General features: G+C 38.1%; 2 protein-coding genes across 8 annotated transcripts; one reads left to right on the forward strand and one right to left on the reverse strand.

Moving 5' to 3' along the window:
• Window positions 1-23,217: 23,217 nt before the first annotated feature.
• LOC124138288 (importin subunit alpha-1-like) lies at window positions 23,218-33,786 on the reverse strand. 2 transcript variants are annotated; one of them, XM_046504874.2, is made up of 12 exons: window positions 33,670-33,786; window positions 33,177-33,321; window positions 31,462-31,590; window positions 30,291-30,478; window positions 29,668-29,840; window positions 28,733-28,815; window positions 28,054-28,264; window positions 27,166-27,278; window positions 26,328-26,504; window positions 25,766-25,948; window positions 25,075-25,224; window positions 23,218-23,972 (listed from the first exon to the last, which is right to left on the reverse strand). In XM_046504874.2, exons 2-12 carry the CDS (start codon window positions 33,234-33,236, stop codon window positions 23,877-23,879), a joined length of 1,563 nt encoding a protein of 520 aa, XP_046360830.1. In that variant the 5' UTR covers window positions 33,237-33,321; window positions 33,670-33,786; the 3' UTR covers window positions 23,218-23,876. The 2 variants fall into 2 exon arrangements, with proteins under 2 accessions (XP_046360830.1, XP_046360832.1); XM_046504876.2 differs by having other exon boundaries at window positions 33,177-33,299; window positions 33,670-33,766.
• Window positions 33,787-33,968: 182 nt separating this feature from the next.
• LOC124138309 (centrosomal protein 43-like) lies at window positions 33,969-59,758 on the forward strand. 6 transcript variants are annotated; one of them, XM_048383739.1, is made up of 19 exons: window positions 33,969-34,108; window positions 35,686-35,739; window positions 37,014-37,068; window positions 37,637-37,725; window positions 38,356-38,508; window positions 39,993-40,022; window positions 42,508-42,564; window positions 44,375-44,445; window positions 44,799-44,860; window positions 45,797-45,820; window positions 48,395-48,537; window positions 49,478-49,680; window positions 50,086-50,100; window positions 53,187-53,273; window positions 54,679-54,806; window positions 55,707-55,784; window positions 56,559-56,604; window positions 57,188-57,341; window positions 58,487-59,758. In XM_048383739.1, the coding sequence occupies exons 1-19, from the start codon at window positions 33,998-34,000 to the stop codon at window positions 58,565-58,567; spliced, it is 1,641 nt and encodes a 546-aa protein (XP_048239696.1). In that variant the 5' UTR covers window positions 33,969-33,997; the 3' UTR covers window positions 58,568-59,758. The 6 variants fall into 6 exon arrangements, with proteins under 6 accessions (XP_048239696.1, XP_048239700.1, XP_048239697.1 ...); XM_048383743.1 differs by lacking the exon at window positions 53,187-53,273; XM_048383740.1 differs by lacking the exon at window positions 50,086-50,100.
• The last annotated feature ends 1,190 nt before the right edge of the window (window positions 59,759-60,948 follow it).

Here is a 60,948-nt window from a genome sequence, read left to right on the forward strand (position 1 = left end):
ATTCGACAGCGTCCTTACATTTTACGATGGTCAGTAAAGTGTCAATCCATCTGGAGCCGAGTGATCACTTCAGCTTACCTGTAGCCAACTTTCCCTTTATGTCGAGCAATAATCCAGCGTATAATAACTAGCTGTACATGTAAAACAACCAGCTTTACATGAAAAGGGCAGTCTTTACGCGGAATGAATGTAGCATCTTCTGACGCTATCCGGTAACCATACGCGATTAACGTGTGTATGTTTACGCATATGTTATTTATCAATAATTTCGACACTGATGTCATGGAGGAATATATATATACACAAAAACACGAGTCAATTGAGCAAATTGCTTCGCTGTAACATGACAGTACAATAAGCAGGGAAACTTGATAAGTACTTTTCGATTGTTGTTTTGACTAAAACAAACGATTTCTCTATTAAGCAATTCCATGAGAGGCTCAGAACTTTGTCAAACATCTAAGCTCTGCTACACACGTACACTGACAGTAACACATGCAAGTTAAGTATTATGATTTAAAAGAACAATGTTTAATACACAGCGCCATACTTTTTTTTCAAATGCTAGTATTGGTCTTTCCTTATATTAATTTCTTACAACCCACTCAAACATTGAACAGAACCAATACTGCTTTACTCAAAAGAATTCATGTTTACCTTTTTCATGGTACAATGGAGATAAACCTACTGTGTTTTTAATGTAGATCTAGAGATGCGCGTTCTATTCCAAACTCAATTATACGCGGTCGAATCTTCAGGTAACCATCTCTATATTGCAAACACGGTATCTTTACCTCCAAATTGAATCAAGTTGTGATGTGAAACTGATATAGTTTGTTTCAAATAATATGAATGCCATGTTGGCAAAAAAGATGTTCAAAGACATGATATTTGTGACAAAACTGTGAATACGTTCATATAAAAAATAACAATTCATTATTTCGAAGGTTTTCATATGCAATGTTATCGACAAATTGAGACACAATGTTTTTCCAAGAAAGCAATTGGTCATATGTCATACAAATCATGTTTCAACAAAAGTACGATTGAATATACAATGCCATTTAGAAAGTGGTCAAATGTAACAAATGTTATATTTGGGATAACACTTTCTTAGTACAGATTCTCGTACTTTTTGGAGTTGAGGCCCGTCCGGGATTCGAACCCACACTTGCCAGAGTGAGCACCTAACGCCAGCACACAAAGTCAGCGATCTCACCCACGCAGCCACCGAGGCTTCAACATAAATGAAAGTCCGACAACTGGTCGTCTAGATCACGTACTTTGAGTACCCCTCTGACAAGTGTAAATTGGCACGGCGCCCATGGCCGAAAGCTATGATTACACATTGCCATTTAGAAAGTGGTCAAATGTAACAAATGTTATGTTTGGGATAACACTTTCTTAGTAAAGTACAGATTCTCGTACTTTTTGGAGTTGAGTCCCGTCCGGGATTCGAACCCACACTTACCAGAGTGAGGCACCTAATCGCCATCAAACTTTCTAAATGGCATTGTGTATTAATAGCTTTCGGCCATGGGAGCCGTGCCAATTTACACTTGTCAGAGGGGTACTCAAAGTACGTGATCTAGACTACCAGTTGTCGGTCTTTCATTTTTGTGGAAGCCTCGGTGGCTGAGTGGGTTAGATCGCTGACTTTGAGCGCTGGCGATTAGGTGCCGATTATGGATGATAGCCGTCAAGGGAGATTTGGTTTAGTTGCTCGATAGAACTACTTGGTGGTGTCTAACGTTTGATGGGTATATCGATGACGTCACAACGCCGCTGAAAATGTCGGCCAACAGTGTGAAGAGTAACATCTGTTGCCAACTTCACCACAAGAGAGTAAATTATTAAACTAGATTTGTATACATATGGGTCCTGGATAACAGTTCAAGATCCCTTTAATTTGAACGTATCGGTGTTGGGGTGAAATTGGGTTTAACGTGCGTTCAAAATTGATTTACTTACATAGCTACGTGCGTGCACGTGTGTGTGTGTGTGTGTATGTGTGCGTGCGTGCGTGCGTGCGTGTATGTGTGTGTGCTAGTCTGGACAAATGCCGATTTTATAGTGCAAGCCCACTGAGATATCAAGTCACTTATAACATGAATACTCCACTCAGACACAGTATACTGACTCCGAGCAGACCAGTCCTTGTTTTAGTTCCTTAATGCCGAGCGCCAAGCAGGGTAATAACAAGTACCATTTCCGGGAGGACGCTCTACCACTAGACCACGGAGGCGGCTTGAACGTATCGAATGTGACTGACGTCCTTGAAATAGGGTGCGGTTACGGCAATCACTTTTTTCAAATATGAATAGTTGATAAAGCAGCTCAAAATCAAGGGTAACCTTTTGGTTGATTCTAGCAGAAGCTGAAAAATTCGTTTAAATAAAATATCATTATCAAAGGAAATTGGAAAGGGAAATGCTTGCTATAAATACGTTAATTTCATTTTTGCTGTAGTTAAACGATAAAACTAGTACATACATATATAGAGGTTATCACGCTTGTGTGTTTGGGGATGGTAAATATCCTGCATTAGGAATAAACATTGTATTTAGCGAGCCTTGGCAATATTCCAGCTATATGACGGCGGTCTGTAAATAATCGAGTCTGGACCAGACAATCCGGTGATTGACAACATGAGCATCGATCCACGCAATTGTGACCGATGACATGCATCAACCAAGTCACCGAGCCTGACCACCCGATCCCGTAAGTCGCCTTTTACGACAAGCATAGTCGCCTTTTACGGCAAGCATGGGTTGTTGAAGACATATTCTACCCCGGATCTTCACGGGCTTATAATATGATAAATATTTATACATACATATGTGATCATGCATGCTGGTTGACAGTATTTGTTAAATAAATGACAATTGTTCGGTTAGATCAACTTTATAGCCTAGCTCTTGTTGACCCTCGTTGATTGATGAAACGGCCTGGCAAATTTATTTTCACAGTTCTGCCCTAGTCATATATTAGTTGATGCTTGGTGAGGCAGCTTTATTCTTTGATGAACAAGCCCGGGGTGTCAGGAAGTAGGGGTTCGACTATGACACTCGATAGTCGATAACATAAAAGTGTCATGTGTGTCGATACTCGAGTAGAAACAACCATAAGTCCCTATTCTAGACCCACAGGAAGTAACCTAAGTGCGTATTATCATCAGACGAGTACCCCATCCTGTCATTCCTCATAAATAATGTTTGTTTATTGGTTTTCTCATCGTTGTTGCTATACAAAGAGGCAACCAGCATAACAATTTTGTTGAAGAAAATATGGTACACATGTTGTATATTAATAGGTATTTTGTCGCATAATTGTAAGCAGAATTAATGCAAAAATATCTAAATCTTTTGGAGTTGTATCTTGATTTTTATTATAGTTTGAATAGGTCTACCCTATTAACACAGATAGCAATAAGTCGTACGCTTATCTGTCATTTTAACCACGACAAATTCATAAATGATTCAACCGTTAGAGCAGGACATACTTAACCATTGCGTGAACACCTAGTGTCATAACTGATTTTCAGTGATCACGCCATACAATTATCACCTGTGGTTTTCCTCTTACGCCCAGTGATATCGAACCTGTATATTAACGCTACATTAAATATCGTTAATTTATGTGCCTCTATATCAATACATCACTTGCATATACTTTGTATTACCATGATAACGCTACATTAAATATCGTTAATTAATGTGCCTCTCTATTAATACATCACTTGCATATACTTTGTATTACCATGATAACGCTACATTAAATATCGTTAATTAATGTGCCTCTCTATTAATACATCACTTGCATATACTTTGTATTACCATGATAACGCTACATTAAATATCGTTAATTAATGTGCCTCTCTATTAATACATCACTTGCATATACTTTGTATTACCATGATAACTCTACATTAAATATCGTTAATTAATGTGCCTCTCTATTATTACATCACTTGCATATACTTTGTATTACCATGATAACGCTACATTAAATATCGTTAATTAATGTGCCTCTCTATTAATACATCACTTGCATATACTTTGTATTACCATGATAACGCTACATTAAATATCGTTAATCAATGTGCCTCTCTATTAATACATCACTTGCATATATTTTGTATGGCCATGATAACGCTACATTAAATATCGTTAATCAATGTGCCTCTCTATTAATACATCACTTGCATATACTTTGTATTACCATGATAACGCTACATTAAATATCGTTAATTAATGTGCCTCTCTATTAATACATCACTTGCATATACTTTGTATTACCATGATAACGCTACATTAAATATCGTTAATTAATGTGCCTCTCTATTAATACATCACTTGCATATATTTTGTATGGCCATGATAATGCTACATTAAATATCGTTAATTAATGTCCCTCTCTATTAATACATCATTTGCATATATTTTGTATTACCATAATAACGCTACATGAAATATCGTTAATTAATGTGCCTCTCTATTAATACATCACTTGCATATTTTTTGTATTACCATAATAACGCTACATTAAATATCGTTAATCAATGTGCCTCTCTATTAATAGATCACTTGCATATATTTTGTATTTCCATAATAACGCTACATTAAATATCGTTAATTAATGTGCCTCTCTATTATTACATCACTTGCATATGTTTTGTATTACCATAATAACGCTACATGAAATATCGTTAATTAATGTGCCTCTCTATTAATACATCATTTGCATATATTTTGTATTACCATAATAACGCTACATGAAATATCGTTAATTAATGTGCCTCTCTATTAATACATCACTTGCATATACTTTGTATTACCATAATAACGCTACATGAAATATCGTTAATTAAAGTGCCTCTCTATTAATACTTCACTTGCATATATTTGGTATTACCATAATAACGCTACATTAAATATCGTTAATTAATGTGCCTCTCTATTAATACATCACTTGCATATATTTTGTATTACCATAATAACGCTACATGAAATATCGTTAATTAATGTGCCTCTCTATTAATACATCATTTGCATATATTTTGTATTACCATAATAACGCTACATTAAATATCGTTAATTAATGTGCCTCTCTATTAATACATCACTTGCATATATTTTGTATTACCATAATGACGCTACATGAAATATCGTTAATTAATGTGCCTCTCTATTAATACTGTAACCTTAGGTTCCGGGTACTTTACCCTTCTACCTATGGTCACTTGGTATTAATCAACTACTCCTTGGTTCTAGGGATGATGTAGCTATCTCAAAATCACAAGTCCGATGGTTTGCTCCAGTCCTTTTTATTTATGATAGAGTTAATCATAAATACACACACATGGTCCTCAGATATATTCTTCTTGTTGCCTGATATAAATACAACACATACCTAGATGATGGTTGAAGAGCCTGATGGTTTTTCTGATGAACGTTTAACTCTATTCCATTTCCCAAAACCACAGTGAACCTTTCTGTTCAGCTGTATGCTCCCGACTCCCCGCACCACTCTCGGACAACTCACAAAATACTATCGATGATAATTTTAGCTCCTCCCTCCAAAATCACATTTGACATCATGAGAAATGAGTCATAATGGTCATTCCCCAATTTCCATAGTAATTAGTTTTATCATCAAGCCCTTTGGTCTAACCAATTTGATTACCTCTCTAGGGTCATTGGTCAACTCGGACATACTCATATAATCAAATACCCTCAAGTACTCTGCCACACTGGAAGGCACCGAAAAGATACTTAATCATGTTATTTTGACATTCTAATCAAGCAGTAATACTCATAAATATTTGATCACCATAAGACTAACAATTTTGTTCCATCTATCTGTCTCCCGTCTGACATTTTTATTGCAAGACCAATTCTACTAATTCATTGTACTAATGAAAGGTAAACTCTATTACTTAAGAGAAGCAAAACCAATCAGCACTTGCCCCAGGAGTGTTGCCCTGACCCTGTATGGTCACTTCTCTCATATGCATCCATATTTTACCCAAAAGCTTAATTTAGTAAACCATATTTTAAGTAAATATTAAAAACCCCTTTTTCCAAAATACCCTGGTTATACATGCCCTTCCCGTTGTAGAGCATGTCCCATGCGATTGACCAATGATAATAGCATATGAAATGTAAATACAATAGTACAATATCAATATGTAACAGCTTCTGTGTGTATGCATCTGAGGACCAGAAGAATCAATACAATGAAATTTTACAAGGTAATGTCTCAGATAGGATCTGTCTTGGGTTGTACCTATCTGAGAATAATAACATGCCAAGACTTATAAAGGCATAATCAAATTATGTTTCTTTGTAAAGTTTTTGCTTTTTCTATATAAAGACATATGAGCATTTTCCTTCAGGCAAAAAAATCACAATAGTATCACAACACCAATAACCAACTGATGATCAGTTTCAGAGTTCTGTGTATCCAATATATAATCTTTCTATTCTGTATCATCAACATGTTCCATGTCCGTATGTTCTAGAACATATTCAACTTACTCTTACTCTTATGGTCTTGATCCAATGGAAAAAGTTCTCCATATCAAATGATCAAAAATGTCCTGGAAGTTTATTTAAGAAATGATTCTCTCCATCATCTTATAGAATGAGGTTGCTCATTCCTACATGTATGACAGTGAAATCTTTGACAGTCCAATCTCTGATGTCCAAAAAGGGTTAATTGTCCAAACATTCAGTCATTTCTAGATCAAATAGGAAATTACTTTAAATTCATGCATTACACTCCATGAAGTCCTCTTTAACTGAAGATTACAACAGTTTGTTCTTATAATATCTCAAGTAAATGTTGAAATTTAGCTTCAGCATCTATACACAGTAAACAAACAACATCTCACCTGACTCAACAATCACAATAGTTTTGTTTTTTTCAACATCAAAACAACATCAACTTATCGTAAGGTCAATGGACATGCACCTACATAGAATATTGTCAAATGTCTCATTGGGCAGTGATCGCACATGCAATCTATCAACTCCTGAGGTGCAATACAATGCACCATATACAACATCCTGGTAACATATAACAGATATATTTTCTCTCGTGAAATTCAACATATGTTTTTCTCATATGGTAGGTGTACCCATTCATATATATTATAAATAAATGCATATAGGTCAGCACAAAAACATAAAACATGTAGTAAGGTAACATCTTGAATACAGTATAACATCAACATTTATACAAGAGGACACTAGTATGTCTGAGATCACTTAAATTTCCAAAACCTGTGACATTTCAATGCTCTCCTTATTTTTGATAGAGTCCGCCTAAAGTGTCGGAAAGGTATCAACTCGGGTGATAGTACATTTTCTAACAATTTATATAATCCTGTGCTCAACTGATTAATCTTCCTTTCAACCATAGTAGCAAAATGTAACTCCTTTGCAACAAGTTGTATCCAATGTGTATACATGGCCTGAAACCATCGTATCTTACCATCCTCTCTCTACCTTTATTAGTTCAGGCAATTCATTATGATTTGCAATTATACCTTGCTTCAAACCGTCAATTCTGTCATTGGCCTTAGACATGTACGATCCCATGTAATCCTGTGACACATTAAAAGCTGCTTCTTCGCTCTCATTCTATTTGATAAGACATTGATATGTTGACGTATTATGTTCACGCCACTGTCATGGCGGTACCAAATAAATTATGTGAGAATTCACCAGTAAAAGGTAGTAAAGCTCTCTTAGAGCCCGTCTGAGAACCAACAATTTGACCTTGAAGAATAATATTTCTGATCAAAGTAACCCCTTCTAACATGTCTTTGAAAGTGTCGTCATGTATGCGATAAGTAAAATTCAATATAGCCCTCATATTCTCATCACAGGACGTATGATTTGCCTGAAGACTAATATTCTTACAAGTATCTCTAAGCAGAATTGGATAGTTAGAGATCTTGGGCAATTCAGTAGTGAATATATGATACCATGTCTGTTCGTACGTTAAGTCGTCCCATATATCTAAAGGTATTACCACAGAGATAGATATCCAGAATGCATGTCATCAATCGTAATTATTTCCACACCATTAGTAGTGTCATCACCACCTTAAGTGTGAAGCCTAAGGGTCCTTCAGAACGCAAATATCCAAGTAATCTCTCAGATTTTAGATCTGATCTCAGTTCCTACTCTGTTTTCCCAATGAAGCCATATCTTCCCTAAGTGAAAACAATAAACAACAATCCCAATTGATCGTCACCAATGTACCATACAACATATTACTCTCCCATAAATAATGTCTAGCAACATTAAGTTGACCGCAGAACACAGCGCTTATGTTCATACAGTTCCCGTTCATGTGTCAATAATATGCTGTACTTGTGGGTCAGTTGAATATTTTTAAGTTAAAAGGCCTTGTTTTTAAACAACTTCTGATTTGTTACATCTTCAATCCCATTAATATATAACCGTATGTCCCTTTTCACTCCTATCGTTGTGTCTTTATCTGTGTCAGCATCATAACTCATGAAAAAAAAACCAACCTCTTTAATATTCCGTCTGTACTCTCTTCAAACATTTCCTCTCCTCAACAGGAGGTATACAACAGCCTTCTGACTAGGCAAAACTCTTCTGTACAAATATGATTGGCCAATCATCTACATCCCACGACCGATTTATAGGTCTTCACCCAGGCTACGAGACAAATCGACCCTCTGTCCTTCGTCCCGAGTGAATTCATCGTTAGTCTTTCGACTGTCCTCAACATACTCAGCAACTTGAGGTAGAAACATATCTACCTCACCACTAGAGACTGTCAGGCATCTCTAGACTTGATCTTTCAAGCTTTGAAACAGCATAGGCATTTCCTCATCTATGTGTTTATATTCAAATAACGTAGGCATGTCTCCTCTACGTCCCTGTCGACATTATTACTACGTGGGCATGTCTCCTCCACGGCTTGACAGCGTAGGCATGTGACCTCTACGACTTACTATCTTTTCATATCTACGTAGGCATGTTACCTCTACGACGTTGTTCATCATCTCATATCTGCGTAGGCATGTTACCTCTACGACTTTTCATTATCATCCTTGATTTCCTATCTGGGTACCCATTTACACATGACACTATAACTTGGGACTAAAACCAACTTGTTATCATAACCTTGGATCTACATATCCTCCGTATATCATATACCTATATGATTGTCACACTTCCTTACGTGCAGTTCTATTGTTTACTTGTTTGTTGTTTTCTTTCTTCACCTTCCCTGTCATTGTTCTTCTGACATGGAAATCCTCCACAATTTCTGAATTGAGAAACTCACTTAGGACCCCTTCTCTTTTTGAGACACCTGCTAATCGGACTTGGTATCGCATTCCTCTATGACTTATCAACTCCCATTTCATATTTGGATATCCATATTCCCGTCAATCAATGAGTCCCGTCAATATCAACATGGTTGAATGCTATGTCACCTGTGGTGATAGGCGTGGTATGTGTGTTGTCACTGTCTCCTAACTTTCCATACACATTGGCAATATCGACTTCTTCAATGACACCTATTGCTAACTTAATCTCTGAACTAGCAGGATTCATCAACCTAAACAATGGTACTTGATTGACAGATAAAGTTAGATATCTAGCACCTCACACGTAACCATTCTGCAATAGACTCAATCGGCTCAACAACGCCTAACTTAATGTACACCGGCAACAAAGTTTCATCGTGTGGTGGTAGTACCACATCACATATACATGTAACAAGGTTGGTATTAATCTGAATAGGCAATGAAATTTGTCTCTGTAAGTCCATCCTACAAAGTCAACCTATTATGGCTAATATCAACTTTAGCCTTCTGGCTTCTCAAGAAATCTAAGCCTTACAACACATCAATTGATAAGGCAAAAAGACCTGAAAGTCCTGTGCAACACATAGCTGACCAACTGTAAGAGGAATTCTAGATATGCCAAACACATTTTTCCTTCTGCACCGACCCATGACCTTGCACCTCATTTCGTTATAGGAAAACTACTCTCACCTCCAATAGATGAGAATACATTTGAATTCATACAGCTCAAAGTTACACCTGAGTCACATAGGGCACTGTAAGTCTTTCAAGATATCTTAACCCTAATACTGCTGTGAGATAAGCCCACACTACAAGTCAAAAACAACAATCTCGCACAAATAACCTATCATTTCTATGATCTGGTTCTGTATTATTTCTCATTGTAAAAGTGTGGCTTATGATGTTATCAACATTATCAAAATCAATATTTGCTATATTGGCGGCAGGCTCAAATCCACATGTAGCACTGCCCCTGTTAACCCTTGCATATGTTTGGCTTAATTAGAAAAGTAGAATCTGCTTAGGTGCCCTATCCTACAGCATTGAAAACATTGCATAGATCTCACAAGACTCTCAGACATACTAAAATGTGTCCTACCTCATTGTCCACAAATGTTCCATAATTGTGGTTGTGACACCCTATGCTCCTCCATGTTCATATTCCTTGGAGCAGGGCTCCAGTTTTATCCACAGGGCACATCCTTGTCACACATGTCCCTGATATTAACATGTGTTGATGCATAACCACTTCTGTGATGTTGATGGAATGTATGTGTCCCGTTCTTCACTGGTTGTTGGTCATCAGTACACTCAGTCCCAGTTTTAATGTACTGTTTTCTATACATAGAGTCATCCTGATGCTCATATAAAAGGTTCCCTCCTGTTCGAGTATTTTCTGCACTGGTCAATAAGGATACTTGTCCAACGAGCTCCTCTATAGCAGACACAAGTCTGTCATTCTCTGATGTGGCCAGTCCAAATGCAGCATCTGCTATTCTTGCACTTTCCAGGACTTGATCCTTGGTCTCATGCAATCTTGTCAAAATGAACTGTTTAATGTGAGGTTGAGAATTCCTAATGACGGCATCCATGAGAAAGTTGTCGTCCAGTCTATCAAGACGTTTTGCCTCATATTGCAATTCTTGAAGAAAGTCCTCAAAATCCTCAGACTGTTTCTGTTTCCTGTTATAAAGCTTGTCTAGTCTTTCATATCTTTTTGCTGAACTTAGTTTGTACCTGCAAAGGAAAGCTGTCTTCACCTCATTCCAGGACTTTTCACTAAAGTCTTGAGCTTCATACCACTTTAAAGCATTTTTGTCTAACCATAAACTCAAGCAGTCTTTGTCCATTCTTCTGAATAATTATGTAAAGAATTAAATTTCTCATATCTGCTTAACCATGAACTTGCAATTTCTGGATCACTTCCATTGAATTTCTCAAGAGAAAACTGACTTAGGGAAAAAGCCCTTGCTAAAGCAGCAAAACTCTTGTTTAATTTGTTCTTATTTCCAAGGCCTTCTGAAAATAAACTGTCATTTGTCTCTGTAATATCAGAGGCAGAACAATTTTCATTGTCATGAAACATTTTGAGTCACTTTGGTTCTTCCCTGACAATATGTCCAAATTCAACATCATAATTTCAAGACTTCTCGTGCTCATTTTTGGTGATGAGAGATAATAACAGTCTTATAATACTGCAGAAAGTTCCTATGCACACCAGTGTGCAGCAAGGGTCCTCCTTCAGTGTGACTGTCCCACACTAGAAAATCAATATCACTGTTATGGTAGTAGCCGTACTACCAAAGAAATCAATAATACAGTCTCTTCATGGGAAACTGACCACCCCACGGCTTTCAAACAGTGAACCATAGTCCGGCTGGTGAGCTTAGTTCACAAATACAAGGGCAAAACACATCCCTCACAATCAATTCACGCTTTACAGGATGTCACCTACTGTGAATGGCAAATAGCATCGGCTCGTGTCAGGCTAACAACCATCAAGTGTCCAGCAACTCAGCTGCAGATGCAAACTGTTCAAACTTGTGATGAGCATGGTACGGTGATCTTAGAGCAACTCCGCCATATGTAACCTTAGGTTCCGGGTACTTTACCCTTCTACCTATGGTCACTTGGTATTAATCAACTACTCCTTGGTTCTAGGGATGATGTAGCTATCTCAAAATCACAAGTCCGATGGTTTGCTCCAGTCCTTTTTATTTATGATAGAGTTAATCATAAATACACACACATGGTCCTCAGATATATTCTTCTTGTTGCCTGATATAAATACAACACATACCTAGATGATGGTTGAAGAGCCTGATGGTTTTTCTGATGAACGTTTAACTCTATTCCATTTCCCAAAACCACAGTGAACCTTTCTGTTCAGCTGTATGCTCCCGACTCCCCGCACCACTCTCGGACAACTCACAAAATACTATCGATGATAATTTTAGCTCCTCCCTCCAAAATCACATTTGACATCATGAGAAATGAGTCATAATGGTCATTCCCCAATTTCCATAGTAATTAGTTTTATCATCAAGCCCTTTGGTCTAACCAATTTGATTACCTCTCTAGGGTCATTGGTCAACTCGGACATACTCATATAATCAAATACCCTCAAGTACTCTGCCACACTGGAAGGCACCGAAAAGATACTTAATCATGTTATTTTGACATTCTAATCAAGCAGTAATACTCATAAATATTTGATCACCATAAGACTAACAATTTTGTTCCATCTATCTGTCTCCCGTCTGACATTTTTATTGCAAGACCAATTCTACTAATTCATTGTACTAATGAAAGGTAAACTCTATCACTTAAGAGAAGCAAAACCAATCAGCACTTGCCCCAGGAGTGTTGCCCTGACCCTGTGTGGTCACTTCTCTCATATGCATCCATATTTTACCCAAAAGCTTAATTTAGTAAACCATATTTTAAGTAAATATTAAAAACCCCTTTTTCCAAAATACCCTGGTTATAATACATCACTTGCATATACTTTGTATTACCATGATAACTCTACATTAAATATCGTTAATTAATGTGCCTCTCTATTAATACATCACTTGCATATACTTTGTATTACCATGATAACGCTACATTAAATATTGTTAATTAATGTGCCTCTCTATTAATACATCACTTGCATATACTTTGTATTACCATGATAACGCTACATTAAATATCGTTAATCAATGTGCCTCTCTATTAATACATCACTTGCATATATTTTGTATGGCCATGATAACGCTACATTAAATATCGTTAATTTATGTGCCTCTATATCAATACATCACTTGCATATACTTTGTATTATCATGATAACGCTACATTAAATATTGTTAATTAATGTGCCTCTCTATTAATACATCACTTGCATATACTTTGTATTACCATGATAACGCTACATTAAATATCGTTAATCAATGTGCCTCTCTATTAATACATCACTTGCATATATTTTGTATGGCCATGATAACGCTACATTAAATATCGTTAATTTATGTGCCTCTATATCAATACATCACTTGCATATACTTTGTATTATCATGATAACGCTACATTAAATATTGTTAATTAATGTGCCTCTCTATTAGTACATCACTTGCATATATTTTGTATTACCATGATAACTCTACATGAAATATCGTTAATTAATGTGCCTCTCTATTAATACATCACTTGCATATATTTTGTATTACCATAATAACGCTACATTAAATATCGTTAATTAATGTGCCTCTCTATTAATACATTACTTGCATATACTTTGTATTACCATGATAACACTACATTAAATATCGTTAATTAATGTGCCTCTCTATTAATACATCACTTGCATATACTTTGTATTACCATGATAACGCTACATTAAATATTGTTAATTAATGTGCCTCTCTATTAATACATCACTTGCATATACTTTGTATTACCATGATAACGCTACATTAAATATCGTTAATCAATGTGCCTCTCTATTAATACATCACTTGCATATATTTTGTATGGCCATGATAACGCTACATTAAATATCGTTAATTTATGTGCCTCTATATCAATACATCACTTGCATATACTTTGTATTATCATGATAACGCTACATTAAATATTGTTAATTAATGTGCCTCTCTATTAATACATCACTTGCATATACTTTGTATTACCATGATAACGCTACATTAAATATCGTTAATCAATGTGCCTCTCTATTAATACATCACTTGCATATATTTTGTATGGCCATGATAACGCTACATTAAATATCGTTAATTTATGTGCCTCTATATCAATACATCACTTGCATATACTTTGTATTATCATGATAACGCTACATTAAATATTGTTAATTAATGTGCCTCTCTATTAATACATCACTTGCATATATTTTGTATTACCATGATAACTCTACATGAAATATCGTTAATTAATGTGCCTCTCTATTAATACATCACTTGCATATATTTTGTATTACCATAATAACGCTACATTAAATATCGTTAATTAATGTGCCTCTCTATTAATACATTACTTGCATATACTTTGTATTACCATGATAACTCTACATTAAATATCGTTAATTAATGTGCCTCTCTATTAATACATCACTTGCATATACTTTGTATTACCATGATAACGCTACATTAAATATCGTTAATCAATGTGCCTCTCTATTAATACATCACTTGCATATATTTTGTATGGCCATGATAACGCTACATTAAATATCGTTAATTTATGTGCCTCTCTATTAATACATCACTTGCATATACTTTGTATTACCATGAGAACGCTACATTAAATATCGTTAATTAATGTGCCTCTCTATTAATACATCACTTGCATATACTTTGTATTACCATGATAACGCTACATTAAATATCGCTAATTAATGTGCCTCTCTATTAATACATCACTTGCATATATTTTGTATGGCCATGATAATGCTACATTAAATATCGTTAATTAATGTGCCTCTCTATTAATACATCATTTGGATATATTTATTATTGCCAAAATAACGCTACATTAAATATCGTTAATTAATGTGCCTCTCTATTAATACATCACTTGCATATACTTTGTATTACCATAATAACTCTACATGAAATATCGTTAATTAAAATGCCTCTCTATTGATACTTCACTTGCATATATTTGGTATTACCATAATAACGCTACATTAAATATCGTTAATTAATGTGCCTCTCTATTAATACATCACTTGCATATGCTTTGTATTACCATAATAACGCTACATTAAATATCGTAAATAAATGTGCCTCTCTATTAATACATCACTTGCATATATTTTGTATTGCCATAATAACGCTACATTAAATATCGTTAATCAATGTGCCTCTCTATTAATACATCACTTGCATATATTTTGTATGGCCATGATAACGCTACATTAAATATCGTTAATTTATGTGCCTCTATATCAATACATCACTTGCATATACTTTGTATTATCATGATAACGCTACATTAAATATTGTTAATTAATGTGCCTCTCTATTAGTACATCACTTGCATATATTTTGTATTACCATGATAACTCTACATGAAATATCGTTAATTAATGTGCCTCTCTATTAATACATCACTTGCATATATTTTGTATTACCATAATAACGCTACATTAAATATCGTTAATTAATGTGCCTCTCTATTAATACATTACTTGCATATACTTTGTATTACCATGATAACACTACATTAAATATCGTTAATTAATGTGCCTCTCTATTAATACATCACTTGCATATACTTTGTATTACCATGATAACGCTACATTAAATATTGTTAATTAATGTGCCTCTCTATTAATACATCACTTGCATATACTTTGTATTACCATGATAACGCTACATTAAATATCGTTAATCAATGTGCCTCTCTATTAATACATCACTTGCATATATTTTGTATGGCCATGATAACGCTACATTAAATATCGTTAATTTATGTGCCTCTATATCAATACATCACTTGCATATACTTTGTATTATCATGATAACGCTACATTAAATATTGTTAATTAATGTGCCTCTCTATTAATACATCACTTGCATATACTTTGTATTACCATGATAACGCTACATTAAATATCGTTAATCAATGTGCCTCTCTATTAATACATCACTTGCATATATTTTGTATGGCCATGATAACGCTACATTAAATATCGTTAATTTATGTGCCTCTATATCAATACATCACTTGCATATACTTTGTATTATCATGATAACGCTACATTAAATATTGTTAATTAATGTGCCTCTCTATTAATACATCACTTGCATATATTTTGTATTACCATGATAACTCTACATGAAATATCGTTAATTAATGTGCCTCTCTATTAATACATCACTTGCATATATTTTGTATTACCATAATAACGCTACATTAAATATCGTTAATTAATGTGCCTCTCTATTAATACATTACTTGCATATACTTTGTATTACCATGATAACTCTACATTAAATATCGTTAATTAATGTGCCTCTCTATTAATACATCACTTGCATATACTTTGTATTACCATGATAACGCTACATTAAATATCGTTAATCAATGTGCCTCTCTATTAATACATCACTTGCATATATTTTGTATGGCCATGATAACGCTACATTAAATATCGTTAATTTATGTGCCTCTCTATTATTACATCACTTGCATATACTTTGTATTACCATGATAACGCTACATTAAATATCATCAATTAATGTGCCTCTCTATTAATACATCACTTGCATATACTTTGTATTACCATGATAACGCTACATTAAATATTGTTAATTAATGTGCCTCTCTATTAATACATCACTTGCATATATTTTGCATGGCCATGATAATGCTACATTAAATATCGTTAATTAATGTGCCTCTCTATTAATACATCATTTGCATATATTTATTATTGCCAAAATAACGCTACATTAAATATCGTTAATTAATGTGCCTCTCTATTAATACATCACTTGCATATATTTTGTAATACCATAATAATGCTACATGAAATATCGTTAATTAAAGTGCCTCTCTATTAATACTTCACTTGCATATATTTTGTATTGCCATAATAACGCTACATTAAATATCGTTAATCAATGTGCCTCTCTATTAATACATCACTTGCATATATATATTATTGCCAAAATAACGCTACATTAAATATCGTTAATCAATGTGCCTCTCTATTAACACATCACTTGCATATATTTTGTATTACCATAATGACGCTACATGAAATATCGTTAATTAATGTGCCTCTCTATTAATACATCACTTGCATATATTTTGTATTACCATAATAACGCTACATTAAATATCGTTAATTAATGTGCCTCTCTATTAATACATCACTTGCATATACTTTGTATTACCATGATAACTCTACATTAAATATCGTTAATTAATGTGCCTCTCTATTAATACATCACTTGCATATACTTTGTATTACCATGATAACGCTACATGAAATATCGTTAATTAATGTGCCTCTCTATTAATACATCACTTGCATATATATATTATTGCCAAAATAACGCTACATTCAATATCGTTAATCAATGTGCCTCTCTATTAATACATCACTTGCATATATTTTGTATTACCATAATGACGCTACATGAAATATCGTTAATTAATGTGCCTCTCTATTAAAACATCACTTGCATATATTTTGTATTACCATAATAACGCTACATTAAATATCGTTAATTAATGTGTCTCTCTATTAATACATCACTTGCATATACTTTGTATTATCATGATAACTCTACATTAAATATCGTTAATTAATGTGCCTCTCTATTAATACATCACTTGCATATACTTTGTATTACCATGATAACGCTTCATGAAATATCGTTAATTAATGTGCCTCTCTATTAATACATAACTTGCATATACTTTGTATTACCATGATAACGCTACATTAAATAACGTTAATCAATGTGCCTCTCTAATAATACATCACTTGCATATATTTTGTATGGCCATAATAACGCTACATTAAATATCGTTAATTTATGTGCCTCTCTATTAATACATCACTTGCATATACTTTGTATTACCATGAGAACGCTACATTAAATATCGTTAATTAATGTGCCTCTCTATTAATACATCACTTGCATATACTTTGTATTACCATGATAACGCTACATTAAATATCGCTAATTAATGTGCCTCTCTATTAATACATCACTTGCATATATTTTGTATGGCCATGATAATGCTACATTAAATATCGTTAATTAATGTGCCTCTCTATTAATACATCATTTGGATATATTTATTATTGCCAAAATAACGCTACATTAAATATCGTTAATTAATGTGCCTCTCTATTAATACATCACTTGCATATACTTTGTATTACCATAATAACTCTACATGAAATATCGTTAATTAAAATGCCTCTCTATTAATACTTCACTTGCATATATTTGGTATTACCATAATAACGCTACATTAAATATCGTTAATTAATGTGCCTCTCTATTAATACATCACTTGCATATGCTTTGTATTACCATAATAACGCTACATTAAATATCGTAAATAAATGTGCCTCTCTATTAATACATCACTTGCATATATTTTGTATTGCCATAATAACGCTACATTAAATATCGTTAATCAATGTGCCTCTCTATTAATACATCACTTGCATATATATATTATTGCCAAAATAACGCTACATTAAATATCGTTAATCAATGTGCCTCTCTATTAATACATCACTTGCATATATTTTGTATTACCATAATGACGCTACATGAAATATCGTTAATTAATGTGCCTCTCTATTAATACATCATTTGCATATATTTTGTATTACCATAATAACGCTACATTAAATATCGTTAATTAATGTGCCTCTCTATTAATACATCACTTCCATATTTTTTGTATTACCATAATAACGCTACATTAAATATCATTAATCAATGTGCCTCTCTATTAATACATCACTTGCATATATTTTGTATTTCCATAATAACGCTACATGAAATATCGTTAATTAATGTGCCTCTCTATTAATACATCACTTGCATATTTTTTGTATTACCATGATAACGCTACATTAAATATCGTTAATTAATGTGCCTCTCTATTAATACATCACTTGCATATATTTTGTATTGCCATAATAACGCTACATTAAATATCGTTAATTAATGTGCCTCTCTATTTATACATCACTTGCATATATTTTGTACTGAAATATCCTGCACCACCATTTATTCATACATGTAGAATAACAGACATATCATAATGTAATGAAATGTATATAGAAGCAGTGACGGAGTCAACAGGGAAATTCTTAAATTAGTCCACGATTTTATTGCCAAAAGTAAAAGATTTGAATACTTAGAGTCATAACAGTATCTAATCAGTTTGTGATAATATATTCGGGCACCACTAGCTTTGGTTTACGGATAAAGATAAAGTTTATGTATAACTGTACATTTAAATTTAGCATTAACATGGTTATATTAATCCACAGGCTGTAATATATTTCACAAGAGCGGTGTTTATGTGAGCAATGTTTTGCTTGTCTACTACGTAATTGTGTCACATGTTCCTAATCCATTTAATATCGACTTTCAGTGATTGCCTGACGAACAAATTCCACATCAACTTACATTGACAAACTACAGTTAACTATGGTTATAACGAACTCTAATTTCAGTTTGTTATAACCGTAGCATATATACGGCATATGTACAGAAAATAAACAGCAAACGGACGGGATCAAAACACATTTTGTTATATCCGTCAGTTCGTTATAAACGTAGTTTACTGTAACACTTCACTAGGGGTTGGAAATTAGTGAGTGAGTGAGTATGGTTTTTCGCCGCTTTTAGCAATATTCCAGCAATGTCATGGCGGGGGACACCTGAAATGGGCTTCACACATTGTACCCATGTCGGGAATAGAATCCGTGTCTTCAGCGACGAGCGAACACTTTTAACCACTAGTGTTGTCCGAAAACATTTGTCGCCAGCGGGATTCGAACCCGCCTCGTTTGGTTTGATAACGTGTAATTGTCAACCTCAGCTACGGCGGCACATGAAGGTATGGTGAGAAATTAACTATTAAATAAATTCATAATTTTGCATAAAACTTAAAAGCTCAAAATAATATGTATATATTGTGTTAGAGCAGGTTACCTACAACGATGTTCATATTTATTTTTGCAATTTTTTTCAACAAAAGAATATTTTGTCAAAGAGTAAAAGTAGGGGTGAGTTTAAAGTAGGGGAATATCCTCGTAACTCTTCATTCCTTAAAAATAAAGGGCCTCGGCCCCTGCGGCCTTGTGGATGTTTTAAGGCGATTAACATTTCACAATTATTTGTGTTTGCAAGTGACGATGTGAGTTCGATTTCATTTATTTCAGGACCGAGGTAAAAATTTAAAAAATAATTTGCCGTTTTAGCTGGTTACGTTTTCGCCAATCAGTGCTGTTTTAGCTATATATTTACCGAGTTGCTGATGATCAATGCTTTTAATCGTTTAGAAATAAAATATTGTTTCCACACAAAGTAATTCCATTCGTCACCACACGCCCCTTTCCGTAACCTGCTATTTGGCTTGTCCCGGAATAACACGAGTTGGTCACGAATGTATGTAATGCATCTTCCCAAGGCAAGGGAGTTAATGCAATATTACAGTCAAGTTCACAAACTGGTGGTGGTGGTGGTGGTATTATGGTCAGGTAACTCCCTTGCCAAGGGGATATGTATGTAATGAGTGTTGGCAAACTGAACTCGACAATTGTAGAATCCATGAGACAAGTTTTTTGTTTGTTTTGTTTGTTTGTTGTTTAACGCCGCACTCAGCAATATTCCAATATATGACGGCGGTCTGTAAAATAATCGAGTCCGGACCAGACAATCCAGTGATTGGCATCATGCGCATCGATCCACGCAATTGGGATCGATGACATGTATCAACAAAGTCAGCGAGCCTGACCACCCGATCCCGTTAGTCGCCTTTTACGACAAGTATGGGTTGCTGAAGACCTATTCTAGCCCGGAATCTTCACGGGTCCCATAAGAGACAAGAGATCACGGTGAAGTAGACTTGATGAATTGTGTGTTACGTCTGATCACAGTTTGAATGCAAATCCCACAATCTCAGATAGCAAATTGAATACCGGTTGACACGGATACCATGCTAGACTATTGTTGTAAGAGTGAGTGGGTGAGGAAAACCAGAAGTGATGCAGGTCTCCGACGTTTACCACTTCGGTGAACCCACGAGCACGGGTGTGGTGCTGACAAACCTAGAAATATAATCGGGGCGGACCGGGATTCGAACCCACAATCATAGGTTTCTCTGCAACTCTGCACAGCGAATCGCGGTCCCTCAGATGACTGGGCCACCAGTGCCCCATTGTTAGAAGGAAACAAAAAGCATACGCATTATCAATTTACCGGAGGACTTTAGCGTTCATTCTTCAATCAGAATATGTTCATTGCTTTGTTTTGACTACGAACATTTCGTCTTAGAAATGAAGTTACTTTATGAGCCCAGAACAATGTCAAATCATTCAATATTTGAATTGGACTAAGTTTTTAATTTATTCTCTGGGGTCTGACTATACAATCACAACAACTTTGTGAAAAGGTATATTTTCCTAATGGATAAGGGGGAGGTAATTTGAAAAATCAGGTTACACAGTTATCTCCCATCTATGGATATGGTGTACTGTATACTTTCTCTCTATAAGTGTACATTTCAAGGACTCATGGGAGGTGTTCATTGTACATTAAAACTGCAGGGAGAATAAACCATGAAGGGCACAGACCACGGGTCGTTTATTTCTTATATTAGATAACATTATGTACAGCCCCTTTAAGGATGTTGATAATATGTTCAAGCTTTGAAAATATTTACCCCAATTTTAATAATGTTGACTCACTGAATAGAATCCGACCTCAGCAATGTCAGACAAGACCGTTGTTTGGTATTTTGCGCATATTCTCACAATACTCACATTGGTTACCTGTACGTTTTCCCCTATAACTGATTGTCATATCAAGTATTATCTTTATATTAAGATAGCTTTGTGGATGGAACAGGCCCAGGGCCGAAAAAGAAATTCCAATGTGGAGTAAGTTTGTGGATTATCTGTCCTTGTGAACTAATGTTACCACTAATTCTGAGTAGGTTATTTTGTGTGTGTGTGTGTGTGTGTGTGTGTGTGTGTGTGTGCGTTTATCATTGAGTGTATGAAGAAAAATCAAACCTCTTATTCACATGACGTGATACAATGACTTCATGAACAATAGATGTCATTGTATTATTCTCATAACAATTGACCAATCAGAATTGAGAATCACACGATATTGTGTGAAATAACTTTACAATATTTGTGTACAGCTCTGAAACATCAAAAATGAAACGGTTTGCTTGATTACAATACATGAGCTGCCCCCACTGGATGGTTTTAATCATTCATATGCTATTGCGCAAATGAATTTAGGATAAACAAACATTTCATCCTACACTGACAACACTTCAAAGACTTCATTTTCACAATTCTCACTGATCATTATAATTTCTACTTTATGCAGATTGTTCTATGGCTTGTGACCCAAAGGGTCATATCAAAACATTGCCCCAAATCATTTAAGATGTTATCCATTGTTCATGTCATTCAAACAGACTAATTTTCACAGAAAAAGATTATGGGTTATGGAGAATAACCTACTAAAGTCATGTATATCAATTATCTGTCCCTCGTGAAATAATGTGAAAAGTACTTTTTCACTAGGGTTATAATCCACAATTCATGTTAATATCTGGGATGAGAGGATATTTTCCTTTTAAGTTGAAACTTCCTTTTTCAATAGAGCATGGTCCATAATTTGGTGTTTAACAAATTTGTGGTCACTAAATTTTGTGGATCCATGAAAGATTCTCACCCGTGTTATTCTCTCATTGTAAACTAGATGTGAGGTGAAAGTGAAATAGAGTTTAACATCGCATCCAAGATTGTTGCACTTATATAGCAACGTGCATGGCTGCTTGTACTAGTCCGGACTAATGCCGATTTATAGTGCTAGCTCACTGAGATACCCTACTCAGACACAGTATACAGACTGAGCCAACCAGTTCTTTTTTAAACCATTTGTCCAGACCGCCAGACAGGGTAACAACAAGTACAAATTTTAACGTCTTTTGGTACGAAGCGACCGTTTGTGGTCGAACGCTGGACCTTCCGTTCTCCGGGTGGAGGCTCTACCACTAGACCATGGAGACGGGTCCATTGTACACTAGAGTTGCTATTGGCAAATGAAAACAGACACAGCAAGTGATTGAGGTGTATTTAATGAGGACATGCGGAATGAGAAAAGAGTTCAAGATGTGAGTGTAGAGAGTTAAAAGGATGATATTGTTGTATGTTGTCGGCTAGTCAAAATTAGAATAATCTTCAGTCAGCTGTCTACATACAAACACGTAAACTTATCAATGGACATTTCAAAAAATCAGAAAAAGGATAAAGAAATGAATGAATTCACTTATTTCAAAAAACAATTTGACAGCAAAGAATGACTTTGTGAAGTGACCAGCCATAGGAAGGTGCATGGCATGTGCTGCAGTATAGATCAGCTTGCAACCCATGATATGTTGGTGGGAACATTGTGTATGCAGAAGTCGGTTACATAATTATATACAGTCAATATAAATCTTCATAATGGTTTGTAAATTACAAAAGTCAACCAGTCTCCAGTTTCACAGATTAATGATTCATACAAAGTTATGAGTTATCTCCCTTGATAAATGTTTAACAAGATCTCTGAAAAGTATTACAATAGACAGGTTTGCCATATTGCACAATACACACGTCATAGCACTAGTTACCAACATGGTAACATCCATGTCCACAGTTCAACATGAATAAAACCAGCATGTTTGAGTTTTGAGCTTGTTTCTCAGTGAGCAGATACTGTCTGTGGAGAGGTATCGTCAGCTAGAATGAGAATCCTTGTGCTGGTACGGATGCTGCTGCGTTGAACTGGTACATGTTGTCGTTTGTTTCTGCCGGGGCTACATTTTCATCCTCCTCCTGGAGAAAAAATTGATGAGAATATTACCAAATGCATACATGACATATCTGCAACCATGAAGAATCTCCATCAATGCATGGTCAGGAAGGGGCAAGGGATTAATGTCCAGGACATGCTGACCACTACATTTTCAAAAATTACACATAATACATGTACACCTTTACTTCCTCACACTGGATTCTGGGTTAGATTAGGTCCCCAGCAACCTAGACTGGTTGTAAGAGGCAACAGAATGGACTGTGTCGTCAGTCTTGGTAACATGGTCACCGTAACATGCCAGCGTGGATCATTGCACACAATATCGGTCACTGGTTCTGGCCTAAACTTATTTTTTTACAGGCCGTCATATCTGAGGGTGGTGTTATGCAACAAATAAAAACACTCAAAGATATAGATGGTAAAATTTGGATTTGGGGGCCACCATTTCATGTATGAGTTTTCAAGCGAATGAAAGTTACTTTCTAGTTATTTCACATGTATTTTAATTATGTCACAGCTATCAGTATAAGGTGAAGCAAAGCTCAAAAGACGACCACTTTGGTGAAATGAACATTTCAGATATGGTGCAGACAAACCAAGGATCAATCAGAGTGAAAATGGGATTCAAACCTATGATCCATTGATCCTGGGTTAGGGATAACCCTTCACCAAGATGCAGCTCTTAACATCACTGAGCCCCATTAAATTCCCAACTGATATTCCTTGGTTCTTCCATGCTATATGTAACTTAAGTTGACATTAGATGACTGTACATGTAGGGTACTCATCTCGGATGGGATATTTAAGGCAGCACATACAGCATCTGCCCGTCATAATCATCTGCTAAAAACAATTAAAATCGTTTGTTGTTTAACGCCGCACTCAGCAATATTCCAGCTATATGACGCCAGTCTAAATCAAGTCTGGATCAGACAATACAGACATGAGCATCGGCCCTCGCAATTGGGATACGATTACATGCATCAACCAAGTCGGCGAGCCTGACCATCCGATCCTGTTAGTCACCTCTTATGGCAAGCGTTGGTTACTGAAGACCTATTCTACCCCGGATCTTCACGGGTCAACTAAATTAAAAAGTTGTCTTGGATGTGTAACCCTTACCTCTTCTCCAAAGTATTTTTCAATGATATAGAGCGCAACATTGTAGACTTGTTCGTTTTCGTGGTTCTGTAGTTGTTCTATCTTGTCGACCCCGCCGACTTCCTCGATCATCATGGTAACAGCCTCATGTTGGTTGATCTTCTCTGCAGCCTGGGGACAGACATGAATCTCACTGCACACAAGCAACAGAAATATATCACTCACACCTGAGCCTGACATGGGAGGGGACTACAATGGGGGTGGGGGTGGGGGCGGTGGAACAGATACAAAACATTCATAATTTTGAAATGTCCAATGTAATTTATGACACCAAAAGCTTGGTAATTTGGATATGAAATATATCTGATCCTGTCAAGGTGAAAGTATTCAACAAATTATCACTTGATTTTGATTTTACAATTTGAAAACCTAAAATTTGAAGACAGTATCTATGATTAATGAAGCTTTTTGTAACCAAGATATTTGTTTAGGACCCTTAAACCACGCAAATATACCTAGTTCACTTACACATGAGTCATAACACTATGGGAATGGATTTGCTAGAAGTGTATCATGCAAATAGCCCTAGGACACTTCATCTATTTTTCAGGGACTTTTTAGAAACTTGTCAATCATTGGCAAGTATATAGAGCAACCTACTGCATTCAAGAATTATAATTCACTCAACTGTATTTACAAGTGTTTTACTCACCGTAATTATATTCTGTAGTGCATCTAGAATGACAAGCACCACCTTGGCTTCTTTAACATTGAGGAGATCACACAGTGGCTTGACAATGCCTCCCTGGACAAGGTAGGCGATCTGCTCCACCGTGCCACCGGACGTCAGGTTGGTGATGGCCCATACAGCCTCCTTTTGACTCTTGAAGTCTCCCTGCACAACACGTAGTATAAAAAATGCTATATGAATAAACCATACTCCACAAACTAATCCCCAACTTTGTTTAAAAATCAACTTATGCATCAGTATGAAACAAGTTCTAGACCCAATAAAAGTGAGCTACTAGCCCCGACACAATGTTCTTGGTTGTGACAAGTACCCATCAGATATAGCGATTACCATATTTTCTCTTCCGGTTATCATTTATCTCCCAAAAAGTTTGGGTTTTTCTTTAAATTTTATGTGAAAATAAGGATGCCCGATTGAAACCAAAATAACATGTTTTGGAAAACATGGCTTTTCTTTTATAATCAGGGATGCATTGAAAGTCCAATTTCCATGAAAAAAAGTAATTTGGACAGACACAACATACCTTTTCAAGGATGCTGACAACGGGTGGTATCAGGTTCTTGTCAATGACAGCTTGGATCTGGGTGGGGTTGCCGGCTGTCACATTAGACAGAGTCCATGCAGCCTCTTTCTGAATGTTGATCTTTGCATGTGTCAGCAATCTCTCAAAGCCATTGAGGGCACCAGAATCAAGTACTGCCTGCAGAAAGAATGGTATTTATAGTAGACTTTCCTTGGGAAACTTGAATATCAAACACAGGCAGTGATATGAAGGTATGCAACACACTCATATCTCCAACACCAATCCCCCTGCTGTCACAACCACCTAGGACCATGTGTTAACATTGCTACAGTTTGCTATTGTTTAACGCTGAACTCAGCAATATTCCAGCTATATGACGGCGGCGGCCTGTAAATAATCGAGTCTGGACCAGACAATCCAGTGATTAATATCATGAGCATCGATCCACGCAATTGGGATCGATGACATGCATCAACCAAGTCAGCAAGCCTGACCAACCGATCCCGTTAGTCGCCTTTTACGACAAGCATGGGTTTCTGAAGACCTATTCTACCCCAGAATCTTCACGGGTCGCTACAGCAAAAGAAATTTGTCGTTTTTAAGATCCTGGAGACTAGTGGAAAGCCTATTTCACAAGACCTCAGTTTGTAGCTAGTGCTGCTCAAACAAGACAAAAATGATTAATTCAGTTCAAATCAAAGCAAAATTAAAGCATTGAGAACTGGTTTGAAATTATAGCCCTCAAATGCTACAAGAGGACTCGTATCAATGGATTTTCACTTGCCCTTGCCAACATTTAGTTGTCTCGGCAATTTTGAATTTTGAAGGCTGCTCCTACCTGTGTCTGTGAATCGTCCCCTGTGACTATGTTGCCGACAGATCGGAGGGCAGGGGTCAGGACCGACACTTGATCTACACATCCCAGCAGCTCCACCAAACGCGGCACGACACCTGTGTTCACAAGATATATACTATCAATCAAGAAAACACATTTGAAAGGTAATGTTAGATATGACAGGGTTATTGGATGACTGACAGCATTTAAAACTTCCCTGGCCAGGACGTCTTTTGGCATTACTTTAATAAGTCAACTTTTATCTGTTTGTGAAAACTCATGCTTCTTAGTTTTGTTGTTGAACTCCACACTTAGCAATATTCTAGCCATATGTTTGTGATTTGTAGATCTAGTGGATGGACCAGACAATCCAATGATTGACATCATGAGCATCAATCTAAGCAACTGGGATACAACGACATCCTTCCACCAAATGAATAAACTCGCTAGTCGAGTAGGTTGCTGATACCGTATTCGACGTAATAAGCACCCCACTCTAATAAGCGCCCACTGCATTATTTGCTAAGATATTGACTAGTGAACAATCCCAATTAGCACCCCTTCCGATTGATCAAAGACTTATTTATTCACGTATAATACGCACTCGTGTTATATGCACCCTTAATTATGGAAAAATATATCTGTCGTACATAAACATTTCAGGCTGTCAGCATAAACCACGAAATTTATCTTTCAACTCAGAATGAGAGCCCCCTATTTCTTATTTTGAGAGCGCCCTGGACACTTGTTACGTCGAATACGGTACTATGAAAACCAATTCTGACAAGGGTCTACGAGGGTCCCACGATTCTTAAAATCTGGCAGTACATCTATAATACCATACTGAATCAGACATGTGAAAATGTATAGAAAATTTGCCATATTTCCAACCTGCATCAACCACCTCCTGAATCTTGTCATTGGTTCCATCTGTGAGGTAGGAGATCGCCCAGCATGTGTCGGCGAGCACCTCGCGGTCGTTGTGGTACAAGAGGCGGGAAAGTGTGGGCAGACACTGGCGCACAACCTTAAACTTGGGAGGGGGGTTCTTGTTCCTGCACAGATTTGATATTGTCCATGTGACATTCCTGAGGAAACCAGACTGAAACAAGGATGGAGAGGAGTCACTCGAGTCCTAACACATGGAGGGGAAATTCAGACTGAAAAAAGAACAGCAGACGAGGAACATCGTCAATCTAGGGGCTTGGGGGGCATGCTCCCCACTAAAATTTATAAACAAGGATTAAAATAAGTGCATTTTACATCATTCTGTGAGTAAAAATCCCGGGAATCTGAGGAAAATTCTCATCCCTGGAAATTATTAGAAAATTCTATGACTAAAGTGCTGGAAAAAGTATATGGGCGACAAAATCAAAGTCATCGAGCTACTAAGAGAATAACCCAAGCCTCATTCATAAGGGACAAACTTCACTGAAGGCAGTTTATCGTTCATCAATATGTTATCAATGTTATCATGAACAATGGATGACATTTTTCTAAACAATGGAAATTACACACAATCATTCTACCCTTATGCTAATGGGTAATAGATGTTGCTGTATCCACTTACTGGTACGTCAGTTTTGACTAATCTGAGCAAGGGCTCCACAATCCCAGCGTCTGTCACATGATCTCGCAGTTCCGGGCCATCACCTGCAGGATAAACCAGATCAGTCAGGAAAAAGTCACAAATTCTGCAGTACAATTATCCAAACATTTGCAGTAAAAAACTTTTCCCCCATGAAAACATAATACAAACTCATTTTTTCAGGATAAATTTTAATCTCTTGCATTTAGAGGTTTTCAGGTTTGGTTTAACGTGGTTTTCCATGTAGTCACAAGAAAGTTTAAAAGTGAAAATTATTTATTTCAAATTTCATTACATTGTCAGATTTATCTTTTGTTTAATGCAAAAATCAATAGAAAAGCTCGAAAATAATGTTTGTTGTTTAATGCTGCACTCAGCAATATTCCAGCTATATGACGGCGGTCTGTAAATAATCAAGTCTTGACCTGACAATCCAGTGATTGATTCAAGAATCAATCTAGACATTTGGGATATGATGACATGCATCAGTGACCATCAACCAAATCAGTGAGCCGAGCCAGACCATCCGATCCCATTAGTAGCCTCTTACAACAAACATGGGTTGCTGACGACCAATCCTAAACCAGATCTTCACAGGTATTGAAAATAATTCAAAGTAGTGTATTGACTGATAAATATAGGCGAATTCCTCAATTTTTCTGCAGTTCTGTGGGAAGTCACATTCTCTGCAAATATTTCCACGATCAGAAAATAGCAGAATTCGTCTAGGACTGGAGAATATATAAATTCCAAGTGATTCCATGGCATTCCAACGCCTAACCAAGCGATATTTTTTGCATTTGTTTCCACCAACCAAATTATCTTTGAAAGGAACTGGACCTTCAACATGACTAGTGAACAGTTTAACCACATGGTTAACCCAGTGCCCCTTCAGCAAGAAAGACAACAGCACCCACCAGCAATGTTGCCCAGCGCCCACACAGCCTGCTCACACACATTCTGGTGCTGTGACTCCAGCAGCTTGATGAAGTAGGGCACAGCTCCTGCCTTGACCACAACCTTGGTCTGGTCACTGGTTCCAGACGCGATGTTGGTCAGGGCCCAGGCAGCCTCAAACTGAACATCAGGTCTGCAATAATATTCAAGTATTTTACAACTCAAGAAGAACAGACATGAATGAAAATGGATCAGAAACTAAAAATATCATGGTCCCATTCCAATCTTTGCCCCGATTCACAAAGTGATGTTAGAGTAAGATGATCGTAACTCCAATACTTTAACATAGGCATAGGAGAGTCAGAGCTAAGATCGATTTGTGGAACGCGGAAAAGGACAGAAGGGAATCTTTGAGTGAACAAGAAAAGTTTCATACTTCAAAGATTCACATAATCAGACATTACTGACCACAATCAACGAAAACAATCTTCCACGATATAATAGAATATATTTACATCTTGCAAGGAATAAAACCTGAACATGAGGTTTGTCTACATAAAAGCCAACAATCCCAACTATCTGATAGAAAAGTCTTACTGGCAAATAGCAAAAACAGACTACAATATAATGGAAGCCTGTTTACCGGTCATTGTATGACAGGAACTCCACAAGTCTTGGGACGACAGTCCCAGTGTTGATAATCTCGTTGATGGGAGGGTTACGTTCTTTCGACAGTAGTCTTCTTGCTCCCTGAGTGGCTGTTTGTTGTGTGGCGGGGTCGTCGCTGTTCACGCCGCTGATGATGTCCTGTATAGTCAGTGTGGGCTGTTGCTGAAGCATCAAGAAGACATGGGTTCAAATCAATGAACAACTGGCAATGCAGATAATCCATCAGGGAAGAGAAGTCCTGACATTTACAAATGTCATAAACATGCCTTATATGTGGAAACAAGGTGTAATTGAACTAAACCATCCACCATGTTTATTGTCTTTATTTAAAGCTCCAGTCAAAGGGAGATAATTATAGACATTGTTCAGTGATTTGCCAAATGGCATTAGGACAATTTTTTTATTGTATCAACTAAACGCAACAGAATATTCCATTTAGTGTAAGCCTCGGTGGCTGAGTGGGTTAGATTGCTGGCCGATTGCTGGCCGTGTGCTGCGATTAGGTGCCTCACTCTGGGAGCGTGGGTTTGAATCCCCTGCGGGAATCAACCCAAATGAAAGTACCAGAATTTGTACTAAGCGTTATTCCAAATATAACATTTTCTAGAATATTCCACTATTGTCCACTATCACAACCAGATATGAAAATATCTTGACATTCTGGATCAGTCAAGATCCTATACAAGGAACCGATCTGAAAAATTGGAGCAGCTGGGAGTTGAGATAACTAATAATAATTGAGATAAGTCTAAAATTAGTAAATTTAAGCAAGGAGTGAATATGGTTTTATGCCGCTTTTAGCAATATTCCAGCAATATCACAGCTGGGGACACTCAAAATGGGCTTCACACATTGTACCAATGTTGGGAATCGAACCCATGTCTTCTGTATGACCACTGTTTTAACCACTAGGCTACCTGACTGCCCAAATTTAAGCAAGAGTCAAGAAACATTAAACTGTTTAAAAGTTCTGACGATGGATGCTCGTTAAACCTAAAAGTGATTATTAATTGCTTGTACATCACAAAGGCTGCAGCAAGGCCATCATATAGTAACTTGGTTGGCATTTTCAATGGAGGCTGGGGGTAGTCCATATAACCTGATTGATCGTTAAAATGAACATTCAAACACCTGTCACCGCCTACCTTGTTCCTCTCCTGCAGGGGGCTGGTGGGCTCTTCTAGAATTGCTACATTTCTCCGTTTCAGCAGCTGATCATCCTTCTTGGCCTTTCGAAGTTCAACTGAAACCTGGTTTCTCCGTCTCCGCATTTCCTGAGGACAAATCACAAATATTGTATCAGGGGTTTATCTAAGACTTAACCAAGAGCCCCTGGCATGCACTTTTGGGGAAACAGACCTGTCCAGAGGCCGACATTTGTCCCCATCTTCCCGGGGAAAGTGAATTAACCGACTTTAAAAGTCCAGTTTCCAACCTTGCCGAACTAGGCTGGTATAATGGAGTTACAATTTGGCTGGACTAACGAGTCCATGCATAGTCCAATCAAAGTAGCGCAACGAAATCAAAATCCGGTTCGTAAAGTGTCGTGCAGATTTCGGTCGATCATGTCGATTGCAGGATTTGCAAAGCATGTGTTGGCAACGGATATTTTCAAAATCTTTGCATGTTTTTAATCAAGGTGCTCACATGATTTGATGCATTTCGCAATGTAAGACCCGTTACAATATAGATCTTGATTATCGAGCAGATCGTCCTGACTGGGCGCCTTTTTGTTTGAAGCAAATGCAAGTGATACGAGAGGTTGAATCTGGTCCATAGGAGGTGTAGAAGGGACATAACTGTAATAGCCACTGGTGGCGCTACGATTGAGCCCAAGAATTCCAGCCTAGTTTGGCAAGGGGGTGAAACTGGACTTTTAAGGTCAGTTAACTCTCTTGCCTCGGGAAGATGTTCGGCCCCAAGTCTGCAGCAAATGTTATTAAACATTCCTATTTTTGAATTCCCAATTCATGTAATAACTAATGTAGAGGTAAGCTGTATTTCATTGTTAACAGGACCAATAAAGAGGAAGGGGTTTTAATGCTTAGTTTCATAATATTGCATTTAATGCAATCTCATGATACCATGTTCAAAAAACCTTTGATAAAATCCTAATTTCAAACCAAATAAGGATTTCTGTTTAATGCCGCCCTTGACAATATTTGAGTCTGCAAAAAGTTGAGTTTGGCAAAGACAATTCAGAAAGACTTCAATCTCATTAAAATCAGACCTTAGTTCTTGCTACCGCTAAACAAAGATCTGAGGACATCCCATTAGGGGTCACGTGAGAACGACCTTTCGTACGACCAATCAGAGCGTCACTTACCAGATCATAAAAGTGACAGTCGGAATGGGATTTCTAATCATACAACCTCGAAAACATGAACACGGGATATTCCGAATGATAGTTACGGGTTTAACGACTGAATCCATACAATCTAGACCATCTATAAGCCATTCCTTTTGTTCAGGTTTCAAATTGTAATTGAGAATTTGTCAAAATACGTTTCGAAGCGTAGTCGCCAATTTGAAATTAGTGCCGTAAAGCACAAGAAAGCTGCCTTCTGATTGGTCATTCCATTAGTTGGTCAAAGTTTGTGCAAGGTCAGTCAGACATGACCCGTAATGGGATGTCCTCAGATCTTTGTTTAGCGGTAGCGAGAACTAAGACCTGATTTTATCTCCACTCAAAAAGTTACATATGTATGCATAGCCGCTCAATCCTTTGATTATATATATTTTGGAGGGGAATACGGGGAAAAGTACGACAAGTATGGAGACCTGGAATTCTAACCTGGATGTTCACGGGGGCCTTATTACATTATCAAAGTGATAGATACAAAATATGTATGAAACTTACATCTGCATCTCTGCCCTTATTCTTGTAGGTCTTGATACGCTGGTTTTCTTCTGAAGGCATGATGTGTGTTGGATTCAAATGGCCTGTTGCGGAGTATGGAGTTTAGGTATCCTGTGGATAGTCCTTTGAGAAAGACGGATTTGGTCTAAAAAAAGTAAAATGGCATGTGACTAAGTTTGAAAAATAATTATTTCAGACACAAAGACTTATCACAATGGTAGATATACTGCATGAATATAAAAGAAAATAGGACCTTTACAACGGGTAGGGTATCAGCAAGGAATTTGTTATTGGTAAATAAATTCAATATGCACTCACTATAGGGGGTACATATTGTATTTACTTACCAATAACGAGTTCCTGTGGGTATCAGCTGATCAAATCAAACAAAATGTCAAATCAAGGATAAATGAAAAATGTTGTCTTACAAACAATATATGTGTATTAGTTGATGGATTCTGATTCTTATTGAGAGAGAGATTAAGTTGCATACCAGCAAAATGTGCAGCTATATCTTTACACGCCCGGTCAGCATGGAGGATTGGAGGAGAATGTATGGCGATTCAAATCATGCGGGATTCAGAAGCTTGACACTCCCTGCGCTCTCATTGGACGTATACACAATAGGATTGATTTCATTGGTTGTAGCCATAGAAACTATCAACAAATTTACGAATACTCTAAAACAGTTTGCGTATTCATAAATTATGTTTAACCGTGATTTGGGCATCTATAATTGAAATATAAATGCATTAGGGAAAAAATGAGTAGTTTATTTTTTAGGGTACTAAGAACTGTCCCAACTAACTTTACCTAAGCGCATGCGCAGCGCACTGTTTCCGAACTTCAAGATGTCTGCCGACGAAGATACAGAACTTAGAGATTTGGTTGCCCAAACGTTAGAAACTAACGGTACTTTGGGCAAAATAAGGGTAATTTGCAAATTCATCCTTGTCTAATCTTTTTGTTTGTCCATGTTCTGTAATTGTCATTGCTGGCATGTGGTTTGATGTGCACGTCTCGCGTTCTGAAGAATATTCTGCCGTGCTCCGACATGCACGCCACTTTGTTTACGTTCGATATTTGACACTGACAGTCATTGAAAACATCACTTTAGGCATGAATGATCACATTTATATTCTTGGTCTGACGTTTTAATATAGTTAATGCCAAGTTGTACATCTAAGTTATTATTTTCCCTTGATTGGTATCAATGTTTTTCACTATTCCTGTTAATATGGCATTGCCCAAACCGGTAGGCAGGATCACTGGAATAGGAAGTTTCGAATGTCAGTTGACGCATGATTGAGCTATATACAACTGATATAAAACCTACCTTCTGTGTACCCGGCCGCATATTATGAGATATTGGCCCACCGTTGTACTCTGATACTATACCCGAATCTACCTGGGTAATCTAAATTCTGCATTCCACACTTTTATCACCCAGGAATACGTCCAACGAGACTTTTTATGACTGCCACATTGTGTTGACAATAATCACACAGCTATGCAAGCCAGTAGATTAGGAGCCGCTGTAACTAGTGTCAGCAAGGAACTTTTCAAACAACATCAATATAAGTAGTGAATTGCTTGACTGAGTTTTGAGACCAGGTACATAACATTAGTATCTCGCCTGTCCTCTTGTCCTCAGATAATGCCTATAGTGTAATCATATATACTGTGTAAGAAGTTTGAAATGTCAACATGATCAGTATTCAAAATTATGCATGTAAGTCTAATATAGTCCAGGGCGCCTTGTCATAATTGTGTTTAGGTAGTCAAAAGATCATGTAGATTCTCGCACTGCTGAGGTACACCTCGATGAACCCTTCTTTCGTCTTCTTGACAGCAAAATCAGATAATGAAATACATTTCACTGTGTGTACAATCAGACTGCTGCTCAATACATAAAATCACAACAATTGTAAGAAGAGAATACCACAATGGCAAGATATTTAACTAACTCTAAAGAGAAAGCCACATGTTGGCTGTGTCATTGTCAATAGCTGACATAATTTTTGTTGATGGAAAATGTTTTTCAGGAGTGTCATCGATAAATTATCATACTTTCATTGATAGAATTAATACATAAACTTTGTGGTTAGCAGTATACAACTTTTCATCCTCAGTAATTGTTTCAGTGCAAATGTCAAAATGCGATCCACAATCGGAAAACCTGGTTATTTACGATTAACAACAACTATTCGGTATCACACAGGAATGTGGAAGTCTGTCTGTCAATGTGTACATCATTTCAATTTCAAAAATACAGTCTCATGATAATCATAAGAAGTTATGAACATCAAAATGAGCTTATAGACATCATTATCATGTTCATGTGACTGGTCTCTCATCCAATGGAAAGCTATATATGGTGTAAACACATTAACAAAAATGATATGGAAAACACTGTTCGAATTGTAATATTAATAAACAATACTCACTCTCTCTTTTGAAAACGTATGAATTTTATCATTTTTTATCCTGTTTATATTTCATTTTCCAGGCACAACTTCGGGCAAGCGTATTCTTGGCATTGGAAGAGCAAGAATCAGTGCAGGTAATTAATTGTTTAGTCATTTTGGTTGGAAACAATAGTAATCATGGTAATTGTCTATTTAAACCAAGAAAGTAAGTACAGATCAAATTTTGTGTTCTGGTTGAATATGGATATCTACAGCAGATGCAAAATAATGTTTAAAACATGAAAAAGAACAGTAATACCGTTACCAGATAAGTATGGAATGTGACAGTAAGTTCAAGTACCGTATTCGACGTAATAAGCGCCCTGCTCTAATAAGCGCCCACGGCGATATTTGCTAATATATTAGCTAGTGAACAATACCAATTAGCACCCCTTCCGATTGATCAATGTACACAACACTTATTTATTCGCGTATAATACGTACTCGTGTGTTATATGCACCCTTAATTATGGGCAATTAAATTCTGGGAAAATGTATCTCTCGTATATAAACATTTCAGGCTGTCAGCATAAACCACTAAATTTATCTTTGAACCAAAAGTCTTTTTCACCAAAATAATATTCTTTTTTTTTTCCAACGTTTTTATTGTTCCCAGAGTTGTAGATTAATACCGTATTCCGTCAAAGACATATTTCGGATTGCACAGAATGGCACAATACACTCTTAAGAAAATTAAAGGGTTGGAAACAAACATTGTCCTATTTCAAACCAACACGGTTGCAACACACAGTCAGACTCAAACATATCATGTATCAACAGAGAGCTATGAATCAAATGCGGAAAAAAAGGTGACCATTTTTTTTGTTCAAGTTACTTTTGTCATCCTTTTTTATAGCACCAAAATAATATTCTAATAAGAGCCCCCTATTTCTAATTTTGAGAGCGCCCTGGGCGCTTATTACGTCGAATACGGTATTGAAATTCTTTAGTTTTATCTTTCAAGTCAAGAGGAAGTGAATTATATCATGTACATAGTTAGCAGAAAAAGCATTGAAATCTATCTGTAGTTTGTCAAGTTAGAAGTGTTATATCTTCATTAAAAACTGTATGTAGATGTCGTAGATACAATCAGAAAACGGTGTCATTGGTAATGAATCTACTTAACCAGTATTTTCATGTTTATTACGTGTAGCCCACTTTCTGACCGACAGGCTGTTTAAGGAGTATATTATGAGGTTGCAGCTATTTTTCTAGTATCTGTATTAATTCAGAAATGTTTGTCTTGGAACATGGCAAAGCATATGGTCAATATTTGCATATGCTCAATAAATGGTATATCAGTTAAAAGATACCTCATGTACCTTGACATGCTTGTTGCATATCACATAAACCTATGATCCTATTTCAGAATAAAACTCCATTCCTAAACAAAGACTTAAAACAGTTCCTGTCTACCAAAGAGGGTGAGTTTCTTGCCTTGTGAACTTCAGGCATCCTTTTGTCACTTCTCATGTGTTCCGGGGGCAAGGGTGGCCCAGTGGTCTAAGGCGCCGTGATGTGCTGTGCAGAGTTGTGTCCCTTGGGCACACCAGAAACTTATGATTGTGGGTTTGAATCCTGGTTCGCCCCGATTATATTTCTAAGTGTCAGCACCATACCCGTGCTCGCCGGTTTCACAGAAGTAGTAAACATCTGAAACCTGCATCACTTCGGGCTTTCCTCCCACATTATGCTGACACACCATGATATAACTGGAATACTGTTAAATGCAGCGTTAAACCCAACTCACTCACTCTCATCTGTTCCACTGTGTCGTTTGGCATCATGGTCCTCTGAGCATGCTGATCAACATTAATTATGCTGAGATACTGATTTTCCTTTATTTGATTAGAATGGATATTTCACACCAGACTTTGTAACTGGATGAAATGAGTTTTGTTTTCATATCCCTGATTGATGAATAAAACATGTAAAATGTGTATAACTGAAAGGTTTTAAAATTTGTGACTTACTTTGTTTTGTTGCTTTCAGGTCGTCAGATAGCGAGTCTGGTTCGTGAATTCCTTGAGTTCTTTGACTTGGAATTCACATTGGCCGTCTTCGACCCTGAAACAGGCCTGGTAAGTCAAATCTCAGGGATATTTGTTAGCACTCAGATGAACAGTCACAGTGAATCAGCAAGGAGTAGATTTCAATATGTTGAAGATATGCAAAGTGGAAGTTTTTTTTGATCTGTTGATTATCATGACTGCAAGAAAAAGTATTTCAGGTAAAATGGGGTTGGTCGGGTAGCCTAGTGGTTAAAGCGTTCGCTCGTCACACAGAAGACCCGGGTTCAATTCCAGACATGGGTACAATGTGTGAAGCCCATTTCTGGTGTCCCCTGCCGTGATATTGCTGGAGTATTGCTAAAAGCTGTGTAAAACCATTCTCACTCACTCACACAAGTTAAATTGGAAGTCATTAATAATGATAACAGCAGCTGATTACTGTTCATACTGTATTTGATGAATGTATGGGGACATTTCTTTTGTAGAGCATTTTTCACATGTTGATGCAACATAACAGGTGCCAATAAACATAACAGGTGCCAATAATTCACAAATCCAAACAAATTCACATGTCATATGACACACCATAATTAGTCCCTCCTTAACATAGTAAATGATTAACACACTACTATTTTCTCGCTGCCGTGGTGATACCACTTTTTCTGTATGTTGACTGATGGTGAGTGTTTATACCAACAGGGTCAAGATTATGACAAGCGTGCCACACTAGCGCGGGAGTTGAAGCTCCCTGATACAGGCTCCTCCCCCAAGGCCCCCTTGCTGTCCGAGGTGGTTCGTCCCACTCCGCAGGGAAGCAAGCCACCGCTCACCCACTCCAGGTCTATAACTGAAGTAAGTACATACAGCGTGTAACATATACAGATGCATCTTCCCAAGAAGAGAGTTAACTGACTTTAAAAGTCAGGTTTCCACCCTTGCCGAACCTAGCTGGAATTCCTGGGCTCTATCGTAGTGCCACCAGTGGTTATTACGAGTTATGTCCCTTCTAAACCTCTCTTATGGACCATCAGGTTCCACCTCTCGTATCACTTGCATTTGTTACAAACAAAATTGTGGCGCCCAGTCAAGACCATCTGATCGATAATGAGTCTTACATTGCGAAGTGCATCAAATGATGTGAGCACCTTGATTAAAACTTGAAAAGATTTGGAAAAATATCTGTTAGCAACAAGTTAGCGGTGCACATGCTTTGCAAATCCCTGCAATTGATCGAAATCTGCAAGACAGTTTACGAACCGTTTTTCGATATTGTTGCACAATTTTGATTGGACTATGCATAGACTCGATAGTACAGCCAAATTATAACTCCATTATATCAGCCTTGTTCAGCAATTCAGGATACTGGACTTTTTTAGTCTGTTAACTCTCTTGCCTTGGGAAGATGACACAGATGATGACATTCTTTCTACAAGACTGGTATCTCTTAATATCACATCTCTTTTGTGTTTGAACATATCCAAACAGTTCTCTCTTAATATCACATCTCTATTGTGTTTAGACATATTAGAACGATTCTCTCTCAACATTAACATATCTTTTGTGTTCAGATATATAAGAACTACTCCTTCTGTCAGTAGTAACCATAGTAACATCTCTTTTGTGTTTAGACATGTACAATGGTTATGGCCATTGTATGTACACTAGAAGTTGCTGAAACTTCGGGAAAGCTTTGAAATTGAACTAAAACATCAAACACTTGATATCCTATTTTAATATTTTTCTTTTTGTTCCTAGGTCAAACATATGCATTCTATAGTTCAAATATTTTGGTCAACATTTTATGCATTAACTGTACCATTTTAAGAATGGAATTATTATTTAGTTTCTCTGCCCATGAATTAGTAGTCATGTCCTTCTAACCCTAGAATTAAGTGAAACAGTCCTAAGGCCACTTCCACATGATTCTCACAGTCACATTGTCAGTGTAAGGCACAGTCTAACACGATCATAACATTAATACAACACATTCAGCAGCCGTATGATCCACATCTTGTAATCATAAACACAGAGACCCTTGATGATCCGGGGTAGAATAGGTCTTCAGCAACCCATGCTTGTCGTTAGGGATCAAGTGGTCAGGCTTGCTGACTTGGTTGATGCATGTCATCATATCCAAATTGCGTGGATCGATGCTCATGATGTCAATCACTGGATTGTCTGGTCCAGACTCTATTAGTTACAGACTGCCAGCACATAGCTGGAATATTGCGGAGTGTGGCATTAAGCAACAACCAAACAAACAAACCATGATGAAGTAGAGCCGCTGTCTGTCATGTATGCTGGTAGATACTGTATGGTTCTGTGCTATTCTCTAGGAGGCTGAGGACACCGTGAGAATCCCCAAGGTAACCTGTGGGTAGTGTCCCACTCCAAGTGGTGGTACATGTGTCTTGTGTTGTAGCTACACTACTTGTTCTCCTTTAAGTGTCAAATGTGTACCATGTTGACTTGCACTGCTAATTGTTATGCATCCTGGTAGCTACAGTTATATTGCATGTTTCGTTACCTTGATAAGTCTGCAGCTATACAGAATGTCAAAATACCATCCTTTTGACTTAAACATGCACAGTAGGGTTAAAGCCCACATACTCCTATGAAAATTGCAGAAAGTTTGTGAAAATCACCCCCTAACACCCCCTCTACCTTATCTCTTCAAATGCATAGCTCGGATCTGTCCGCACCTGATGTTTGTCCCAGTCCATTAGACAGGTCAAGTTTGACCAGATTGTCGATTTTTCAAGGGATTGCAATATATTTGTAATGCAAACTTAATTCCTCTTATTATGGCTAGGTACAAAATTTGTTTGTACATGATTATATGACTCCAACTTATCACTGCTTCAGTGTTACATGTTACTGTTAGACATGTTAGAGGAAGTAGAAGTGTTTAAATTCAGTCAAGAAGCATCACGCAGGTATGCAATCATGGTAATATATTAAAAAGTGTCAGAAAATCATTGATTATGACACTTCATATTTGGTATGTGTTGTTAGTAGTGATGGGTATTGGCCTGACTTTCATATCAGCATGTTGCAATTATATTGCATGTGTTCGTTCATCAGTAACTTGTTATGAGCGAATATGTTTAGTCTAATGCTGCTTTTATCAGTAATCCAATTATATCACGGCATGTCAGCTTAATGTGGGAGGTAAGCCTGAAGATGAAGGTCTCAGACGTTTATCTAGACGTTTATCCAGACAATTATCTAAATGTTTATCCAGATGTTTATCTAGAAGCATAATCGGGAGGAACCAGGGTTCAAATCCACAATCATCATCATAGGTTTCTGGCATGCTAGAAGGACTAAACTCTGCACTGCAGCAAATTTATCTGAGGACAACTCCCACATCCAGAGCAGACATCAGACTTCCCCCGCACACTTTTGACAAATTCGTCACCCATTATGTTAGATGTTGTCACAACGCATGTGTAGTAGACACATGATATACGGGAAGCTGGTCATGAATTGTTTAACTCACAGTTTCGATCACAGGAATCAAGTTGATAACTTCGGAATTTCGTTTCATTTCGACTTGCCACTTATGTAAACTTTGCCAACAATATGAAAATATGAATGATTTTGAAAAACGCAATTTGGTGGTATTTTCCAAATATATTGTGATACATATTCATTAGCGTTTCAAATCATGGTATACCGGTAATACTGTGCACCTCTATTTGTAACTATGTTGTTATGTCAGTTCTTGTAATCTGTGTTTGAATCCCACATGGTCCAAGTTGTAACCATGGTAACAATGTTGACTGTTGTTCTTGCTGCATGCTTCCAGCCAGGTTTGATAGAGATGAACAACCTTGCCCTCCAGTTTTCATCTTGATTGTGGATTATTATCATGATTATAATGGATTGACATTGGAATTTGGGTGTTTTATCATTTTTATACCATGTATAATTAGAAGACATTTGCATATTATAATACTGATTATATATCTAAGGTGCAATTTATTTTGATAAGCTCAAGTACATTGAGCCACTATTTGTTTGAGCATGATGTGTTCAAGGGCAGTGACTATGATTCTATTAGATCAGAATGTCGAAATAGTATCATCTTTCCTTTCGTATGTGCTATAGCTGTCTAGGCAGTTGACACACAGCATGAGCTGGTAAGGAACTTGCCTCACTGCAACATTGAATACCAGGGCTGGGACGATGCACCAAATGTGCAATCCGATACGTATCATGATACCTTGCTCACGATCCGATACGTATCACGATACTTGCATGTGCACTTTTCTGTGACAAGAAAGACACAATTTTATGGATAACAACTTCTTTAATACTGTGAAAAGCGACGTTTCGGTATAGATCCTTATTCCGTTGTCAAGCAAGACAGTCTTGCTTGACAACGGTATAAGGATCTATACCGAAACGTCGCTTTTCACAGTATTAAAGACGTTGTTATCCATAAGATTGTGTCTATCTTGTCATCCGTCAACTTCTAAGTAATGCCTATCAAACAATTCACTTTTCTGTGGTGCGTGAGCCATGTTTTTCATAGACAGGATGGCCAAATACCTGGCACAGTATCGATTTACAGTTGGCAGTGTCAAGTATGGCGCAATGGACGAAAATATTTACGTTTTCACTTCTCATTTTCACTACTAATTAGTGTTTGGTGTAACATTTATTGAATACATTTAAGGTAAGAATCGAAACTTTTCACTTTGTGTGCGGTTGTGATCAATACTTGTATCGAGAAGTAAAACATCGCAATGCATCAGTGTATCGTCCCACTACTATTGAATACATAGAACACGTGCTGAGATGCAGCTGTCTGACATCACTATCATGACATCATCACTGTTTCAGGAACTCACAGCCACACAGATAGAGGCTGCACAAAAAAAGTTTGAGTATTATGACAAGGTAGGTCAGCACTTCATTAGTTTCTAATCATTTCATGAAAAAATTGTTCAATTTGGACCAGATTATATTGTAGAATTGTGAATAATAATCATAACAATAATGTGTGTACTTGTGTTGCGCTATGCTCCCCACACAAGGTGTGTGCTCTTAGCGCTGTCATTATTACCCCATTCAGTGGATCAGTGTGCACTCAGGGTTTTTTTCTCAGTTCCCTAGGGAGTATATAACCCAAGATGTCTTGTCAGGCACCAGAGGGTTAACAGTCACACTACCATTTCATCCTGCCATACTCAGTTTTGCTGCTGGTTGAACAGAGGCATATTTCAGCAAAGTCACGAGACTAAGGAGACAGCACAGGTGCTTCAGTGTGGGGCAGGACCGAAGCCCTAGAAACTCTTAGGAGTCAGGCTGCCATAACCCATCCAACTATTCTTCGCAACCGACATTGATTAACTTCACCTGATTTATGAACTGTTTGCTGTTCACAAGACTACATGCCACCATGGACATAGAAGTCAGTTCAGCTAGGATAGTGTAGGATTTTGTTATTCAACGCAAGACGTTTTGCAAGGAATATTAAAATGGACACAGTCTGTGCGTCTGTCTGTGCTCCCATACACAACATTGTAAGTCATGAAGCATGTGACCTTGGACTGTACGTGCAAGGGGTTGTATGCCAGACTTAAAATTGTCGCACAGATTTGGTGGTGAGCAGACACATATTGCTTTCATGGAACCAAATGCTCAAACACATATATTTATTAAGAAAGCAACAGCATGGATCCTACGACATTTGCAACGTGCCATAGGCATGTTTCAGGTGGGCACACGTCAGACTATTGTTGCCCAAACACTGGACCGCCTCCGTGGTCTAGTGGTAGCGCGGAAGATTGGGGGTTCGATCCCCAGGTGCGCCACACCAAAAGATGTTAAAGATAGTACTTGTTATCGTGCCTGGCGCTCGGCATTAAGGGGCTAAAACAAGGACTGGTCGGCTCGAAGTCAGTATACTGTGTCTGAGTGGGATATTCATGTAAAGCTGTGGCATGGTATCTCAGTGGGCTAGCACTGAAAAATTGTCATTAGTTTGGACTAGTACAAGCAGCCACACACACCTACACCAACACATTTGTGCATTCAGATCGCTATATAAGTGCAATAATCTTGGACGTGGTCCATCTAGGCTCTCCCTTTACTTCAATGACCGAAGGAATCAAGTTTGGAGACGTCCTAATGAGTGTTTTATGGATGTTAATGTCATACAGTATGATCATTTTGGGGGTGGGAACATAATGGTACGATATCCCAATGACTGGCTTATCTGTGCTCTGGTATGGTCACAGGTCAGTACTAACGGGACATCATTTGTCTTGGGCAACGTTTTATCTTTCAAGACGGTGATGCTTTGCTCATCATGCCAGGATTGTAACCCAATTCCTCCAACAGCAAACCATCCACGTCATGGCCAGCACTCACTCCTGACCTTTTCCCCACTGAACATGTTAGTTACATTGGCTGCAAAATGCAAATTTTGAACTTGACCCCCGACCTAGTTCGCCACCATCTCATCACACTAACTGTTAGAACCCATTAGGTCTGATCGCCTACTCCCCAGCAGATATGATCATATCATTTCCATTAGCCAATACCATATACATGTATATCCGAAGATAGGTCTGGATGATTCCTACTATCCCCTATTTTTGTGCATAGTATATTTATTCGTGACAGGTATTTATCATCTTTACCATTGCAGTGGACATTGATGACGTTGTCCTCTTGTTATTATTTTTGCTTTGTATTTTTCCAGGATGGCAGTGGTTCAATTGACAAGGATGAATTACGAGATCTCTTCATTGACATCTTCCCACATTTCCATAAGTAATAAAGCTTCTTTATCATGTCTATCTTCTGTTTCTGGTAACTGAGACTGGTAATCTTTGTTCAATGTTTTTCTGTGTCCCGGTATCACATTGATAAGAAGTATGGTTTCCTTTGATATTTTCAACATCCGAACATACAAAGGAAGTCACTGCAAGTGCAGACAGCAGATTTGGTTTGACGAGGAACTTTGACCAATGAATAAGTAAAACTGATCTAAACATTAAAAAGAGTAATCTTGACAAGTTATCACAGACATTAACGGGGTTGACATTTGAAATCATGTCCTTTTTGTGTTGTAATCAAATAATGTAATGTAATGTTGTGAACAACTTTGACTCTTGTTGTTTCAGAAATATGCTTGACAGATACGTAAATGACGAGTTCAAAGCAGTGGACAGTGACTTTAGCAGCAGTGAGTATAGCCCCGTTCAGACTAGCCAGATGTCCACACCTGTTCAAGGAGTGCCAGTGTTTTGAGGATATGCTGTTACATGTGTGAAGTGATGCCCTGTGATAACTCTTCCTGTTCACTATATTCTCTTTGTTGTGTCATGGTTAAGTTCCTGATGTTTTTGTGCACCCAATATCACTGGAAGTTAACATTTATCAATATACTTTGTTTGTAAGTGATGACTATAGACGGTACACACGTTATGGATAAGTTTTATTTATGCCCTCTAGTAATTCATCTGATATGTCTCAGAAGCAATCTAAATAGGCTAGAATACAGAATACAGGATACCTTCTGCCATATTGTTAGGGAATAGGCATGACTTTAGTAACAGTTTCTTAGTTTTTTTCACCGCCATTTTTATCTGCCTCAGTAAAATAACAGTTGATTTGTCCTCCACACGACTTGAAACCGATGCTATCAGGTATCATAAGTGTCATATTTTTGGTTTCCAAAGTTAATGAAAAGTACTATGTGTGTTGAAATGTGGCCCCGATGTATGTCACAGATGCGGATGTGCCATTATGGAACCTCTATTTTCAAGTAATATCTCTGTGTTAATCAGTGTGTTAATGTCCAATTTTCTATTTGTTTAATTTACATTGATATTCAATTTTCGGGCTTAGTCTTTTCAAACCATACAAATGCAAGCAGAGATATTTTCTTCTGCATATTTTGAGCTTTCTAAATAGTCACTCTGTCCCATGCTGCTAGCATCAAACAAACTGAGTAGATGGGTATCAGGTATTCTGTAGATGTACCTCCAAATATTCTAGATGTTTTTGTGATTGGATGTTTATTACTTGTCAAAAATATTTCTGGCTTTGAAGTCAGATTTTGCCTGCAATACATTATGGTTGATGGGACCGGAAGTATAGTGAGTTTTATTTCCTATAGGAATCTACTCACTCACCCCTAGAGGTAAATACTTCTGGAAATGACTGCATGAAATCATCTGTTCTTCCAAGGATTGCCTGTGTAGGGCAGTGATATTTAGGCCTGAATGTTGCATGCTGGATTGTTGTTGACGTAAAAATGTTCTTGAAAATGATGACATGATGAGAATGTATTCAGTGCATTCAGACACTGTCTGGTGTCTCAATCAGATGTATCATGTCATTATGGATGTGAAGGGGTCTGTGCAGAGAGTTGCTTCCCATGGCTATACCAGGATCCACTGGTCTCAGCATTTATGCCATATTTGGTTTCACCAGACTGCTAGACATCCTAAGCCTATATCATGTTCTCCGACATTCAACCATCTTCCTGTGGCAAGCGTGTTAACTGACTGTAAAGGTCCAGTTTCTACCCAAGGGCTAGAATTTGGGGGCTTGATCGTAGCGCTAGCAGTGGCTGGTAGTGTTACAAGTTATGTCCCTTCTATGTCCCTCCTATTGACCAATCAGATTTCGCCTCTCATATCACTTGCATTTGCTTCAAACAAAATGGCCACGCTCAGTCAAGACAATCTGATCGATAATCAAAATCTGTATTTGGAAAAGACTGGTCTTTCTTTGCGAAGTGCATCAAATCACATGAGCTCCTTGATTAAGAACATAAAATGATTTGGAAAATATCTGTTGACGGCGAGTTACACAAACTTTGCAGATCATGCAATTGATCGAAATCTGCACAGCAGTTTACAAACCAGATGTCCATTTTGTTACACGATTTTGATTGGACTATGCATAGACTCATTAGTCAAGCCAATATATAACTCAATAATTCCAGCCTAGTTTGGCAAGGTTGGAAACTGGAATTTTATGGTCAATTAACTCCCTTGCCTCAGGAAGATAACATTAAGCTGACACACAGTGATGTGACTGAAATACTGTTGAAAGAGATGAAGGACTTCCCTCCCATCATGTCCACAAACATGCCAACAGAGTAGCTGCACCTCATGCTACCTTCATGTCCTTTCATTACATTTTCTCTTTTTCATGTTAATTTCCATCTTTTTCTGTCTGTTTTTCACTTTGCCAATTCGTTCATTCCTTCAGTTATCAATTCATTTGAAATTAAGATTAATCAGGTTAGTTTTGATAAGATTTTTATTGTTATGGAAGGATTTATTTTATGATGTACTTATTATGATGCTTATGAGGAATCTGATCGATGTAAATTTGAATGTACATATATACATGGCATACGGGGCCCCTGAAGATCCCGGGCAGAATAGGTCTTCAGCAACCCATCTTTGCCGTAAAAAGCGACTATGCGTGTCGTAAGAGGCAACTAACGGGGTCGGGTGGTCAAGCTTCTGACTTGGTTGATGCATGTCAATGTGTCCCAATTGGGCCGATGCTCGTGATGTCAATCACTGGATTGTCTGATCCAGACTCGATTAGTTACAGACCGCTGTCATATAGCTGGAATATTGCTGAGTGTGGTGTCAAACAAACATGGTATATGTTTTCTAAAATGTTTGACAAGAGAGCTATGTACTTGATAAGGTGGAGAGTGACTGTTGTGTGTAGTCCAGGATAACATAGGTAGTATAGTGAGTGTGTACTAATGGAAGTGAGAAAATACTCAACACACAACTGGGTAGGGTGCACTAGCTGTTGTCGTCGGTGATGGAGAGGCAGAGAAACTGCAACATGTGCAAGGATACTTGTAAATCTTTGATTAATATATATACTTGTAAATCTTTGATTAATATATCAGTATTGAAACCACTTTATCTTGTTAAATATCAGTCACTGCTGGTTATGACAGTGCATCGTCTCAGTATATAACATGCTTGAGAGGTTGGCCAGGTACAGTGAATGATAGTATATCGGTCATCTGCTAGTGTTTGAACTGCACGTGGCATGATACCATCTGGCATGTATAACTTACCTATGAACATGCTCGACATGACCTTTACTTGAGGCGACTATGCTTGCCGTAAAAGGCGACTAACGGGATTGGGTGGTCAGGCTCGCTGACTTGGTTGATGCATGTCATCGATCCCAATTGCTTGGGTCGATGCGCATGATATCAATCACTGGATTGTCTCGTCCAGACTTGATTGTCTGGTCCAGACTAACTCCCCTCATATAGCTGAAATATTGCTGAGTGTGGCGTAAAACAAAAAAACAACCAACCAACCTTTACTTGACTCACGGACAGTGTTCAGGCAGCAAGCATGGTAAATCTTTATTCTCTGTTGATGCTGTTCTTTTTTGTTGTATCTTCAATGAGCATGCCTGTTATGTAAGGGAGATAATCAATGATGAGTTGTGTATTCCTAACTCTAGATCATTGTAGTCATTTCATTGATAAATCTATCATAAATAGTCTTATTAATTAGGGTATTCCTGTATTAATTGTCTTGATATGTGTCTGATGAAGTGATTTAATTTGGAGTCTGTCCAGGCATGAGAGGTCCAGCTTATTACCTAAGTACTATATTTCAAACACAATATTCAACTACATGATGCTACAGACTGTAAAGGAGTTAGATAGTGTGTTACTGTGGATCCCCTCTCACGGACCAGTGATACATTGCAGGTATTGACTTTGAGGAATTTCTGGGGATGTACAAGCGCCTGTTCCTGCTCTGTCGGACGGTGGTGTCAGATGATGTGGGAGACATTGTGCCCACATCTCCCAAGAAGATGAGAGACGTCCCTTCATCTCCACCCTCGTCCAAGGTATTTTTTTTATACTTGGATCTCAAGGAAATAGTTTGAAAAAGCACCTTATGATTTTTGCTCTGGTCCAAAGTTGGCAGTCACAGCAAAATTGATTCAAATCATCATCAATGATTACCCTAATTACATGGACACAATACTTCAGGATTAAATGGGGGACTAGCTGAACAACAGACAACATCTAGACTGAAAACCGACAACAGATTGTAGATTCTGGTCCCACTTTAAGGTACTGATAAATGCAAGGACAAATTCAGCCTTGTAGACCCGTAAAGTTGTTGGCACAAACTGTAGGATTATGTTTCTTAAATACAATGCATCGATAAAACAAGGACTGGTCAGCATGGAGTCCATATACTGTGGGGGGTACAGGTGGCCCAGTCGTCTAAGGCGCTGCGATTCGCTGTGCAGAGTTGCGTCCCTTGGGCAGGCCAGAAACCTATGATTGTGGGTTGGAATCCGGGTTCGGCCCAGATTATATTTCTAGTTTTGTCAGCACCATACCCGTGCTCGTGGGTTTCACCGGAGTGATATACATCTGAGACCTGCATAACTTCGGGCTTTCCTCCCACATTAAGCTGACGAGATATAACGAATACTGTTAAAGCAGCATTAAAAACCCAACTCAATCACTCACCCATATACTGTGAGTTGGGTATTCATGTTAAATGGGATTTATGTAGTAAAGACCTGTGAAGATCCAGGTCTTCTGAAACCCATGCATGTAAACGGCATTGGGTGGTCAGGCTCGCTGACTTGGTTGATGCATGTCATTGTTTCCCAGTTGCATGGATCAATGTCATAATATCAATCACTGGATTGTCTGGTCCAATTATTTACAAGCTGCCAACATATTGCAGAAATATTGTTGAGTGTGGCATTAAACAATCAAGCAAACAAGACACGTAGAGAAATTCCCAATCTGTTTCCTCTCCTCCAGTCTTCCAGTTATGCAGAAAACAACTTCTTCAACTCATTAGAAGCCAAAAACCACAAGAACCTGGAACACAACAAGCAGCCATCTAGCGAGGCCAGCAACGGCCCCAAACACAACTCACTCATCGACCTGGGCAGCGACCAGGAGGGCGACTCCTTCTTTGATGAACCTGTACCTGCAGCTGGAAGCTACACCCTGTCCAACAGGTAGCGTTGTGTGGCACTACAACATAGCATGGCTTCACTGGTGTAGGGGTAACACTGTAGACGAGGCAACATCATCTCATTCATATTAGATGTACTATTGTGGATAAATGTTGTTTATCCTTAACCAAAATAAGTCTTTCTGCCCTAAGTATATATTTCATGTTATTCTTGTTCAAACTAAGGGAAATAGGATGACTTTCACAGCATGCATAACATTATTAACCGTTTACTTAAAAATTGGTCATTTTGACTGAATGATCCCTTGAAATCCTTGTGCATGTCAAGTTTTTCAGTCCACAAATATATATAATGCTTTCTTTGACATGGTTATGTGAACTATGTGTCTCTTTTTTGCTTTAAGTAGTACTACTAATGATTATTTATATTTTGCTTTTCTCTTTATAGGCACAGAAATAAAAAGTGTTCATCAACATGTTTTATCAATATTTAAACAATCAAATAACAAGTCAAATAGATACAAACTAACTTGCAATGATAAAGTATAATGTTCCAAGATTAGTTGATAATACATGATGTAAGCTGATACTGTAAATATTGCCATGTGCTCATCAAGATGTACTATTGATGAATGTGACACGGTGCCCTATTGTCTTCCATATGTATAACCCTTCTCCTGTCCTTCATGCCTGAATCAGCCCTGCATGGAAACCTAGTATGAAGTAATACCCATGTACTCCTGTAATGTTACAGGATGTTGTAGACAACTGTTGTTACATTGACACGCCACTGTTATCTCTGCTACAAACGTATAAGGGTATATGTGATATTATTCCAAGGCATTATGCCAGTAGTAATGATAGAATAATATAAGCATCAGAATACAAAGGGGGACATGAGTGGCCTCGGTGTCTAAGGCACTGCAAGTCGTTTGCAGAGTTGCATCCCTTTGACAGGACAGAACCTATGATTTGAATCCTGGTTCGACCAATTATGTTCCTAGGTTTGTCAGCATCACTGTGTCAATGGGTTTCAGCGATCGGTGAACGTTTAAGACCTGATCACGTGGGTCTTTCCCCTCACATCACTTCACATCCCATGATATAGCTGAAATAATGTTCAACATGACGTTAAACCCAACCTCCTCAGTAGTTTAATAGTGGCATTGTTATACAGAGAGCTCGTCACGATATGGCTGAAATATTGCCGATGTGACGTTAAATATTAACTATACAGAGAGACCTTTTGATAGGTCTTGGGCAGTTTAATCTTTAGAGGGTCTGGTTGTTAACAGGACCATGTTGTTTCTGATTGCTCTGCTGTGCTGCACATGGCTCACATACTCTCACCTATCACTTCATCTTTATCAGGACTCCCAAGTGATGTTGCAAGGTTCTTATTACGAGTAAACCCTGCAATATGGGGTAGAATTGGTCCCTGGTAACCTTTGCTTGTTGTTAGGGCTAAGTGTTTCAGATTGAGTTGTCAGGCTCTGTGACCTATCTGATTGCATCATGCACTGATGGTGTGGATTATTTCTTATTTTATGCTTTGGTCAGTGGGATACTCTTATCTATAGACCGCCACGATGTAACTGTGATGTTGCTGACTGGGGGTCAACAATGTTGAAATGCAATGAACCAGGAGGTATATTGCCTGATAATCCATGGATCTGGCTTCTAGATATGTGCTGTTTAGTATTTAGATCATAGTATTTCAAGACCAACCATGTACATATTTGGTGGTCAGAATTATCAAATCTATCACAACACACCTCTAACATTGTCTAAATCTGAATCGGCTAATAACTTCTAGGGTTTAAGTTCATAAATGCTGCTTTAAGCAATTTTACCTTGTGCTTCAAGTCAGAACTACCTTGAACTTAAACATGCTATACAACTACAAGAACCCGAAGAGCATAAAAACATCTTGTTTGGTTCTTATTTCCTACCCAACTATAAATTCTTACATCTCAATAATTCCACTATACACTGAGTATAATTAGATTATAAATATGACCCTATCTATAAACCTTGATATAGTGTAACACGTCTTGTCTTGGTGGACCTCGGAGGCAGCAATGCCCAATACAATAATTTATTAGTTATCACAACACAAGACGTGTGACCCTGCAGTCCTGCCTACTTTTGGAACCAGGGATTTAGGCTAGATCAGTGAATATGTTCACTTGTCACGCGGAAGACCTTTAGGATCAATCCCCAATGGGATAATGTGTGAGGCTTTGTCTTCATGTACCCTTCAATCTTTATGTACCTCTACAATTCTGCTGAGTCAACATTATCCCCCACTCACTCTATTAATCCTGGTAAGCGTTCCTCCACCAGTTTTCTTCCATGATATCCTCCTCTGCTGTCAAATCCTGAATATTGGTATAGTGTCCTAAAGTAAGTGTTGAATTGAAGAAAGGGTGCTGTGCACTCTGAGGAGTGTATCCCAGGAAGCGTGATTAGCCTTATTGAACATGCTTAATACTATTATATTTCTTACTCATAATAGTAATTGATATATGTTTGGTAATGCAATGCTCAGTTTTCTTTACTCAGAATATCTGTAATACAGGTCTGAAACATTCACCCCCACCTCTCTCCTTCCAATGTCCTTGTGTTGTTCACATTATTGAAATGGTCAGTGTTTGTTTCCAATAAGACCTCCTACTACTATAGTACCTGTGATCATGCCAGTATGAAAAAGTAGCCCTATGGTTTTCCCTCCCTCCCACATCCCTGTGGTACCTCCCCCTCCCACATCCCTGTGGTGTTCACTGTGACACACTGCCTGTACAGGCTCCCTCCCTGCCTGCAGCCAGGTCTCGCCCCACCCTCCCTCCCACATCCCTGTGGTACTTCCCCCTCCCACATCCCTGTGGTACCTCCCCCTCCCACATCCCTGTGGTGTTCACCTGTGACACACTGCCTGTACAGGCTCCCTCCCTGCCTGCAGCCAGGTCTCGCCCCACCCTCCCTCCCACATCCCTGTGGTACTTCCCCCTCCCACATCCCTGTGGTGTTCACTGTGACACACTGCCTGTACAGGCTCCCTCCCTGCCTGCAGCCAGGTCTCGCCCCACCCTCCCTCCCACATCCCTGTGGTACTTCCTCCTCCCACATCCCTGATGTGTTGTAACAGTAATCTCAGCAATTCAAAATGATTCAGCTGTAAAACAATTTGCCAAAATATTGCTACATCAATTCTACCTCCTACACGATGGTGCTAATTAACAAGTCCAACATATATGATCAAGGCTATTTAGATAGTGTGGATCAGATTAATCTCCATTGTCTTTTAACTTTCAATGTTCGTTTTTCCAAGCAAGTAACATGATTTATAAGTGTCTTCATATAATATTCTTATCCATCCATTCATCTGTGTGGTGCATTGCAAGATTTCTGGGACACCTATCACCTGTGTTGCACATGGCTTCTTCATCTGTTTCATCACAACTCTCTAACCAGATTCTCGCTATCAGCATGTCATCTCGTCACTTTTTTGTCACTTGCCATTCATCCATTTGTTTATCATCACAACAGAAATGTTAGTCCCTCGTCTCATAACCGACGCAGCAGTTCGCCTGGGCGGACGTCCCAGATTCCTGTGTATATCGCGGGGGCCAGGAGGTTAGTGGAGGACCTACCACCTACCTAACATCGTGTTAGAACTGCCTGCTGCATCAGTCACTGTTTGGTTTACTTCGTTCATGTGCTTCTGTTTCACCGTTTCTGTTTCACAGCTTGCTGAATCAGCCTGACGTTTGGTTTGGTTACTAACAGCGTTTATGGATTTTGTGTTTTGTGACGGGGATGAAGCACTAAACTAACACTGAATATGTTCGAGGTTTAGCATGAGTTTGATAGAAGACAGTAGAGTCACTTCTTGGTGGCACTGCAAATAGCACTTTAGGGAAACAAGAACAGTGTTGGCAGTAGAGCTTATGCACGATGCTTTTATTGATATAATAACTTAGGTTTCAGTTTGATAGTTAGGAACGTAAATTTATTCAGCTTAGCTTGAAATATCGGTTGCATAAATGCTATAATACACTCCATTTCTCAGTACACTTTGTTGATGGGTCAGGTTTGAGGTGCTGTGCTTTGACTTAACCTGTCTGCGTAGGGTGACTTGCTGGTGTTGAATCACTGCTTGAGATGCATGTCTGCATCCTTGTTCTCATCCATGTAGGGCATTCTGCAGTAGAACCCTCAAGAATAGATACACACAAACGACTTTGTTATTGTCCTGCCAGGTAGTTTGTAGGAATGCGACTTCCTATGTGGGGTTCGAATCCCAGTGCATCCCAGTCTTGTATCTGGAATTTTCAGCACCTTTCCCGTGCTCAGGGGTTTCACCCAAGTGGGAAATGTCTGAGACCTGCATCACTACATGCTTTCATCACACATCAAGCTGACATATCGTGATATAACTGAAATACTGTTCAAACTCACTTTCTCACTCTGTGTGTGGGATGTAGTAGACTCATGAGGTGTTTTGTTCATTAAGGGAAAGCTATGTTAGACATTGAGCATGGGAGAAATATGAAATATACTTGTTGGCTCTAACCATCCTGAACTCTGGGGTTCATATTCAAGAAAGATAGTGACTCTTATGGGTCATTTAAAAACTTTAAGAAAACAGCAATGTTTGTTATTGGAAGATCTCTACTGTTTCCTATTTGTGGACATAAATTACTAACATACTTCAACATATTCACCTCTTTTAACTTGTTTGATTATTTGTTTATCCTTTGTTACATTTGTTTATTGTTGAGTTACTAATCTTTTAACAGTTATTCATTCTTTAGCACTGACTATCTTGGAATTACAAATGTAATATTTATTCTTTTGGAATATGGGTTGTAGATTAATAGTTCTGTGCATGGGTTTTCTGAGGTAATTGACCTAATATGAGAACACACAGGCCATAAAGTTTAATAGTCCGTGTGTATGTCTGGTAAAATGAAATTTCAAGTAAACTCTGAAACTACGCTACTCTTGTTTCAAACTTTGTCTCACTTGATCCCTTTAGTGAGGAGAAGGACAAGAAGCCCACCTCCAACGGAGGAACTGCACAGAAGCACGGCACCGGCAACATGAGCTCCTTGCAGGGTCTGCCATCACTCACCTCGGACAAGGCACCACCAGCTCAGTCTCATGGTCAGAAGAATTGTTTTGTCTCTTGGTTAAGATGATGCTAGTAATGAAGCTGAGTCCTAGATTCACTTCAATTTTGATCCTTTGTCTGTCAGAACTAGGAAAATAATCTATGAAAATGATTGTTGATTCTGTATCGATAAAACTCGAATATGATCACATTATATCCCCATCTGATATTATTGGGATATTACTAAAAGCCGCTTAAAACGATACTCATACTCTATTTCATCAAACAAAGTTGTTCTAAGTCATGTATAAGATTGTTGAGGATGACGTCTTACACAGAACATCTTCCCATGACAAGGGCGTTAACTGACAATAAGAGTCCAGTTACCACCCTTGCCAAACTAGGCTTGAATTTTGTGGCTCGATCTTAGCACCACCGATGGCTTTTTGAGTTATGTTCCTTCTGTGTCCCTCCTATTGGGCAATCACATTCCACCTCTCACATCACTTGCAATTGCCTCAAACAAAATGGCTTCAAACAACGCCCAGTTAAGATGATCTGATCGATAGGCAAAATTTCTTTTGTAATAAAATGATTCTTACTTCGTGCATCATATCATGTGAGCACCTTGATAAGAAACATGAAAAGATTTGGAAAATGTCTTTTGACGCCCAGTTGACGGTACACACGCTTTGCAAATCCTGCAATCACTGAAATCTGCACGTTGAAATCCATATTGTTTACGAACCGGATGTCTAGTTCGTTACGCGGTTTTGATTGGACTATGCACAGACTCGTTAGTCCAGCCAAACTGTAACTCCGGAATTTCAGCATAGTTCGGGCAAGGTTGGAAACTGGACTTCTATAGTCAGTCAACTCCCTTGCCTCAGGAAGATGTACACAGCATTATGCTGTTGTTACTGTTTGATTACATTTGTCCATTTTCATTTTAGGAAATAGTTCTTTGAATGCCAGTTCAGATCCGAATCTGCGATCGCTTGACAAGAGGATGGTTGACTTGGGATTTGGGGGTAATGAAACTTTTTCATCTTTTCTTTCATCTTGATCTTGTGCACATCTACACCCAACGTACAGGGAAAGATATTTATAGGCTTTAGACATTTAGTGGGTATGTGTCAAGACGAGTGTAAACTTTATTTCACTAGTCCCCAGTGTTTGTAGCTGGTCCTGCTTGAATGAGACAAAACTGTTTTCTGTTTACATTTTCTGTTACTTTTATTCCGTTCAAACTGGTTCACAATTTTATATCTGAAATGCTGCTTGTCAATAAGGTCTTGCATCTTTGTTGTTTTACTTGTTCTCAGCCCAAATTAGTGGTCTCAGGTTAGTGGACTAGCGTGAATTTCAAAAGCTGGGTAATGCAGATTATGGGAGAAATGTTCTCAACTGAATGTCTTCTGTGTTGTAGCCACATTTAATGAGTGATTCCCAACACTAATGCAGAAAACGAATGTTGTTTTGTTCCTTGACTTGGGCGGTCAGGGAGCCTAGAGGTTAAAATGTTTGCTCATCACCTGACATGGGTACAATGTGTGAAAACCATTTCTGGGGTCCCCTGCCATGATATTGCTGGAATACCGCTAAAAACGGCGTAAAACCATACTCACTCACTCACTCACTCACTCACTCACTCACTGAAGTGGTAAACGTCTGAGACCTGCATCACTTCGGGCTTTCCTCCCACATTAAGCTGACACGCCACAATATAACTGGAATGCTGTTAAAAGCGGCGTTAAACCCAACTCATTCACTCACTCACTCACATACATACATTGTGATTTCAGACAGTCAAGAGGACTTTGAATATGAAGATGACTTCCAAGACTCGATGTAAGTAGTTTGGTTTGGGGTTTTTTTTGGGGGGGGTCTCAACTTGGTCACAGTATTTATATAATGTTGAGGAAGTATCATATTTTCCTTTTGTTCACAGCTTAGTAACTGATGAGGTCACATATTGACTCGGTTAATGGGCATTCCACAAGACACAAGACACAGGTTTAACATATTGGTCAGGCTAGAAAAGTGCCTAATAAAAAATCCATAACATCATGAAAAGTATATAGAATGACTTAATGGCATTTATCTGAAGCCAAATAATACTAAAACTGTTCAGATGACACCACAGGAGATGTGTTGGTGGACCACATTCATAGACAGGTCGTAGACCCCATGTTACTGGATTAACCATGGTTAATAATATTCATAGTCAGCATTATTTGTCACATGTGCAAGTAAGTCACCTCCTAAGAGGTGTTGGTGGACCGCATTTGTAGACAGATCTTGTGTGGTTAATATTCATCTAAATAGCCAGCATTAGGGTGTCCCATTGTCACACATGCAAGAAAGACTTGAGCTGCAGTCTAAAAGTATTTGTGATGTTTGAAGAATGCTTCAGCCTGTGCTTGTGTTGCAGTCACAGCGCCAGTGCCAAGAGTCCACGGGTCAAATCGGAGGCCAAGTCGGTAAATGAGAATGGTGGTGGCAGCATCGCAGAGGAGATTGAGGAAGAAGATTTGGATGACTTCTCCATAGAGGGAGAGGATTTCCTTAAGAGTGACAAGAGTGAGGTGAGGTCATATTTGCACATACTGTACTGGCTTGACACTTGTCAGTGTTTGAATGTATTAATGCACAAACCATCAGCGCCTGAGGCATGTAGACCGCCTCCGTGTTCTAATGGTAGAGCATCCGCCTGGAGAGCGGAAGGTCCGGGGTTCGATCCCCGACCGCGTCATACCAAAAGACGTTAAAAGATGGTACTTGTTGTTACCCTGTCTGGCGCTCGGCATTAAGGAGCTAAAACAAGGACTGGTCGGCTCGGAGTCAGTATACTGTGTCTGAGTGGGGTATTCATGTTAAACTGCGGCATTGTATCTCAGTGAGCTAGCACTATAAATCGGCATCAGTCCGGACTAGTACAAGCAGCCACATACACACACATACACGTGCATGCACGTCGCTATATAAGTGCAATAATCTTGGACGCGGCGTTAAACCCTATTTCACCTCACCTGAGGCATGTTAGGGATTATCAGGTCACAGAGGAGCTCTATATTTATTCTATTTAATCTATTTAGCATTGGCTTGTCATGCTGAAAATCTGGTTCAAATCCCCTAATTGTTACATTAAGTGAAGCCCCCTTTGGATAACCCAATATATAAGCGTAGCACTATTTTTCAGTGCATTATCATTTGTAGAAGCCTGAGGTCTTCCATTAACAGGCCGACGAAGGAGGGCAGTTGAAAAGAACAAGGGCGTCTTCAAATGATAATGCCCTAAAAATTAGCGTCACCGTTATTATAGCTAAAATGGATAGAACTTGTTATCAAATAAAAATAAACAACAATATCGGTTTTGAAACATTTACTGCAATCAACACACAACGAATGTCACTGACCCACTTTTACAGATATGGAAACGTCATAGAACAAACCAGATAACGTCATCTAACGCCCGGCGTGATAATGGTTACAGTGGTCAGCTCATTTCTGAAAACGTGCAGCCGGTTTAATTATAATTCTATCTTTTTTAGCTATGATATTTCTTATGGAGGCATAAAGTCATACTCAATGACTATCTGGCCCTGGTGTCTATAGAGTCGGGTTTTTCATTTAGGAAGTATGATATTGCTTCAAAAACAGATCAACAAAGTATCTGTTGTTCAAGTATGCCATGTACAAAGTTTGCAACAGTTAACTGTCTCCATTTCAGTTTGATGACATGACAACAGACAGGAGTATATCCCAGGCTGACGGAGGCTTCGACTATGCAGAAGAAGTGCATTTACCATAGCATCGTCGCTCAGAAGCTGCACTATGTCAGAGTGAATTATGGAAAAGAGGATTGTGTTATGGGTGGATGATCAGAACATGCTTCAATGTCAGCAATGAGCCAAATAGTGAAACTTTCAGACGAGTCAGAGATGATATACTGTTCTCTCAGTGAGTCTCATTTCTGATGTCCCGCCGTGATGTGGTTGGAATATTGCTAAAAGCTGTGTAAAAGTGGTCTCACTCAATCCCTCTCAGTGAGTCTCATTTCTGATGTCCCGCCGTGATATGGTTGGAATATTGCTATAAGCTGTGTAAAAGTGGTCTCACTCAATCCCTCTCAGTGAGTCTCATTTCTGATGTCCTGCCGTGATGTGGTTGGAATATTGCTTAAAGCTGTGTAAAAGCCGTCTCGCTCAATCCCTCTCAGTGAGTTGATCATAGCAACTGTGAACACATTCTCTCAGAGTATCCATTTGGTAAATTTGTTAACAGTGTTGTTTTGTGAAAAGTAACTCATGTCCTCTTGCCAAATAATAAATCAACACAGCTAATACTTTACTTAATCCGGTAGGGTTTTAGGATATTTGACTGCATGATATAATAGTTGATTTCTGTTACGTGTAGTTATCCAGTGACGATGGTGTCAATCTCCAGACAGAGAGCAAGGGGCCAGTATGTGAGAATCTCTCTGAATGTAGCAAAGATAATTTAAATCTCTCCTCAGGGTTATGGTAAACAGTGGGTAACCTGTGTTTAATCTAGCCAGGGGTGTCACGATGGTCCACAATACATTAAGCATTTCTTTTTTTCTCTTATCAATACAAGACCTGTTCAGGGATAATTCTGGGGTGGGGCCTTTCGCTTTTAGCCCCTTAATGGGAAATAAGGCCCACATTTTCAAATATAATGAGTCAGTTTAACATCCTGCTGTGTGGGCAAGTGTGGGTCTACCTCTGGAATATTTGAAATTTTCACATGAAGGGCTCATGTCAGAAAATTCCTAGAGTGAACCCTGCCTGTTAGAAGCAAGAAAGGTATTATTGTGGCATGGGCTGCCCAGTCGTCCTAGATGCTGCCGGGGGCACGGGTGGCCCAGTCATCTAAGGCGCTGCGATTCGCTGTGCAGAGTTGCGTTCCTTGGGCACGCCAGAAACCTATGGTTGTGGGTTCGAATCCCGGTTCGCCCCGATTATGTTTCTAGGTTTGTCAGCACCATACCCGTGCTCGTGGGTTTCACTGAAGTGGTAAACTTCTGAGTCCTGCATCACTTCGGGCTTTCCTCCCACATTAAGCTGACACGCCGCGATATAACTGGAATACTGTTAAAAGCGGCGTTAAACCAAACTCACTCACTCACTCACCTAGATGCTGCCAGCAGCTTATGACCATGGGTTCGAATGACTCTGATAATGTTTCTAAGTTTATCAAGACTATTCCCATGTTTAGGTATTACACCAAAGTGGTAACTATCTCCAATTTACGTCACTCACTCACCCACTCACTCAATATGGCTGGTAGAAATCTTGACTGTCAAGTGGCAGGTAATGATACAATGTTACTCTGATATGGCACATTGAGGTGTATCATGATTCCCTTGGAATTGGTTCTCTTACGACAAGTGGTTCTAATCCAAGATCTGTGCTAGTAGAGCTACGTGTATAAGGCTGATTGTTGAAACTATAGGAGCATCGCACGTAACACATCAAGGCTGCATTTATATCCCACATGCCTGGAAGAATGTTATTATCTGAGAGTGGTCGGATCTTGTTTACCCTTCACCTCAGTTTGATATTGTATAGTGCGTTATATACCCCAAAAATATTAATGGGACATGCCTTTAATAGCTTTGCAGATATTTTCAGACAATGATGTTAACTATATTCACATTTCATTCATGCAATCCATGTTTTCTACATGTTCTATGTAACAGATATTGAGTAATGCTAATGTTCATTTTTATTTTTCAATTTATAAGGTTCTAATAGCCATTAATAATTAAGGATTAAACAGAAATTTAAGATATAAAAAAGTTACTATCCACTTAAACTTCAATACTGTTAGCTTGAAAAGCAGCTGAAGAAGCATATAGCAACATGCTGCATGATGCAGGCCAAACTCAACCAGCAGAAGCAATTCATTACTTGCCCGTGAAGAGATCACCTGTTTAATAAATATACAGCTGTATAACATATTGTGTAATACCAAAACGCGTGCTTGTGTACTCTCGGAACACGTTTCACGAACAAATATTGAAAGCTCTCAACATCCCTTGGCTTATTCAAAGACATTGCGTGTAGAGATAATAGATCGCTGAGAGGAGCTTATGCACACTCGATGACCCCAGCAACCTTGTTGCTAGGCTGACGTCACATGGCATTGTTTCACCGAAGGACCTTGCAA

Source organism: Haliotis rufescens, unplaced genomic scaffold, assembly GCF_023055435.1.
Source record: "Haliotis rufescens isolate VD_foot unplaced genomic scaffold, xgHalRufe1.0.p SCAF_5, whole genome shotgun sequence".
Taxonomy (NCBI): domain Eukaryota; kingdom Metazoa; phylum Mollusca; class Gastropoda; order Lepetellida; family Haliotidae; genus Haliotis; species Haliotis rufescens.

Excerpts from the sequence above, each read along its gene's own strand:
- LOC124138288 (XM_046504874.2), bottom strand. The coding sequence starts at position 33,236 with ATGCCTTCAGAAGAAAACCAGCGTATCAAGACCTACAAGAATAAGGGC. Across the intron at positions 27,279-28,053 it reads TCAGGAGGTGGTTGATGCAG|GTGTCGTGCCGCGTTTGGTG; the intron begins GTTGGAAATATG and ends TTGTGAACACAG. Across the intron at positions 23,973-25,074 it reads AAAAATACTTTGGAGAAGAG|GAGGAGGATGAAAATGTAGC; the intron begins GTAAGGGTTACA and ends TTTTTTCTCCAG.
- LOC124138309 (XM_048383739.1), top strand. The coding sequence starts at position 33,998 with ATGCGCAGCGCACTGTTTCCGAACTTCAAGATGTCTGCCGACGAAGAT. Across the intron at positions 44,861-45,796 it reads GGACAGTGACTTTAGCAGCA|GAATCTACTCACTCACCCCT; the intron begins GTGAGTATAGCC and ends TATTTCCTATAG. Across the intron at positions 56,605-57,187 it reads GATGACTTCCAAGACTCGAT|TCACAGCGCCAGTGCCAAGA; the intron begins GTAAGTAGTTTG and ends CTTGTGTTGCAG.